The 72,089-nt window shown below is 43.9% G+C and overlaps 1 protein-coding gene across 1 annotated transcript; it reads left to right on the top strand.

Annotated features, from left to right (window-relative positions):
- Positions 1-11,839: 11,839 nt before the first annotated feature.
- Positions 11,840-70,396, top strand: TRIM62 (tripartite motif containing 62). The gene is made up of 5 exons (XM_072609678.1): positions 11,840-12,348; positions 42,538-42,633; positions 56,772-57,028; positions 58,789-58,904; positions 68,025-70,396. The coding sequence occupies exons 1-5, from the start codon at positions 11,941-11,943 to the stop codon at positions 68,573-68,575; spliced, it is 1,428 nt and encodes a 475-aa protein (XP_072465779.1). The 5' UTR covers positions 11,840-11,940; the 3' UTR covers positions 68,576-70,396.
- Positions 70,397-72,089: the final 1,693 nt, after the last annotated feature.

The raw sequence follows: 72,089 nt of genomic DNA, 5'->3' as shown, positions 1-72,089 counted from the left end.
GTCCTGATCCAGGCCCTTATTGTCTTTAACCCTAATACCATAATAACTTCTTAACTGGCCTCACTCCCTCAAGTCTCCTCTTATTCTAATCCATATTTCATTCAGCTGCCAAAGTGATTTTCCTGTAGTTCAAGTTACTCTCTTACTCAATAAACTGCAATGGCTCTCTGTTAGCTCTAGTATCAAATATAAATTCCTCCCTCTGGTCCTTAAAGCCCTTCATAGCCTGGCACCTTCCTACTTTTCCAGTCTTCTTACAATTTACTCTCCTCTACATAAGCTACACTGGCTTATTTGCTGGTCCTCCCACTCCATCTCCCAGCTCCATGATTTTGCATTCTTTTCACCCTTCCCTTTCTCATCCCTGCCTGGAATGCTCTCCATCCTCACAGGACAGTTTTTTTGAAGGAAGTGCTAGCATCCAGGGGGATTAGGAAATGTCTCATGTTAGAGCTGGCATCTGAGTTGAGCTTTCAGGGAAACTAAAGATCCTAAGAGGCAGAAGGACTGCATCCTAGGATATGAATAAATAGTTTTTAAAGTGGGGAATAACTGGTTAATAGTCATGTGGGAAAAAGTTCAACCTCACTAATAATCAAAGAAATACAAATTGAAGTAACTTTGATATGCTTTTTCAGTACTGTCATATTGGCAAAAAAAAAATAAGTATAAGCAAAGAAACAATGATGATGGGATTGTGGAGAAACAGGTACAGTAATTGATTACTTGTTGGGACTCACAAACTTGTAGAATCTTTCTGAAGAGCAATCTGGAAGTAAACAACTACAAAAAAATTACCTCCCCCTGGAACCAATCATTCCATTGTGGGAAATATACGCTGATAGTGTCACCCAAACCCAACAAAACAGAACTATCTGTTCAAAATGTTCACAGCAGCATTATATATAATTAAAAACAAATGGAAACAACCTAGATGCCTAACAAAGGAGGGATGGTTGGATAAATTGTGGTACCTTCAGGTAATGGAGTATTACAATTACAATGGAATAATCCAATTAATATGAACAATTATGAATAATATAAAGAAATCTGGAAAGACCTTTATGAAATAATGCAAAACTGAAAAATCAAAACCAGAAGGATGAAATCCATACTATCAGTGGTAATGTGAGGAAAAATAAATGAGAATGAATAGATAGCAAACCTTGATGAGGACTTTAAGGAAAAGAATTTCAAGTGTTATGTTAACATTCAAATTAATAAATTTAAGTGAAAATAATTACTAAGCAGATATAGTGGCATGTATTGACATTTAATTTGTTTCTAATAAAATATTTAATTTTTTATAAAGAAAACTCAAAGAAGGGGAAAAGATACTAAAGAACTAAAAAGGACATGTGTCCTGATTTTCAAAAAAGGGAAAAGAGTCAGGCTATGGACTGATGATCTTGACTTCAATTCCTAGTGAAATTAAATATATGTGTGTGGGGGGAGGGGCAAGCTCAGAGTCACACAGCTAGTAAGAATCTGAAGCTAGATTTGACTCAGATCCTCCTGACTCTAGGGTCACTGCTCTAGCCACTGTACACCTAGAAAATATATTTTTAAAGAGAAGTGTAAAGAAGTATGAGTTAAAGAAGTAGCTTCCAAGTTTACTTTGGGAGACTACATTTCCCAGAAGTTTGTGTGTGCGTTCAGCAACTTCTAGTGAACCCAACTTGAAAGGATCATAGGATATAGTGGATAGGGCTAGAAGACTTACAGAAATCTTGTTGGAGTTTTCCAAGACACAAGAGAATGGCCATTCTCTTGAGAAGATACCTGGGGTGCAAGAAGGGAAACTAGGAATCTGGTGATGTGAGAAGGGAATCTATCTTGCAAAGAGGTGGAACCAGTGAATGAGAGAGACAGGGACAATTGAACTCCTATGTTTGGAGCCTTGGAACCCAAGGGCATCCTAGCTGCTGCTTTGAGATTGAGAGGCAGATGATTAAGCAGAGACTGTTTGTGGATATTGCTCTCTAGTATCCTAACACCCAGCCATGAATTTAACTGAATGATTTCCTTCTTGCAAGGGATTAGGATGTTTGGGAACTGATGAGACTCTTACTCATTGGCTACCTTGGGGAGTGTTGGGACGCAGCAGCTGTCTGGGAATGAGGACTGACAATACTAATTATATGATTCATTTCCTTTGTTATTTACCTTGTTTCAGGTTTTCTGTTTTTATTAAACATTTTATTGGATTTAAGTGACTTGAGTATGTCTAGAATGACCACTGGATGGAGATTCATCACCTGCGAATTTGACGTTGAACATGAGAAACACTAAGCATGAAAACATGAGCATGAGAAATAGTAAATAGTCCCAGAGTCATGGTAGTCTGAATTATAGATGGTTTGTGAATGCTGAGAAAGATAAATATTGATCACTAATCATTCCTGTGTTCACCAAAAACAAGTTGTGCCAGACTACTTCATTTTCCATTTTTGAAAGGAATGCTAGACAGGTAGGTCAGGGAATGAAGTAGATACAGTTTACCTGGATTTCACTGAAGTGTTTGACAAGGATCTCTCATGCTGTCTTTGCACACAAGATAGATATGTGGAATAGATGTTGATACAGTCAGATCATATCTGGATAATTGTGTTCAGGCTGGGCATTAGATTTTCATTGCCTATGAGGATGTAAGCAAACCAAGCATCTTCTAGAAGAGGATGTCCAAGATGGTGAGGATGGACAGCATGCCATAAAAAGATAAGCTAAAGGAAAAGGTTATTCCTTTCCTATGCTTTGTAGTTGATGTATTTTTAAAAAAACCATAAAGAGTGTTTTATTTTTGGAAAGATTTTTTTATGTATCTTTTGAAATAATCATATAATTTTTGTTTCTTTGTTGTTTATCTAACTAATTATTCCAATTGCTTTCTTTTATACTGAACCATTTTTTCTAGTATGAATCCAACTTTGCCACAGTGAATTATTTTTTGGCTAAACTTCTATACTCTCCTTGCAAGAAATTTGGTTGAAATTTTTGCACCAGAATGCATTAATGAAATTCTCTCTCCCTGGTTTGGATGTCAGGATCATTCCTGTATCCTCTATATGACACATACATATAGTACATCTTTCTTCATATTGTATGTCTTCTATAAATTCAATCCAATCCAATTCAATCAGTATTTATTAAGTGTTTTTAATATGTGCAAAGAAGAATTCCTAGAGGCTGAAATATACAATATGCAAACAGATAAGTACATACAAGATTATTCAAGGAATGAATAGAAGTGGTAGCCTAGGACAAGGATAGTCACACTGTGCTCCCAAACCCTAAAAATCTTCAGAAATTTAGAATCATAGAATCCAAAAATATTAGCATCACAGGAGACATCAAGGGTTATTCAGGTCAATTAACAATTGAGGAAACTGAGGCTCAAATATGGGGAAAGCCTTGCTCAAATCTATAGTTTCCATGGGTTCTGGGAGAATTTGCCATGTAGAATTGGAGTGGAGTTTGAAATAAGAGGCTGATGTGAGCATAGATGTGGCTGTGGTATAAATTTGTATGAGGATACAATTTATCAATCTAGTTCCATTCCCTTCTTTTGTCTCTAAATTAATCTCCTATATTTAATTCCTAATGGTGAATTATTCTCAGGTACTAGTGGCCAAATGAGAAAATGGATAGTACAAGTATGGTGTATTTATTATATTGTCACTAGATCCAGATATTATAAAAGGGGGGAAGAAACGTTACTATACCTTTCATCATCCAAATAAAAATCAGATTCTTGATGGCAGGGATGGTTTCATTTTTGTGTTTGTAGCCCTAGCACCTAGCTGAGCACCTGGCACATAGTGGGCACTTTAATAAATAATTGTTGATTTACTGATAGAGCAACCTTACCACCCTGAAATGCATTTATATCATTAGGAATACTTGTAATACTAGCATGGGATAGTGGAGACAGTGGTGGACTCTGAGTCAGGAAAACCTGAGTTCAGATACTGCCTCAGATACTACTAGCAACTGGGCAAGTCACTTGACCTCTCTTAACTTTAATTTCCTCGTCTGTAAAATGAGAATAATAACACCTACTTCACTGGGCTTTTGTGAGAATCAAATGCCATAAAGCATGTAAAATGCTTTGTGAATCTTAAAGCCCTATGTGTCAGTTAATATTATTATCACATGGCACACCTCTGTCACCATTAGCATCGATCATTAGTTGCAAACTGGTATAATGGAATCAAAGACTTGTTACAATCAATAGGAATCTTTTTTTAAAAAATTAATTAATGTAGTTAAATAAAATGAATAAACACCAAAGAGAATGGGCATTTGCATAAGCATAATAAAAGAGAAAAAAGAGGCTTGTTCATGATACTGCAAGTCTCTATTATGCACAGCCTGCTTTGTTTTTAAAAAAAAAAAAAACTTACAATAAATTCAACCTGCAGCTTGCAAAGAATTGGTAGGGACCTTAAAGGACACCTCACCCACCAATACAAGACCAGCTTCTTCTCAAACAGTTCCAGTGACAGAAAACTCACAACCACATGGAGCAGCCCCACTGCATCCTGGGACAGCTGTAATCACTAGGAAATTTTTGCACATATTGAACTGCAATCTGACTCTACATAGTCTCTACCCATTGGTCCTGGTTCTGTCTCCTGGGGCCAAAGAAAACAAATCTAATCCCCTTTTAGCCTGATATTTAAGGATGGTGAGCCCATGACCTCCTCCAGGTCTCTTGGAGCTAAATAACCACATTACTTTTGCTTTATTATCATATATTTTCTCTTTTGTATCACTGACTCTTTGATATTTGAGTGAGATACTGCTTTTGAGCAGAGAAAGTTTTAATTACATTTTTAAAATTCTGGATTTAATGAACACTCAAAAACCAAAGGACATTTCCATATAAAAAGTAGACTGGAAAAAAGAGGATTATATGTAAAATCCAAATCTCTATTGAACAGCTTGCTTTAGAAAGGAGTGGGGGAGCCCATAATAAGCCCTGGGAAGTCTTTATCCCAATTCTCATCCACACTGAAGAGTTGGGTCCCCCAAGGGCTAGCAACATGGAAGGGGGTTCTTCTCTAATGCTATTTGTTTGAACCCCCATTCCAGTGAGTTCTTTCCAATATCAACTATAAGTTATAGGTAGTATATCTCTTACATCATTCATATCTTTCAGTCATTAGAGTTTTAGTATTGATTAACATCAATTAGCTTTTACAAAAAGTTATTTACTGAGAAGATATAAACATTTCCCTCCCAACACCCAGGAAACATTCTCTCCTTTTTTCATCTCAGTCCCAGGGAAGAGTGGATTCCGACTTGAAGCTATTATTACAAAACACTTACACTTAGTAGGTTTACATCTGAATTCAGCAGAGCTCTGTCTTGGCTTCCTTTGACACACTGCTGGGTCAAGCAGATCCCTGGGGCTGCCTGAAAGCCCTGTCATGGATTCCCATCACTGGAACTCTAGTGTTTTATCTACTGACCTCTCAAGGCTCCCAGGTTAAAGTCTGGTCCATTTTGTCTCCAATAGTCCTTCACCTTCACAATAAGGACAGAAACCATGACAAAGTCAGGTGCTTATGACTTCATGATGTCCCAGGTCGGGAGAGTAGGTCATTAAATTGGCTCTATTTCTTTCAGGCTTCATGATGGTTCCAGGTGAGAGAGAGGATCTAAGGTTCCTTCTTCTCCACCTCTTTCCCCCTTCCTTCCAGAGACCCACAGCAGCTTGTCCTCCTCTCTGGACACCAGGGGAGGAAAAAGAGAACTAATTTTCCCCCTTTGGACTCTTTCCTACACTGTCCTAATTCTCTTTTAGCAGCCAAACAAAAGTCCATTTCTTCACTAATTGGTTAATGGGTTAGAAGGGGTCAAACCTGCAAATGCTCTCAATTGAAGGGTAGGGCCCTCCATGATGTACCATCACACACTGCCAGAAGCAGCTACCCAAATCTCCCCATGTGCTTAGATAAAAGAACGCTTGCTGCACATGCTCTGAGGACAGGGCTCCCATTGACCAGTCTTCCACTAAAATATTTAACAAATTCAACCTGTTGCTTTCAAAGTTATTCTGATTTTCAATGTTTCTGAAATTCCATCTATCTCCATCTATTCTCCTTCTAATACTCTCTTTTGTTCTTTCTTTTTTTTGGACAATGCTTTTTACTAACTCTGACTCCTAAATCTCCCCCTTCCCCACCTTCTTTTAATACTATGATTCCACAATTTCCAAAAGTTTGAAAACTCCAGAATTCCATTTAAAGTTACTGTAGGCATTATAAAATATTTGGGAGTCTACCTGCTGAGACAAACCCAGGAACTATATGAACACAATTACAAAACACTTTTCACATAAATAAAGTCAGATCTAAATAATTAGAAAAATATTAGTTGATCATGGGTAGACCAAGCTAATATAATAAAATAACAATTCTATCTAAATAAAATTACTTATTCAGTGCCATACCAATCAAACTGCCAAAAATTATTTTATGAACTAGCAAAAATAATAACAATATTCATATGGAAGAACAAAAGGACCAGAATATCAAGGGAATTAATGAAAAGAAATGCAAGGAGAGGTGGCCTCACCATACCAGATGTAAAACTATATTATAAAGCAGCTATCAAAACTGCTCAGTACTGGCTAAGAAACAGAGTTGTGGATAAGTGGAATAGGTTAGGCACCCAAGACATAACAGTCAATAACTACAGTAATTTACTCTTTGATAAATATAAAGACTCCAGCTTTGGGAAAAGAATTTGCTATTTAACAAAAACTGCTGGGAAAAGTGGAAAACAGTATGGCAGAAACTAGGTATACACCAACATCTTACACTCTCTACAGATAAGGTCAAAAGGGATACCTGATTTAGATATAAAGGCTGTAACTATAAGCAAACTAGGAGAGCAAGGAATAGTTTGTCTGTCAAATCTATGGAGAAAGGAAGAATTTGTGACTAAACAAGAAATAGAGAACATTATAAAATGCAAAATGAATGATTTTGATTACATTAAATTGAAAAGTTTTTGCACAAATAAAGTCAATGCACTCAAGATTAGAAGGGAAGCAGAAAACTGGGAAACAATTTTTACAGCCAGTGTCTTTGATAAAGGCCTCATTTCTAAAATATATAGAAAGCCAAGTCAAATTTATAAGAATACAAGCCATTCATTCTCCAACTGATAAGTGATCAAAGGGTATGAACAGGTGGTTTTCAGATGAAGAAATTAAAGTTTTCTACAGTCATATGAAAAAATGCTCTAAATCACTATTGATTAGAGAAATGCAAATCAAAACAACTCTGAGGTACCACATCACACCTATCAGATTGGCTAACATGACCAAACAGGAAAATGATGAATGTTGGATAAGAAGTGGGAAAATTGGAACACTAATGCATTGTTAGTGGAATTATGAACTGATCCAACCATTCTGGAGAGCAATTTGGAACTATGCCCAAAGAACTATAAAAACTTTGCATACCCTTTGATCCAGCAGTGCCACTTCTAGGGCTGTATCCCAAAGAGATCATTAAAAAAGGGAAAAGGACTCACATGTACAAAAATATTTACAGCAGCTCTTTTTGTGGTGATGAAGAATTGGAAAATGAGAGGATGCCCATCAATTAGGGAATGGCTGAACAAGTTGTGGTATATGGATGTAATGGAATACTATTGTGCTATAAGAAATGATGAGCAGGCAGACTTCAGAAAAATCTGCAAAGACTTATATGGACTGATGCTGAGTGAAGTGAGCAGAACCAGGAGAACATTGTACACAGTAACAGCCATATTGTGGGATCACCAGCTTTGATAGATTTAACTCTTCTCAGCCATGCAAGGATCTAAGACAACTCCGAAAGACTCATTATGGAAAATGCTATCCACATCCAGAGAAAGAACTTTGGAGTCTGAATGCATATGGAAGCGGACTATTTGCTCTCTTTTTGTTGTTCTTTTTTCTCCTTTCTCATGGTTCCTCCCTTTGGTTCTAATTCTTCTTTTCAACATGACTAACATGAAAATATATTTCATAGGAATATACATGTACAGCCTATATCAGATTGTATGCTGCCTTGGGAAGGGAGAGAAAATTTAATTAAAATTCACTTATGAAAGTGAATGTTGAAAACTAAAAATTAAAAAGCAAATAAAAATAACAATTTTAAAAAGCAGCATGATTGTATTAGGTTTTTAGGAAACCAGATCATTGCCGATGGTTCATATTGAACTTCACTCTGACTCCTAGATCTTTTTTGTTTCTCCCTGGTTGCCTGGACTGTAAGTGTGGGGATTTATATTGATCTCAACTCAGCTTTATCTTAGATTCTATATAAGTTTTGGGATTCTTATGTTATCATCTAAAGAGTTCTACATCCCTCCCTGCTGTGTCACCTGGATATTTACTGCTATCTATGCCGTTAGGATATTGAACAGATCAGGGTCAAGGAGAGACTCTTGTGAAATTCCAATATAGGCAAAACACCTTCCCCACCCCCACCCTCAGGTAAACATCAGTCCACTTTTTGTTACTCTTAGCGATCTGTTCATTCAACCAATATTATCATTCAGCCACTGTCTCTCCAATATGTCCACAGAGATATGAGAGACTTGTCAAATGGCAGACTTAACAGAATACCCCAATCTGTTAATCTAGTATATTCAAAGGATCTGCCATGTCCTCCAAGTAGAGAACTCTCCTCATGGGAACTCCTTCCAGCAGTACAGATCTCCACCCATTTATGACTTAGCAAATAAAAGCAGGGAAGTTGCCTAAGACACATAGAAGTTAAATGACTTGTCCAAAATCAAGCAGCTAATAATTGTCACGGATAGATTCTTAACCCAGGTATTTCTGACTCCATTTCAAGCACTCTATTGGCTACAAAATGCTTCCTTAGTCTATTCTATGAAAATGAAAGTAAAACTTTTCTGGAATGTCTATTTTTTTAATTAATCCATGCTGGCTCATAGTGAACATCCTTTCTTTTTTTAAGAAACTAAAATTATCAGGAATTCAAATCAAGCAAATGCACTGGTGGGGGTTCATGGACTAGTTTCAGAAATGTAGTATCTTGAATCTGGGATTGTCATCTCTCAGAGGACCTACCTTGTACATGCTAGTAGGGATAAACTGGAGGAGTATCTATCACAGTAAACTTTTTTCCCATCAAGGACACATTTCACTTCCAGCCTCACATTCTAGACTTGCTTACAGTAGAGATAGAAACAACACTAAAGAAAACAAAAATAGGCAATAGTAGCTGGAATAAATCAATAATACAGAGAGGAGATTTATCTGAGAGGTTACATTATTGTGAGACTATTGAGAAGATTCCGAAGTCATGGGGAAAAATCTAGGATGTTATTAATACTGAAAAAAAGAGTCAGTTGGTCAGTCAACAAGCATTTATTAAGTACCTACTATGTACCAGGCACCGTGCTAAGTACTGGGGATACAAAGGCTAGTCCCTGTCTGCAAGGAGTTTGTAGTCTAATAAAGGCAACAAAAGAACATCAATTACTGACCTATATGCCTGCTTTCTTAATTCACATACAATTTCTATGAGAATAGTCTATATTTGCCTTGAGGATACTATAAGCAAAGTGTCAGTGGGGAACAGGTAGGCATTCACAAGTAACAATTTATCATACACTATATCTTTACCATCACACCATCTGAAAGATGCAGAGGATACAAAATCCCATCATGTTTATTTTTGTTGATTTTTTTTTATTAAAAAAAAGCATTTCATTTGATAAAGAAAAACTTGCATCTTAAAGGCTCTCTTCCCACAAAAAGTGTTCCATGCTAACATCAAAATTGCTTGATTCCTTGAAAGATGTAATAGAAAAAACCTTGCATTTACATAACCAGCATTTACATCAGGGGAGCAGAAGACAGGCAACATGTGACAGTCAGCAGTGTTTACTATTACGATGGAGGAGACAGCACAAAGTCCAAGTTAAAAAGGGACTGGTTTTGGTGGTTTGTTGACAAGTGACATCCACCAGGTTGCATCAAGCTCCAGATCATTGCAGAGCCTCATGGAATAGCTATTTAATCATTCACTTTCATGACTATCTTCACCATCCACTCAAGGAAGACCAACTGGATGAAAAATGCCTATTGTCCAGGTTATCATATACAGTTAGACAGGCTGCCTATAGAGCTTGTCCATCAGTAGATGGATGGATGGGTGGATGGATGGATAGATGGAGGGATGGATGGATGAATGGATGAGTGAGCGGGTAGACAGACAGAAAGATAGGTAGGTAGCTAGACAGATAGACAGTGTACATGAATGAGTTAGGTACAGAATTTAATAGGAGGAGATTGGGCTGGATTGTCACTGGGAAACTATAAAGGACTCCCAACTTTTTGCAGAAACAAAGGTCTATTATGTTTTTCATAGCAATATTCTACAGTATTGTCTGATTGCAAATCATGGAACACAAATGGAAGATTAAAAATGCACATCACCCAAAGGGTGATGAAGGAGAACATGGTTGATGTGAATTGCTGTAAGACCTAAAGAGAAACTCCAGAAAAGAATGACTAAAATTTGCTGACAGAGAAAGGATGGCTTAGTCATGGAGTCAGAGTGAGAGATAACCAATCAGAAAACAGCATGTGGGTACCAACAGGTATCTTCTGACATCAGAAGAAACTGGAGGATGGCTGCCACCACATTGGATAGACCCCTCCATGAACTCATAGGAAGACACAGGCCTTAGTGGTATAGGACTAGCAAGCATCATTGGGTTGTGGAGGGAAAATTGACATAGAGAAGATCACAAATCCCTCTGAATATTAATTATAACAAACATTTGCTGAATGAATGGGAGCAGGAGGAGACTAGGTTACTGAAATAACTATGACTCTTTCTTCCATTCCCTAAAAGAGGGCCTCATGATAGGCATTGAAGATTCAGCCTCAGTTAACTTATCCCTGACATCAAGAGACCCATTGTCCTACACACATCCCCAAACACACAGGAGTGGGTTACCATGAGCCTCTTTTCGCAGGTCAAAATGTTCATAAGATGGAAAAAGGGAGGGTCAAGAGCTTAGTCCCTGGCTTGGTTGGATCCTGGGGTGCTGCTGCTTTACTGGGCATGGTCAAATAGTCAGGTACAGTGACGGAGCACTGGGACTTGGAGCCAGAAGACATAGTTTCAAATCCTGGTTCCCCTCTTTATTATGTGTGACCTTTCAGGATTTCAGTTCCCTCAACTGTAAATTGAGGGGGAGAGAGGTCTTGGACTAAATGATCCCTAATCAACCCACCAAATCCTACAGCCTTTTAGAACAGGGGGCGCTCTGTGTTAAGAATATCTGGGTAAGGGGCAAGAGGCCAAACATCTCCCTCAAAAGACTGCATTTGAATCAGCTCGATGAAAGGAAACTGGCAGGAAGGGCACGCGAACCAGCAGTCCCTGGTTCGAATCATGCTTCTGCGACTAACGTAACCTTGTGGCCTTGGGGAAGTTCCTCCCCCTCTCCAGCCCTTAGATCCCCCGGCTGTAAAATGCTCCCTAAGGTCCCTCCAAGGCTACGCTGAGCCTATGAATGGAAGAAGCCTACGTCTGGCTGGCTGGGGCTTGGAGCAGCTGCTTCGGCTCGTCCCTCCTCCGTCGGGGCGGAGCTCGGCTCTCCAGGCTCCGCCCGGGACGGACCAGCCGGCCGCCGCCGTCTCCGCTCCCCCAGCGCCGCCTGTTCCGGGTTGGGCTGCTCCCCTGGGTCCTGAGCGCAGCCGGAGGGAGCCGGGGCCGGGGACGCTGAGCCAGCCGGTGGGGCAGGAGCCCGGGGCTGGTGGCAGCAGGCTGCACCTGGGCGCTCCCCCTCCTCCCGCGCCCCCTCACCGTCCCTTCCCCGATTTGGTGGGTGCCCCTCGCCGGCCCTGCCGGGGCGGGGGGCGGCCAGCATCCCGGGCACACTGCAGCCATGGCGTGCAGCCTGAAGGACGAGCTGCTGTGCTCCATCTGCCTGAGCATCTACCAGGACCCGGTGAGCCTGGGCTGCGAGCACTACTTCTGCCGCCGCTGCATCACCGAGCACTGGGTGCGGCAGGAGGCCCAGGGCGCCCGCGACTGCCCCGAGTGCCGGCGCACGTTCGCCGAGCCGGCGCTGGCGCCCAGCCTCAAGCTGGCCAACATCGTGGAGCGCTACAGCGCCTTTCCGCTGGACGCCATCCTGAGCGCCCGGCGCGCCGCGCTGCCCTGCCAGGCCCACGAGAAGGTGAAGCTCTTCTGCCTTACCGACCGCGCGCTCGTCTGCTTCTTCTGCGACGAGCCTGCCCTGCACGAGCAGCACCAGGTCACGGGCATCGACGACGCCTTCGACGAGCTGCAGGTGCGCCGGGGAGGGGGCTGGCTCCAGGGGGTGCCCCCGGGGCTCAGGGCTGGGGGGAAACCTGCACGGGGTGGGGAGGAGGAGGCCGTACAGGCTAGCCCCTTCCTTTTACACATGGGGAAACTGAGGCTCAGAGTGGAGCGAGGGACGTACCCAAGGTCACCGGTTGGCGGAGGAAGAAGTGCTGAGTCCGCGAATTTAGAGTGAAAAGGGGCCCCCTCGTTTTACAGATGGGGAAACTGAGGGATGCAGAAGGGATTTGCCCGAGATTACTACTTACTTACATAGTAGTTAGTAGTGGACTGGGTAACTGGGGGAGGGAGGGAGAGCGGCAGGAGTGGACTGGGATGTTGATGGACAGGAACATAGAGGCTGCAACTGGGATAATAGGAGTTAGTTAGAAGGGATTTTGACAATCATTTAGGCCAGTACACACATCCCTAAGTGTCCCCCACCTCATTGTATAGATGGAAAGCCTGAGGCCAAGAGAGGGTAAGTGACTTGGTCAACTTGGTCAAAATCACTTGAGGTTTTAAGGAACAGAACTGCCAGAGATTCAATCCCAGATCCTGTGACCCCAAATCCAGGGTCCTTTCCACTCACACCAGATTTTCTTCTTTCTGAGATGGGCCTTTTGCCCTTCCTTCAGCCATCATCGCACCCCCATCTGGCATCCATACTGGGCTCTCCTCTGACCCTGACCCCAGAGCCCTTTGCACTTTACACCAGACTATCTTCCATCTGAGTCTCTTACCCTCCCCCAGTCTGGCACCTGCACCTTAGCCTCTAGTAGGGTGGCAGGAGCTAGCCTTCCTACCCTACTGAATTTGGCAATGGACCTGAACATACCGCAGTCTCTTGCTCAGGGGCATGGTAGTGACCCAGGCTTCTCTGACATGACCCCCTTTCCTCTGTTCCTTTCTTCTGCCTGAGTCAAAGCTGTCTGTCAGAGGATGTCACCAGGCTGGCTTCCCATAAAAGGGCTGAGGGATCAGGCTTGAAAACATATGCCATCTTTGGAGCTCACACTCTTGGTCCTCATCAAGGATGGCACCGACCCATGCCCCCAGTGTTCCATCCTTACCAACTGCAGAGTCCTGTAACAAGAGAGAATAAAGCCCCATCTGTGCTCAGTGGGGCATAAGCCCTACATTCATAGAACGCTAACATTGAAAGAGACTTGAGAGGTCAGTCATTCCAACCTACCCATCTTACCGATAAAGAAACTGATGTTCAGAGCAGTAAAGGAGCTTGCCTAAAATTACACAGTTCCTTTGTGACAGTGCCCAGCCTAGACCCTGGTTGCCAGTCCAGCGGTCCCTCTACTGTCCCACCTAATGCTAACTGACCCTGGGCAAGGTCTTGCTTTCAGAGTTTCCATTTCTTTCCCTTTCCTGGGATTGTGAGTCATTATCTAAAAGTAATGCGTCCATATTGACAATATTTTTCACTCAAAAATAGTTAACAGTTGACACTTAGAGAAACAGTGTGATGCAGTGGATAGTGTTTTACTTAGAATCCATGTAACATTGGATGTAATGCATTTTGCAAACCTTAAAGTGCCTATAAATATCATGTTAACAATTTTTGTCCACATTACTTAACATCTCCAAAAGACTTTATATCCCATTATCTCCTTTGAACTTCACAGCCACCCTTTGAGGTAAATACTCTAGGTCTTATTCTCCCCATTTGCAGATGAGGAAACTGAGGTGCAGGAAAATTCAGAGCCTTGTCCGTGTTCACACCACTGGGAAGTATCATTGATGGGATTTGAACCCAGACCTTCTCTGCTTCAAGCCCAAGACTATATATTATTCTGCTTCTCTCAAAATATTAGGTATAAAATTACGCATCAAAAAGTATGAATATGCAATCATTTTCCATCTTTGCATAGTGCCTGGCAGTAGACACCTTAAAAAAATCAATTTGATTTTATTTTCAGTAGCAAATTCTCTCCCTCCCCCAGCCCCTTCCTCACCCATTAAGAAGGACATAGCAGGCCCTTCATAAATACTTCCATGACCACTTCCTCCTTTATCCCATAGTCCACACCCCATGGACTAAATGTATTGACAGAACCCACAAAGTCTCATGTAGCTAAATGAATTGGAAGAAACGCTAGCATAAAGTGATCTGTGCCCCATCCTGTGATGGGAGGGGTGGGATCTGGGCAAATGGCATCCCTGCCTTCCTTGGGCTTTGGGAGAGAACTGGAACTGCTCTGGGCCTCTGGGTGCTGTACCTGCAGACTACCTCAGCCCTCTGAGAGCTCACCTTCCCAGCCTGCCCAACACCCCAATTGGCCCTTTCTTCTCCATATAATGCCTCCCTGCCCTCCCTCTCTTGCCTGGCGCCTCCAAAACACCAGGCTTGGCCAAGAGATGGTGGGAGAAACATCTCCCTCGCCCAAGGCCGATAAAAGTGTGATGGATGTGAGGCGTCGGCACATCTCCCTCACCTGCCACTTGTTCCTGACTGGGGTGGAGACCAAAAAGCCACATCCTGCACACATTAGCTATTTATGAGAAGAACTGGTTTATTGTTAGGAAGTAAAACTGATCCCTTCCCTGGGCAGGAGGCCGGAGTTGAGCCTCACTCCCACTAGCTCCTCCTTCCTCTCTCCTCTCTCTTTCCCTCCCTCCCCAGTCAGCAGCTGCTCTTCTGGACTCCCTTTTAGAAGTATCTGGGAAATGTTCTGTACAATAGCAAGCAGAAGCCCCTGAACCAGGCATGGGGTGAGGGTGAGGGGGAAGCAGTAACATCACAGATTTAGAGGGGGCAGGACCCCTGAGGCCATCCAGTCTGAGGGTTCTCAACCCAGAGCCAGTGAACTTTAAAAAAAATGTTGTTAATTATTTCAACATAACTGGTTTTTATTATAATCCTATGTATTTTATTTTATGCACTTAAAAACATTATTTTAAGAAGGAATCAGACAGACCTGAGTTAATATCTGAACTCAGATACTTGACACTTACTAGCCATGTGACCCTGGGCAAGTCATATAACTCCAGTTACCTAAAAAGAAGGAGAAAGGGAAGAAGGAAAAAAAGAAGAAGAAACCCATAGGCTTCCCCAGACTGACAATTATGTGTGTGATGGGAGGGGGAAGTCATGACACTAAAAAGAGTCAAGAACTACCCCAGTCCAACCCCCTCAGTTTACAAAAAGAGAAACTGAAACCTCAAATGTACAGGCCTGGGAGTCAGAAAACCTAGATTCCTTCAAAACACTAATGGTGTAACCCTAGACAAGTAACTTTACCTTCTCTGAGCCTCGATTTTTTCAGCTTTTACTTGTACTACCTATATCAGAAGAGATGGTCCAGTCACATGAGGAGAATGAGAAGTCACAAGCCTGCATGCCCATCGGGATACTTGGAATATAGAGGGAATGAAAGGTATGATTCCCCCAGCAAGTTGGATGGACCCCTTGGAGTGCAGTTATGGGAAAGCATGGACAAAAGTCACACTGAATGGGCAAGCATAGGCATACTGCAGTCCGTACTGTTGAAGGGACTACCTACATCCATGAGATCCCAGGTCTGATAAAACATTGGAGTATGGGAGTATCCACTTCCCAGGGTGGTGGAAAGGAAGGTACCCTGTAGACCTTAAAGCAACATGTGAACTGGCTTAGCCCAGCCTTTCAGAGTCCTGCTACCTGATGTAGGCTGAGGGCAAGGAGCTAGCCTTACCATTGGCATGTCTCTTGGAACATTTACTTCCAGATCAGCTTACCCGAGAATTCAGTGATGACATGCAGCCAATTGGGGAAGTACATCCTAACACAAGAGGCTGTGGCGTGATCTCAGTTTGGTTTTCTTGGTGGATCAGGGCAACAATGCAAAAGGGAGAGGACATCTTCTCATTCGTGTTCAAGAATACCTGATGTGCCCCCATCAGGTGAGCCCTTTGGGCTTTCTAGACCAATTGGGTTTCTCTCAAATGAGGACATGATAGATTTCCCTGACGTCAATGTCAGAGGTTCAGGATGTGCCCGAAACATTATCCTTTGCCTTTATCATCCCACTGTCCAATCAGGCTACATTTGGAGTATGCCAATCCAAGCCCAACAGTGAGGGACAAGGCATTGTGTTCGGTTCTAGAATTTATCTGGATCTGGGATTTCATCTGTGCAAAGAACTCCCTCTGAAGATATAGATCAGAGACCTATCTGGAACCTGTTGTTTTAGAGAGTTGCCTGGAGATAATGAATAAACATTTATTAAGGGCTTGTAATGTGCAAAGGGATGTCATGTTAGGTGCTGGGGAAGATAGAAAGGCAAAAATGAAATAGTCGCTTGTAAGGAGGTTGTAATTTGAAAGACTGAGTGATATTCCCAGAGTCCCAAGGCCGATATGTATCAGAGGTAGAATCTGAACCCAGAATCTCTACTCCAAGGCTAGCTCTCTCTCCACATTGCTTCTCAGACACTGGGTTACAAATATATCCACACAGGAAAAGTAGGTCCTTGACATCAGGGAATTTTCAGTCCCCCATATGGTCTTCATGGGACCACAAATTAGAGGACATCAATTTTACACAGGAGGAAACTGAGGCACAGAGAGGTTAAGTATGTCACATAAGTGTCTGAGACAGGATTTGAATCCATCTTCCTAACTTCGAGCTTAGCTATGCACTCACTATATCATGTTGCCTCTCAGTCAAGGCTGCCATATTAGAAAGGATATTAACAATAACAAAAGCATCCAGAGGGAGGTGAAGGATCTGGACTCCACATCACATGAAGATACATTAAAGGAACTGAGGATGAAGAAGAGAAGATTTGGGGGGAAAGGGAGGGGTGTGAAAGGAACCTGATTGTTGGCCTCAAATAGCTGAAGAGCTGTAAGGTGAAAGGGAGACTGAAATTATTCCCTGGCCCCATCATGTAGAACTAAGAGTCACCAGAAGTGGTATAGGGTGGTGGATTTGAGGAAGAATCTGCCAGTAATCAGAGGTGTCCAACCATGGAGTAAGTGGTTTCATGAGGTAGTGAGACCCTCATCACTGGAAGGAGTCAAGCAAAGTCTACATGTCCATCCTTCAGAGATGCCATAGAGAAGATCCAACCTCACATGGGAGATTGAACTAGACAAACTTTAGTGTGTGTGTTCGTCCTTCGTTGCTGAAGAAGACCATGCCATCAGAGAAGTGATGACATGACTTGTACTTGACTTTGTTTTGAGTGAGGGAGGGCTGTGCAGGTCACCAGCCTCACTTCTCCTCCAGATCCATCTGAACCCAGGACCAGATATTCATCAGGATGACTGGAGATGACCCAGGATGAGGCAACTGGGGTTAAGTGACTTGCCCAAGGTCACGCAGCTAGTGAGTGTCAAGTGTCTGAGGTGAGATATGAACTCGAATCCTCCTGACTTCTGCACTGGTGTTCTATCTACTGCACCACCTAGCTGCCCCGGCTTGCCCTGAGACTCAGATCAGACACCCCTTCTAAAGGAGGCCTTGCCCAGTGCCCCCCAAAGTGAGCACCACCCATCCCCTCTGGATCTAGCTGGTCTTTCCTTTGGCTGAGAGCTCACTGAGGACAGGAAACATGCTGTCTGTACCCCCAGCACTTGGCATGGTACCTAGCCCCAAGTGGGCTTGTGACTGACCAGTTTAGTAACCTTTCCAACTGTGAAAGCCTCTGGATTTGATGAACAAGTATGTATTCCCTTCCTCCACCTTCTTTGTCATTATTCAGTATTGAGTTTTGTGGGATTTGTTGTTTGTTTCCATATTATTGCAGCCATTGTGGATGTGGTTTCCCTTCAGCTTCTTTCATTCTTCATTGGCTCCTGCCCTTCTGCCCATTCTTCTCTGAATTCTTCATGCGCAGTCACGATCTGTTTAATTCTAACCTGACCTCAAAAAGTGATTTCCCAATTCCACCCCACCCTTCTTCATTTCCACTGACCCTGCTCAGGACCTTGTCCAGCTACAGTGACTAGATTTACACAGCATTTCTGAGGGTGGAAATTCTGAGCCAGGAAACAGGACTGTGTCCTTTTGTCCCCAACCTGGTAGAATCCCATATTCAGAACCTGAGGCCCTTGGAATGATCCAGGAGCAGCTGGATGGCACAATGTATAGAGAACAGGGGCCACATGCAGCAAGACATGAGTTCAAATGTGACTTCAGACACTCACTAGCTGTGTGGCCCTGGGGAAGTCAGTTAATCTCTGTCTGCCTCAGTTTCCTTATCTGTGAAATGAGAATAATAATAACACCTACCTCCCAGAGTGGTAGTGAGAACAAAATGAAGTCTTTGGTGAAAGCAGGTTAAAAACTTAAAGGCATTGTATAAATGCTAGTTAATAGCAGCAGCAGCAGCAGCAGCAGCAGCACACCACCACCACCACCACCATCATCACCATCATTGGTGGAGGATGACAGAGCAGAACGAGTGGCAACATGATACATTGTATCAAGAGATAATATACCAGTTGTGCTACTAATTTGCAGTGTGAGGTTGGACCATTGACTTTTCACTGGACCTCTGTTTCTTCACTTGCAAAATGAAGGGGCTGGACTAAATGCTTTCTTTCATGAAAAATGTATTGCTCTTTTGTTTTTACATTACTGGTTCTCTTCCCTCTCAGAGAGCCTTCCCTTATAATACAGAATAAAAAAGAGTGAGGGGGGGAGTTCAAAACTGGAAGTAACCCATCAACAGAGCCTGACATTATGTGTAGTATGTTTTATCTTCATAGGCTTCTTCCTCTGCAGAGGAGCAGGAGAGGTGCCTAACTTTTCTTTGGAGTCAAGATTGGTTACTGTGATTTCACAGAATTTAGTTTAGATTGTTTGTTTTTCTTCCCATTTATGTCATTGGATGTGTGTGTGTGTGTGTGTGTGTGTGTGTGTGTGTGTGTGTTTCCTGGCTCTGTTGACTTCACTTTCCATCAGTTCCTATAAATCTTCCAAAGTTTCTCTATACTCTCATATTTATTGCATCTTATGGTAGAGTAATGTTTCATTCACATATTACAGTCTCACCAGTCCCCATTTGACAACAGTTGGCCTTGTTTCCCATTCTTTGCTCCTACAAAAAGGGCTGCTATAAATATTTTGGTTTCTACAGAACCTTTCTTCTCATCATTGACACTCTTCAAGCATCCCCTTAGCAGTGAGATCTCTGGACCAAAGGATTTGGACATTTTGGACCAGATACTTTCTGAGGTTCCCTTTGGTTCTGGCATCTTGTGTTATTTGGTTTTCTCCCTTTGTGACAGAGAGGAGATGACTGGTGAGTTCCCTGAGGTCACTGTGGCCAGACAGAGGTTTATACACCTAGTGAGCCCTTGATCTCCAGCCTAGGAGTGGTGGATAGTAATGGGTACTTACCACCCACTCCTGCTCTCAAAGGACCAAAGCTGCCACTTTGCCTCCTGCCTGAAGACAGAGTGTCAGAAGCCGGAGGGAGTCCCCAAACACACCCCCAGATCTTGTTGGGCAGTGCCTGGCTCTTGCTGAGGAGACAAACAGAGACTGAAGGCAGATTTCATGCCAGGTGCTTCCGATGTGCCTTTGGTGGGGGCAGGGAGGAATGAAGGCAGAGTTCCTGTGCTGACATTCACATACGGAGAGTAGGAGGGCATGGAGGTGGGAAAGGAAGCTGACTGGTATGAAAGCCAGGGCCCTAATTGGCAGATGACAGACTGTTGTTCCTTCTGGTCTCCACTCACACAGGCCACCACCCTAGATCAGGCCTAATTGCTTCTCACCTGAACTCTTGCAATAGCCTCCTCCTTGGACTCCCAGTTTTTAGTCTCTCCCCTCTCGAACCATTCCTCCACATAGTTGCCAAAATGATCTCTCACCCACGTCTGATCACGCCACTACTCTACTCAAAAACATTCAGTGGCTGTCGCTGCTAGAATGAAATACAAACTCTTCAAATAGACATTTTCAAACCTTTCACAATCTGGCTCCAGCCTGCTTTCCAGGCTTATTGTATATTCTTTCCCTTCATACAATCAGTGTGTTCTCCAAACTCAGCACTTCGTCACCAGCTTTTGCACGGGCTGCCTGCCATGCTTAGAATGCGCTCCCTCCTCATCTCCACTTCTTACGTCCCTAGCCTCCTTCAAGGCTCAGCTCATGCGGGAAGCCTTTCCTATTCCTTTTCATTGTTTGTTTATTGCATATATATTTCTCAGTTTACTTGCTAATTCCCTGTAATAGAATGTAGGCTCCTTGTGGGTAGGAACTGGTTTTTTAGTTTGTCTTTGTATCCACAGTACCTAGCCTAGTGACTTGTACGTGTTGTTGTTTACTCATCTTTCAGTTGTGACCCCATTTGGGGTTTTCTTGGCAAAGATTCTCGAATGGTTTGCCATTTCCTTCTCCAGCTCATTTTATAGATGAGAAACTGAGGCAAACAAGGTTAAATGGCTTGCCCAGGGTCACACACCTAGTCATTGTCTGAGGCCACATTTGAACTCAGGAAGAGGAGTCTTCCTGACTCCAAGCCCAGTGCTCTATCCTCTCTGCCACCTAGCTGCCCTGATTTGTATGTAGTCCACTCTTAATAAATGCTTATTGCATTGTATTATTTCTGTCTCTAGCACTTAAAGTTCTGGTAGCTCCTTTAGGGCAGAGAGTAGTTTGGCTTTTGCCAGCACAGAGCCTTGTTAGTGCCTGGTATATATGGTAGGCACATAATCAGAACTTGCTGAATTGACTTGGATTTCAGGTTCCCAGAATACGTTGTTTATTTGGGGGCCAGGACAGAAACTGCTGGGAAATGCCAACAGTCAGTGCCTCCTGTGTGCCAGGCCCTGTGCTTGGCAATGGGAGAGGAGGGAAGGGAGCATGTATTTATTAAGTGCCTACTGTGTGCCAGGCCCAGAGGTGAACACCAGCCTTTCCCCCTTTTCTCTGCCCTCAGAAAGCTGGAAGTACAAGTATAAGGTGGGGAATATTGGAGCCAGAAAGGGAGATTTGGATGGAGTCTCTAGAAAATTTGAGGAGGGAAAGACCACTTTTGGGGTGACAGGGAGGATAGGGCAGGGCAATCAAGAATGGTTTCAGGAAAAAGAAGGTGACTGAGGTGAAGGATAAGAAGGATTCTGAAAGAGAAGGATGAGGAGAGAGTACAGGGGAATGGTGGATATAAAAATACAGAGATAAGAGATGTGGGTAGCCTAATTTGGCTAGAGCAGTGTGTATAAAGGGCAACAGGGTGAACCAAGGCTGGTAAAACAGAGGGAGCCAAACTCAGGGGGTTGTATTTTATCCATGAAGACATAGGGAGTCACTGAAGATTTATGAGTACAGCAGGGTCATGTACAACCTATGTCTTAGGTCAGAGGTTAACCTGGGCTCCACAAACTCCCAAGAGAGGCTGTTGGAGAAATCTCAGGGGGTCCATGAACTTATTTTAAAAAATATTTTGATAACTGCATTTCAGTATAATTGCTTTCCTCTTAAAGCTATGTGTTTTTATTTTATGAATTTCAAAGCTTTATTATGAGAAGGGGTCCTTGGGTTCCACCAGGCATCCAGAGTGGTGCAGAACAAGGAAGGGTTAAGCACTCCTACCTTAGATGATTTTGGCAGATGTAGGAAGGCTGGCTAGGTAAGGGGAGCGAAGAGGCCAGGAGGATAGTCACAAGGCTGTTGGATTAATCCAGGCCAGAGGCCTCCAGAGTCTGGACTGGGGATCACAGTTCTACTTGGCCCCAAAGGATAAAACAAGGAGCATTAGGTGGAAGTCTCAGAGGCAGATTGAGTCTCAATCCCAAAGTTTAGAACTGCCCCAAGTGGAAGGGGTTGTTCTTAACTGGAGGCCTTCAAAGATTGGGTTGGATAGTCCCTTGGCAGATGGATTATGGGAGGGAATTCCAGGCCACATATGGGGTGGACCAGCTGCTCTGTAGTGATTTCCCCCCTCAGATTCTGTCGGGAGTGAAGAGAAGGGAAAAGATAGGAGAAATAATACCACAGTGAAATAGCCTGGGCTCTCTCAGGCTTCAGGCACAATGAGGCTGAACTTGATGTGCATTTTAGTCTTGGGTTAGGGCAGGAGACCGTCAGTAAGCATTTCTTAAATGCCCACTATGTGCCAGGTACTGTGTTAAGCACTGGGGTTACAAAGAAAGGCAAAAATACCCCAAAACAGGACAAGTTCCTGTCTTAAGGAACTTGTGCTCTAATGGGGGAGATGGCCTGCAAACACCCGTGTCCAGACAAGCCCTGCTCCGGATACTTTGGAGATAAACAATGGAGGATGGGTATTAGCATTAAGGAAGATCAGAAGAGGCCATTGAAATCCAAACCTGGGTCGAGATCTTAGGATCCCTAGAGTTAGAGCTGAGAGACCTCTGAGGTCAATTAGTCTAATTCCCCAGGGTTTGTCCCTAGGGCATCAAGATGGGACACTAGCGGGTGCAGTGGATAGAGTTCCAGGCCTGGAGTCAGGAAGACCTGAGTTCAAATGCTGCCTGGGCAAGTCACTTCACCCTGTTTGCCTCAGTTTTCTCATCTGTAAAATGAGCTGGAGAAGGAAATGGCAAACCACTCCAGTATCCTTGCCAAGAAAACCCCAAATGAGGTCACAAAGAGTCAGACACAACTGAAAACAACTGAAAATAACATCAAGGTGGCACAGTGGGCAGAGCCCTGGCATTTTAGTCAGGAAGACTTGAGTTCAAAACCTGTCTCAGACATTTACTAGCTGTGTGGCTCTGGGCAAGTCACTTAATCTCAATTTGCCTCAGTTTCCTTATCTGTAAAGTGGAGATAATAACAGTACCCAGCTCCTAGGGTTGTTGTCAGGATCAAATGAGATTATTTGCAAAAAACTTTGCAAACCTCAAAGTAAATGATAGCTATTATTAACAGATTAGGAAACTGAGGTCCAAAGAGGAGAAATGATTTGCCCAAGGTCACATCAGTAGAAAGTGGCAGAACCTATGTGCAGTTTCAGGCCCTTTGATTCCAGGTCCAACCTTCTTCTGTTTCGCCCTAATGCCTTCAAGATGACACATTTGCATATCATTTTATGGCTCCTCAATGTCTTATACATATCTTTTTATTTGAGTCTCACAGACGTCCCATGAAGCATGTAGAAAAAGAATTATTGTCCCCCTTTTCTTAATATTGGAGGAAATTGACCCTCAAGGTGTTTCAGTGTCTTACCCAACATCACCCAGCATGGAAAGGGTAAGAACTAATTGTTGAACCCAATCGGAAAGAGATGAGTTTAGGTAAACACAAGGATCCTACTTGATGGAAGAATTTAAATATCTGGCTGAAGCATTAAATTGGGTCTGATAGGTGATGGAAAATCACAGCGTGTTGGCAAGTAGGGGTGTTTGAGAGAGATTTTTCTAACTGCTGTATGTACAAGATAGACCCAAGTAGGAGAGACAGGAGATGAGGCAGGCATTTCCAATATAAGTAGTCATGAGTGAGCTGTACTATAGGACTATAGGACTGGTCTAGGAGTAAGGAGACCCGGGTTCTTTGCCCGTTTCTCCTTGTGTGATTCTCTCTCTCTCTCTCTCTCTCTCTCTCTCTCTCTCTCTCTCTCTCTCTCACTCTCTCTGTCTCTCTCTCTCTGTCTCTCTCTCTGTCTCTCTCTCTGTCTCTGTCTCTCTCTCTTCTTTCTCCTCTCTCTCTCTCTCTCTCTCTCTCTCTCTCTCTCTCTCCTCTCTCCTCTCTCTTCTTTCTCTCTTCTCTCTCTCTCTCTCTCTCTCCTCTGTCCTCTCTCTGTCTCCCTCTCTCCTACTCCTCCCCCTCCCCCCCTAGTTCTTAGGTTTAGGTATCTCTGTGTCTCTGTCTCTCTATGTGTCTCTGTGTTCCCCCCCACCTTTTTCTCCCTCCTTCTCTTCCCCTCCTCTGTCTCCTTTCCCCACCTCCCCCCCCGCACCTGTAAAATGAGGGTTAAGATTTGATTCTCTAAGGCTCCTTCCAACCCCATTCTTTGACCTGGGGATGTGGAGCCAAGAGACTTGGAAGAAGAATCAGTGACGCCCTGGAGATAGCAAGCACAGGAACAGGAAGAAGAGTCCGAGGTTGTGAGCCCTGGGGACAGGCGGATGGTGGTACCATGCACAGTAAGGTCAGGAGCTGAAAGAAGTTACTCATTTGAGAGAAGGACATAGACTGTGGCTGAAAGGAACCTAGAGGTCATCTTGTCCCATCCCCTCATTTTACAGATGACCTAGACAGAGGAAGTTCCTTACCCAGGGTCTTGTGTGACCAGAAAAGAGCTAGGATTTGAACCCATGACATTTGCCTCCCAATCCATCATAACACTGCCCCCTTTCTTAAGTTTCCAATTTTCATCACTAGAAGGTGGGCCTTGAGATGATTTTATTTCAGCTACAGCACATCCTAGAGACAGTGAGAGGCTTCATATTTAGAGAGTTGATCTTGGTCTCAATGTAAGGAAAAGCCTCCCAATGATTAGAGCTTTATTTCTTAAGTATTACCTCCTTATATTCTAGACTTGGGCAATTCTAGAAGTCTGAGACTTTGAGATGCCACATGAAGTGAGGGAACTTCTTTTCCAAGAGCTCCTTAAAGTGTTGTCCACAGCCTCAAAAATACCGAAACCCCAAACAGCAATTCATAAACAGCGTCCCTCTCCCGAGGCACAGCAAGCTAGTGAGCGTAATGGGGAGCGCCATGGCGCCAGTGAAATCACAGATCTTCAAAGCGCTGGGGTTTCAGATGTCCCTGGGCCAGAGAGGGCTGTGGAGCAGGCAGACAGGAGAGGATGATGTTACAGAAGCCCAGCAAGGAAGCTATTTCAATAAGCTTCGTTCCCTGACTCCCTGCTATAGGCAGCCTCTTTCCAGAGGTCATTCACACACTCTCTCTCTCTCTCTCTCTCTCTCTCTCTCTCTCTCTCTCTCTCTCTCTCTCTCTCTCTCTCTCTCTCTCTCACTCTCCTACCCACACAACATTGCAACCTTGATGAGCCATGACTGGGAGAGAACTATTGAGTTCCAGAATTATGGTCCCTTGGCAGGACCATAGCCCTTCCAGAGCAGCAGAGCCGGGGCATAGAGAGGATCCACTTTTTTGTCTACTCTCCTTGTCCTCGTGATCCCCTCATTTCTACTTCCTGGACTCCCCAGCTCATTTTAAGACTCAGCTCAAGCACCACATATTACGTGAGCCTTTTCCTTATGTCCCCCCACCACTGGGAGTGCTCTCTCCATCCAACCCCCAAATTATTTTAATATTTTCTATTTGCTTATTTTTTGCATATATTATTTTCCCCAGTAATGTATATGCTCCTTAAAGGCAAGAATTGTTTCATTTTCATCCTTCTGTCCCCAATACCTAGCACATAGTAAGTAACTAGTAAGGTTTTGGACATAGGATGGTAGATTTTGAGCTGCAAAAGACCTTGGAGTCTAATCTCCTTATTTGGTAGCTGATGAAACTGAGGCTTAGAAAGGCAAGTCATTTGCCCAAGATCACCTGGGTAGCAAATGGAGCACTGGGATTTGAACCCAGGTTCTCCGATTCCAAATCAATCGTTCAATCAGTAAACCTTTATTAAGCACCTACTATGTGCTGGACACTGTGCTAAATGGTAAGAATACAAAAGGAGACAAAAGATAATCCCTGCCCTCAAGGAACTTACAATCAAATAGGAGAGACAACACGCAAATAAATAAATGGACGGATAGATGGATGGATAGATAGATGTATATATAGCCAGCTACATGCAAGATAAATAGGAAACAATCACTCAATTCATAAACATGTATTAATTGCCTACTTTGTAGCAGGCACTGTGCCAAGCATTAGGGATACAAAAAGAGGCAAAAGACAGTCCTCAAGAGCTTACAACTTAATGGGAGAGACAAGATACAAACAAATGTATATAAAGCAAACTATATACAGAATCAGTTGGAGAGGGAATACACTGGAATTGTTGCATAATGCAAATGAATCTAACCAATGAATTGTGTGCCTCCACAGAGACAAGACCTGATGTCTCGCTGAGCATCAGAACTGCCCTCCCTGCATCCTTTTGTCCTTATCTCTTCCTTTCAACCTCCTTGCTCCCTGGCCATACCTACAGCTGGTCCAGCCCTGTTTCTGATAGGGACTCAAAGGGTCTGAGATAAGCCTTGATTATTTTCTCTATTTGATTCTAAGGAGAGACTCACCCCAGTGTTCTATCCTTATTCTAGAGATCTGTCACCCCAAAATTTATCTGAACTGATTCCTGTTTGTAACCTGGATTAAGTGGATATTATTGGATATAATTAGTTCCCTAGTTCAGTCTTCAGATTATAAAGTACCCCCTTCGCTCAGGCAGAGCTAGCTGGCTCCCCTTGGAGTGAGTGCTCACTGGACACTTGGTTGAATTTCATTTCTCTGCATTGTGATTTTCTTCCTCCATTCTTCTGCAATGTTTGTTTTCTCTCAAGTGTCTGTAAATATGCATATCTTTACCTTCCACCTTGTCTCAGACACAGGTATGTGTCTGAAGTCTAGAAAAAAAAGAAGGCTGGGGGAGGCGTGAGAACTATCTCCAAATATCTGAAAAGCTGTCATGGGGAAGAAGGATTAAGCTTGTTTTGCTTGGCCCCAGATGACGGAGTGAGAACTAGCTAGTGGAAGTTATGGAGAGGTGGGTTTGGGTCCAAAAGAAGAAAGCATTTCCTCAGTAGTGAAACTGTCCCGACATGGAAGATGCTGCCTCTAGGGGAGATGCACTTGCTATCGCTGGAGGTCTTGTGGCTACTCATTCAGAACATTTGGAATATTCCTGCAATACGCAGGGGTGGGTCTCAGTACTCCCTTTCCGTTCTGGGTATATCTGGCTAAGTAGTCTGGCCTCAGAGTGCCTGGCAGGCTTAGGAGAATGCTCCCATCTTATCTTCTTGAAAGAAGGCTGGGATTCACCATCCTATGTTCTTGGGCTGCTCTGAGGATAAGGCAGAATTCCAATCAGGGACTGCTTGTCCACAAGACTAAATGACTCATGGGAAGCTGGTGTCCGGAGAGCCAAGAGATTCGAAGTGCTTCTTAGCCTTGAATAGCCTTGCAACCTCCACAGCCCAGGTTTTCCAAGGTCTTTTCCTCCTTATCAGTTAAGCATTCTAGACCCACTCCTTTGTCTTTAGTTCTCTCCATTTGGCAATTCAATAAAATAGATTTTTAATATGCCTACTCTGTGCAAGACACTGAATTTTGCTGCAACAAAGAGGCTACAGGTTTGAGATTAGATCTGTCTCTACTGTTTTCATTCTAGTTCTCCTTCATTTCTTAAGAATATCAGTGCCTTTTTAATGTAATTGGGAAAAATATTATTTAAAAAAATAATATCTGTGCCAGGCTTAATATCTGCCCCCAACCCCCTGCCTGATTCACAATGATATTCCCTTGAATTCCCTGGCCTCCTAGTTCCCTATTCTGTCCAATTCCTATGACCTTCACCATTATTCCACTACAGTCATACATGGGGGTGGTCACATTCTTGGTGTCACCATTAGCAACAAGTGGTCCACCTTTATCATCAAGAATTCTGAAATTCCTTTATTAGACCCAAACCTTCTACCTTCCTATCTCTGCCTTATTCCTCATAAATTTATTATCTTCATCTTTTGTGATCTCCAGTCCCTCCACCCTCTGCATTTCTTCAGGTCATCATCCCCATTCCAATTTTACTCTCTTTCCTTCCCAGATTTGATCCAGTAATTAACCAGTTCGATGTAACACCCTTCTTTATTCTCACATCCTCTTATCCTCCCACCATTCTCATACTTGGCCAAACCCTAACACTGGATTACTCCCACCATATGCCTCCTCCATTCTCACTCATGTGATACTGAATAGGGCTAAAGGACGTCACACAAGTGTGCTGACTGGATCTATAACAAACATCTAATCTTAACTGGGCCTTTATTGCATTGTAGGGATCCTCCCTCATTGATTTTCGGTCATATTCCCCACAGTGGCTGTTCCAAACTCTCTCTTCCATTCTCAAGTTTACTACATGACTCCCTGACCCTACCCTCTCAGGACCAAAAAGGCCATTCACCATGATCTTTCTTTTTTCCCCTTCTCTTCATCTCAAAACTTCTCAATGTCATCCCCTTTCTCTACTCCTATACTTCAAGCTTTGAGAAAGAGGAGACCCTTCCCTTTGCCAAAGCAAACACATCTACGTGGGCCCTTTGTTCTATTTTGCCATCTTCTCCATCAGTATGCTCCCCTGTTGATGTAAAAATAGCTAACATTTACTTTTTTAAATTTTTTCCAGTTGCATGTAAAAAGAATTTTATATATATTTAAATTTGGCTTCTAAATTCTCTCCTCTCCTCCCTCCCATCCTCCCTTGTTGAAAAAGCAAGCAATTTTATATAGGTTATACATGTGTGGTCATGCGAAATATATTTCCATATTAGTCATGTTATGAAAGAAAACACAGACCAAAAAAACCCCAAGAAAAATAAAGAGAATGAAAAATAGTATGCTTCAATTTGCATTCAGACTCCATCAGTTCTTTCTCTGGAGGTAGACAGCATTTTTCATCCTGAGTCCTTTGAAATTGTCTTGGATCATTGCATTGCTGAAAATGGCTAAGTCGTTCACAGTTGATCATTGTGTAGTGTTGCTGTTATTGTGTACTGTGTTCTCCTGGTTCTGCTCACTTCACTCCACATCAGTTCATGTATGTCTTTACAGATTATTCTGAAATCATCCTGTATGTCATTTCTTGTAGCACAGTAGTATTCCATCACAATCATATACCACAATTGTTCAGCCATTCCCCAACTGATGGGCATCCCCTTGATTTCCAATTCTTTGCTACCACAGAAGAAGCTGAATAGCATTTATATAGCACTTTAAAGTTTGCAAAGCATTTTACATATTATCTCATTTGATAGTCACAACAACTCTGAGAGGTGAGTATTATTCTTTTATCCATTTTACAGATGAGGAAAATGAGATAGACAGAGGTTAAGTGATTTGCCCAGGGTCACACAGCTAGGAGGTGTCTGAGGCAGGATTTGAACACAGCTCTTCCTGACTCCATGTCCTGTGCCTATCCACTGTTCCACCTTTTTGTCTAATCTTCAGTCTCTCCTATCTATCTACTGGTTCCTTCCCTGTTATCTACAAACATGATCAAGTTTTCCTGTCCTTTAAAAAAATTATCTAGAACCTACTATCCCCCCAAGCCATTGTCCTTTCCCCTCTTTCTCAACCAAACTGAGAAATAGCCCTTTTTTTTTTTTTGAAGCAGTCAGGGTTAAGTGACTTGCCTAGGGTCACACAGCTAATCTGAGGGCGGACTTGAAATTCAGATCCTCTTGACTCCAGGGCTGAAGGTCTATCCATTATACCACCTAGCTAACCTGAAATAGCCTCTTAATTGGCCTTCCTGCCTTCCATCACTCCCTTCTCTAATTCATCCTTTACAAAGCTGCAAAGTACTATTCCTGACCACATGACTTCCCTGTTCATTAAACGCCCCTGGCTCCCTATGTACCTCTACTATCAAATGCAAACCCTTCTGTTGGCATGTGAAGCCCTTTATAAGCCAGTTCCAACCTACATTCCCAATCTTACAGCACATTCTGTGGTCCCCCCCCCTCCCAGCCTCCCCTTACAAACTCTCCAATTAAGCCAAATTGCCCCAGTTGCTATTTCTCACACACAATACTTCATCTCCCCTTTGCTTGCCTTTGCATGCACTGTTTCCCATACATTCCTGCTTCCCCTCTGCCTGTTAGGCTGGATAGTTTTTCTTTCAAAATAAAATTCAGATGTCCCTTCCTACATGAAACCTTTCCTGATCCTCCCCTAGGTCCTAGTTCCTCCCCCTCCCCCTCCCAAAATGACCCTGTATTGATTTTGTACATGCATTGTCTCCCCTAGCAGAATACAAGTTTCTTGAAGGCAGGGACTGTTTCATTTTTTTTCTTGATATTGTGCGGGGGCCTAATATAATTCCTGTTACATTGTTACCACTTAATAATGGATGTCGATTGAGTGATGATGGTGGCAGTGAGATCTACCCAGATAAATATAATACAAAGTAATACATCAGTGTATAGGAGAGGAGCAAGTCAAGTGTTATTTTGTTACCACAGTTAAGAAGACAGAATAATAAACTGTTAGAGCAGGTACATAGTAGCTGCTGCCAGGACTGCTAAGGAGAGCATTTTCTCTCCAGTTCTAAGAGTGCCAGCGCAAAACAACACACACATGTCTGCACACACACACACTAAAACAAAAAATCGGGCTGGTGGTCCCTAAATTGGTCCATATGCTACAAATATAAAGCTTCACATGCTGAAAGGAGAGAAAGCTGGAGAGTCCAGTAAGCCACATTGTGGTAGACCAAAACCACTCTGGGGTCTGGCTTTTCTACTGTCTCATGATTAGTGTTCCTCTGTGTCAGCTGTTCATGGCCAGATTATCCAACAGGCTGACCTGTGATCAGTCTGGATCCCAAGGTTCTAGAATCTCACAACCAGCCCATCCCCGAATGGCAGTTCTCTCTTCAGCATAATTAACAAATCTTCATCCTGTTTCCACTTGAAGATCTCTAAAAATATGGATCTATCTCCCCTCTAAGGCTTTCCATTCTAACATGCCTCTTATCATTAGGTGTTTCTTTACACCAACTCCAAATCTGCCTCTCAGTATCTTTCCTTCATTGATCCTCATGAAGACCCTTCCAAAATTTGAAGAGCTATCAGGTTCCCCATCCTCCCCCCCAAGTCTTTTCTTCCCCATATGCACCACCCCCAGTTCCTTCAATTGACCCTGAAATGGCACTGTTTCTAGCTCCTACTTTCCCCTACATCTGTTAAAGTTTGTCTATCCACTAACTGAAATGTGGGGCCCTGAACAGAAGGCACACTTATGTGATTTGACCAGGACAGAGGATAATGGCACTATCACCGCCCTTATGTTGAATACTATGCTTCTGTTCATGTAAATTAAGTTCAAGCGAGAGAGTTATTTATTGTTGTTGTTTGTTTTTTGCTGCCATGGTATACTTTTGACTTATTGAACTTGTGGTCCATTACAAGCCATAAATCTTTTTTAGTTGAACTATTTTTGTTGATTCAAGATTCACATAGCCTGTACCTGTGCAGTTACTTTTTTAAACCCCAAGGTAGGTCTTTACATTTATTTCTATAATCTTATCTTCTAGCTTTGCGTCATCTGGAAGTTTGATAAGCATGTCAAAAATTCATCTCTTTATCCAAGTGATTGATAAAATTGTTGAATAGAATGGGGCCAAGGACAGGACCTTGGGAAATTCCACTAGAAACCCTCCCTTCCAGTTGACATCAATCTGTTATTGACTATTCCTCAGGTCTGGTAATTCAACCATTTCTGAATCCACCAAACTGTAGCATTGCCCCACACACATTTCTCCATCTTGTTCTCAAGGACAGCATGAGAGACTTGGTCATATGCTTAGATGAAATCCGGGAAAACTGCCTGTATCAATCCCCTGACCTACTCGTTGCCAACCATTCTACTAATCCTGTCAAAAAAGAAAATGAAATAAAGTCCAAATGAGTACATAATTGAGGTATAAAAGTTGATACTATAAACAAATTAAGGTAGCAAGGAATAGTTTATTTGTCAGATTTATGGAGAATGGAGGGATTTATGACCAAACAAGAGGTAGAGAACATTTTGATATGCAAAATGGATAATTTTGATTACATTAAAATGAAAAGTTTTTGCACAAAGAAACCCAATACAACCAAGATTAGGAGGGAAGCAGAAAAGTGGGAAAGAATTTTTACAACTAGTATCTGTAATAAAGGCCTCATTTCTAAAATATATAGAGAACTGAGTCAAATTTACAAGAATACAAGTCACTCCCCAATTGATAAATGGTCAAAGGATATGAACAGGCAGTTCTCAAAGGAAGAAATTAAAGCTATCGTCATGTGAAAAAATGCTCTACATTACTATTGATTTGAGAGATGCAAATCAAAACAATTCTGAGGTACCACATCACACCTATCAGATTGGTTAACATGACAAAACAGGAAAATGATAAATGTTGGAGAAGACGTAGAAGAGTTGGAACATTAATTCATTGTTGGTGGAGCTCTAAGGTGATTCAGCCATTCTGGAGAACAGTTTGAAACTATGCCTAAAGGCCTATAAAAATGTGCATATCCTTTGACCCAGCAATACCGCTTCTAGGGTTGTACTACAAAGAGATCATAAAAATAGAAAAAGAACCCACATGTACAAAAAATATTTATAGCATCCCTTTTTGGGGTGGCCAAGAACTGGAAATTGAGGAAATGCCCATCAATAGGGGAATGGCTGAGCAAGTTGTGGTATATGAATGTAAGGGAATACTATTGTGCTACACGAAGTGACGAACAGGCAGACTTCAGAAATACCTGGATAGACTTATATGAACTGATGCTGAGTGAAGTGAACAGAACCAGGAGAACATTATACATTGTAACAGCCACAGTGTGCAAGGACTGACTTAGCTCACCACAGTAACACAAAGACCTAAAACATTTCCAAAGGACTCATAATGCAAAATACCATCCACATCCTGAGAAAGAATTATGAAGTCAGAATGCAGAATGAAGCAGATTATTTTCTCTTTTGTTATGTTTGGTTTTGTTTAGTTTAACTCATGCTTTCTCCCATTTGTTTTAAATCTTCTGTGCAACATAACTAATGTGAAACTGTGTTTAATAAGAATATATGTGTAGAGTCTGTATAAGATTGCATGCTGTCTTGGGGAAGGAGCGAGGAGGAAGGGGGAGAAAATTTAAAACTTATAGAAGTGATTGTTGAAAATTGCAAATAAACAAATAAATTTGAAAAGAAAAAAGAAAGAAAATGAGATTATTCTGGCATGATCTGTTCTTGATGAAGCCATGTTGACTTTTAATGACCACCACATCCCTTCCTAAATGCTCAAAAACTAGCTCTTGAATTATATATTCCACACTTTGCCAGGAATCAAAGTCAAGCTTACTGCTTCTATTCTGGCTTGTTCTTGTTCTAAAAATTGGAACATTTGTCTTTTTTCAGGCCTCAGGGCACCTCTCCCATTTCCCATGATTTATCAGAGATCACTGGCCAATAGTTGGTAAGCTTATGTGTGCCTAAGAATTGGCAAGTCTTTCTCCTGATTAAAATGAGAGCTCCTTGAGGGCAGAGACTGTATTTGACTTTCTTTGTGTCTTAGCAGGGTACATGCCCTTAATAAGTAGCTAATGAATCCTTGTTAACTGACAGTGATGACTACATCTGCTATTTTTTTTTCTGCTGAGAAATGCAGTTCATCTTTCCTTGGTGACCTGAACATATTGCTGGCATCTAGGTGATCTCTTCCTAGCACCTCACTCTACTGGGAGTTGAAATCATTTCTGTTCTGTCCTTCCCAGTCTAAAGATAATTTCCCTTGTTAAAGAATGCAAAAGTAAGCCAAAAGTTGAATTGCATATATTATCAGACTCAGATGATGTGTTAGTTTTGCTGAACTGGTTTTCTATTTTTCTCTTCTTAATTCTTTGTTACAAGGAATGGCTCTCTGACAAGGGAGGAGAGAAGGATCTATTTGGGGGGAAAGGTGATACAAAAACAAAAAACTAAAGAAAAAGAAAGAAAAATAAGAGGTGAATAGTTCTACTTCTTTCCCATCATCACTGTCATCACCTCTTCTACCCTGAGTGTCAATTTTATCTCTTTTTTAAACTTTATTCTTCCCCTACCTCTACCCTTCCTAAGCAGCTTTTAAAAAATACTTTTCACTATCCCTTGCACTTATCACAGATCCTAGCTTAGTTGGAGCTTTAGCCCTCATGACACTCCTTAAAGTACCATGGTCTCTCTTGTATTCTCCCCACATTTTTGGATTTTGCCTTCCTGTTCTATCCATGCCTTTAAAAAAATCTGTTGGTTGGTAAGTCCTCTATGCATCCATGTCAGTCTCTTTTGATGTCTCCCCTTTCTTTTCTTCGTTGGAAAAACCTACATAAGACTTCAGAGGTTCATTTTTGAGAGCATCCCCTCTCTCTTGGGTTAACATCCCCTAGAGGATCTTAGACCATTATCTTCTCTCTGACCTCTGTATAATCCATCCTCCCTAAATCCAGGGTATATATCAGACTATAATGTGGAAATGAGCTCTTTCTTATTGCTGTAGAATCTCTTGCAGAATAAACAGTTACCCTTGTCATCCCCCAGTTTTTAAAAGTGGAAGTGATTGTTAAGGCAAGTTAAGAATTAATCCTTTGCTCAGCTTTTGGCTCGGCAGTTCCCATCACTGCTATACCATTGCCTGAAATTCACACCTACTTCCTCCCTTTAATTAGGTAGACGGTATTATACTCCCACCGTAATATCCTTTCTCTGTCCCTTCCAATGATATTTTCTTTTATTTTTAAAGGCAAAGTCTCCCTATTTTTCCCATGTGCAGGAGACATGTAGGGGCTACTCAGTGGCTCTATTCTACTCTGATGGTTAGAGAAGCCTTGATCCGCTCTGTTCCTGCGGGCCATTTTACCTATCCTTGGACAGTCTGATGGCCCTCTCTCTCCCAGCAGGGCTTGGCTTTAGCCATACTGCAGCTCAGAACTCCCAGACTGAAGTGAGCCACTAGCCTTACCCACCCGAGTAGCTGGTATTACAGGACTGCTCCATCATGGCTTGCCATGGATGTTTTCTAAAATACTTTCAATTATGCTTCTCCTCACTGATTTCTGGATTTCTCCACGTGATTATATGCAGTTTCCCAAAAGTCTTTTGATTAAGATTCCCTGTGTGTATACGCATATGTATGCCTTATTCAACAAAACAGAATAGATTTTAAAATGGAAGCTGAATTTCACTGTATGTAAGAAGCTATATGAAAACACATACACATACACACATATATGTGGTAGCTTGAGGAGGGGCAGCCTTTGGGGTTATGTGACTTGTCCAGGGCTGAACAGCTAGTCAGTGTCTGAGGCTGGATTTGCACTCCTGACTCTAAACCTACTGCTCTAGTCACTGTGCTACCTAGCTGTCCCAGCTTTAAAAAAAAAAAAAATCATTGCTATTGGATATCACCTTCGCTTGCCACTGTATTCCTCCCTCCCTCCCTCCCTCCCAAGGAACCATCTCTTATAAGAAAGAATTGCCTTACTGTAAGAGAGGCACAGCATGAGGGCTAGGGGGCTGACCACAAAGTCCTGGGTTCAGATCCTACTTCTTAAGTATACTAGAGTAAGTCACTTAAAATCTTGGTGTCCAGAGAACTGTCCTACACTCTGACCTGCATTGCTAGAGGACTTTCCTCAGCCTGAGGTTCCCTGTACTGAGAAAGTCCTGGGCTGGTACCTATCCCTTTAGCTTCTTCTATGTTGTGCAATTCCACAGCCTTTAAAAATGTATATTCTGTTTCTTTTGAATAAAGTGAACTTTTCCAAAGCTCTCTTCTTGACATCCATCCATTCCTTTCTAGTCTCAGTAATAACTATGGAATCAGTTTTGACCTTCCTGCATTAAGGTCTCTAGTTTACCCAAACTTTGCCCATATCTCAGTAAAATACAGGGGTTGAGTCAGATGATTTTTAAGGTCCCTTTCATCTCTATATCAGAGCAGCTGGAAGTTGGAGTCAGGAAGACCTGAGTTCCAACCTGTCCTCAGATACTTATTACCTGTGTGACCCTGGGCAAGTCACTACACCCTGTTTGCCTCATCTGTAAAATGAGCTGGAAAAGGAAATGACAAACTGCTCCAGTATCTCTGCCAAGAAAACCCCAAATGGAATCCGAAAGAGTCAGACATGACCGAAACAACCAAACAGCAACCAGCTGGACATCTCCCATCCCTCAGATCATGTATTATATTGCTTCCCTCCTTATATATATATATATATATATATATATATATATATATATATATATATATATATATATATATATATATATCAGCTCCTCTAAATGAATGGTCCTCACCACAGATATTAGGAGGCAGCAAGATATAATTACTAGAGGACTGGACTTGGAGGTTGGGCGCTGACCTTGCCTCCATCCTCACTAGCTGTGTGACCCTGGGCAATTGATATTATATGTCTGAGCCTCAATTTCCTCACCTATGAAGTGGGTTTAAAATAATAACTCATTGGGTTGTGATGAAAATCAAATGAAAGATTATGTGTAAAATGTTTAATAAGCTTTAGAGAATTTTGTAAATGTTAAATGTTGCTATTAGAGAACAGAAAAATCATCCTTATCTTGTTCAATGGAATTAAGTTAGAAAGGCTCCTGAGACAAGTCGCCATCGTGCTATAATTTTTTAAGTTAATATTCTGCAGTTTCTTACATAGGCGGATAAAATATTGCTTTTTTGAAGTCAAATATTATTGTATGGTTATCGTTAGCTTCCCATTACATTTACCTAACCCCCAACGTGTTTACTTGCCTGATGATTCTGACGTTCCAGCCTCTGTCGTTGTGACACTCCCCCTCCCCCCTTCCTCCCACCAGGGATCAAGGCCCCTGCTGGGTATCCAACATCTATCCTCTGTGCCATTCCCCATCCCTGGAAGGCTCCATCTTGCTCTGCTTTTGAAATCCTACCCAGAGTTCAAGACCCAGCTTGGGTGCTATCTCCCCACATTACTCCCAGTTAAAAATGATATTTCATTCCTTTGACCTTCCAAAGAACTCTGTCTCATTTTACATTCTTCTAGCTCAGGGGTTCTTAACCATTTTTGTATATCCTGGACTTCCTGGATCTAATGAGAATCCCACCTTGAGCAGTCTGGTTAAACCCATCTCATCATTAAGTTTTTAAATACATTGAATAAAATACATAGGTTTATAAAAGCACTGAAGTATAGTGATCAAAATATTTTTTTAAAAATGAGCTCTTAGACCTCTCATTCAGAACCCTTGTTCTACGGTCTGCCTACCATGGTGGAGAAAGCACTTGGAATCTTTAATGCTTGGAATCAGGAAGACTTCAGTTTGAATCCTGACTCAGACACTTACTGGCCATGTGACCTTGGGCAAATCACTTTGCCTCAGTTTCCTCATCTGTCTAATGGAGATAATAGTAACACCTACCTCCCAGGGGTTTTGTGAGATGATATACATGAAGTGCTTTGCAAACCTTTGGGTGCCATCTCTATAAATGCTAACTATTTGAATTCCATTCCTTACAAAGTTTCTTTCACGTTATTGTCAGTTGGTCAGGCAGCAAGTGTTTATTGAGTACCTATAAGGTGCCAGGCACTGGGTTAAGTGTGGGGAATACAAAAAGTCCGATAAGAGTTTCTGCTGTCAAAGCTCTCCCAAGCTAATGGAAGAGACAACAAGCAGACAGATACGAACAACTCACCTATTTCTAGAATAAAAAGGTAGTAATTAAGAGAGGAAAGGCACTGGAATGAAGAGGGGTTGGGAAAGCTTTCCTGTAGGAGATGGGACTTCAGTTGGGAGTTGGAGGAAACCTGGGAAGCAGAGATGAAGAGGGACAGTATTCCAGGTATGGGGGAATCAGAGAAAATGCCCAGAGCTAAGAGATGTGGAACAGCCAGGAGGCCAGTGTCACTGGATTGAAAAGTACTTGTCAGGGAGGAAAGTGTAACACTAAAAATGTAGGGAAGGAGCTAGGTCAGGGGTGGGAAACCTGTGGCCCTGAGGCCACATGTGGCCTTTGGGGATGCACTTGAGTACCTAGAGGGCCAAAGGTGGCCTTGAGGCCACAGGTTCCCCACCCCTGTGCTAAGTTATGAAGGGCTTTGAACAACAGAGGATTTTGTATTTGATCCTGGAAGTGATAGGAAACCACTAGAGTTTATGGAGTAGGGGCTGGTGTATGTAAGTGTGTGTGTGTGTGTGTGTGTGTGTGTGTGTGTGTGTGTGTATTTATGTGAGAGAGACAGACAGATAGACAGACATGATTGGACCTGTGCTTTAGGAAAATCACTTTAGTGGCAGAATAGAGGATCAATTGGAGTGGGGAGAGATCTGAGGCAGGTGGAACCACCAGAAGGTTATTGCAGTAGTCCAGGTGTGAGGTGATAAGGGCTTGCTCCAGGGTGTTTGCAAGGTCAGAGGACAAAAGGGGGCATATTCAGGAGATTTTACAAAGATAAAATTAACAGGTCTTGGCAACAGATTGAATCATGGGGGGGGGGGGGAGTGTTGAGAGAGAATGAGGAGTCAAGGATGATGTATATAGGCTGCAAGCTTGGGAACATGGGAGGATGATGGTGCCCTCAACAGAAAGAGGAAAATTAGGAACGAGGAAGGCTCAAGGAGAAAGATAATAAATTCTGTTTTGGACATATTGAGTTTCAGATGTTTACTGGATATCCAGTTAGTCAGAAAAACAGCTAGAGATGGGAGATTGGAGGACAGCAGAGAGGTTAGGGTAAGACAGGTGAACTTGGGAATTATTAGCATAAAGATGATAATCAAATCCAGGGGAACTGATGAGATCACTAAGTGAAATAGTATAGAGAGAGAAGAGAAGAAGGTCTGGGACAAATCCCTACGGGACACCTAGATGAGGATCAAGCCAAGGAGACTAAGGAACATTGAGGTGAGTCTGAGAAGAAATAAGAGAGAATGGTACCCTAAAAATCTAGAGAGAAGAGAGTATCAAAGAGAAGAATGTAATAAAGTGTATAAGGCTGCAGAGAGGTCAAAGAGAATGAGGATTGAGGGAAAAGGACATTGGATTTGGTAACGAAGAGATCATTGGTAACTTGAAGAGAACAGTTTCAGAGGAATGAGGGGGTTGGAAGCTGGGCTATAAGGGGTTAAGGAGAGAGTAAGAGGAGAGAAAGTAGAGGCACCTATTGTAGAAGGCCTTTTCCAGGAGTTTAGCCACAAAGGGCACAAGAGATATAGGAGGATAGTACAAATGAAAGGATCAGGTGAGGATATTTTGAGGATGGGGAAGGCATGGGTACATTTGTAGGCTGTTGAGAAGGAACCAGTAGACAGGGAGAGATTAGAGAATGAACAATCTGTTGGAGGAAGCAGGACTGAATGGGATCACTTGAGCAGGTAGAAGGGTTTGCCTTGATATGGAGTAGGGCCACCTCTTTCCATGAAACAGGAGTGAAGGAGAATATAGTGGCAAAAAGCATCCAAGTGATATGAGATGAGGAAGAGGAAATCCATAGCAAATGTCCTAATTTTTTTATGTAAAATAAAGAGACAGAGTTCTTGGCTGAAAGAGTGAGGGAAAGAGGGAGCTGTGGAAGATTTGAGGAATGGTGAAAAGATTTAGAAGAACTTCTATAGAGACAAGGATGGCAAGTTGATAAGGTAGGTGTGGAAGGATTGTCTAGCAGCAGTGAGAGCCCATTTGAATTGTGTAATGTAAATCTGTAGTGGACCTAATCAGAACAGCTGCATGATTTTGTCCACCTTTGTTCAGCAGTATGTTGAATAAGAGCTAAGGCAATGAATGGTGGGAAGGATCAAAGGCTGAGACTTGACCAGCAACAATCAGCAATAGATTTGAGAAGGCTAAGGACTCAGGGTAGACAATGTGGAATTGAATGGGTTCACCAAGGAAGATAGGGAAGATAAGAGAAGAGAGTGGTAGTCTAGGGGAGGTACCCTGGGAGAGATCTGAGGGGTCAAGAGATTGAAGGTCTTGGTGTGGACAAAGAGTAGGCTTTGGTAGAAGGCAGAAGGAGAGGTAGAAAATCTAGATTATGGTCAGATAACAGGATTTCAAAATTCTTGAATTTAGAGATGGTACATTTGTGGGTGATGGCAAGATCAAGACGATCTTTGTGTGTGGCTGAGATGGGATGGAGGAATAGTTCCTGGGAAGTGAGTAGGAGTAAGTGTTGGGGTGCTTGAAGGAGAGTCAATCAATATAAATGTTGAAGTCCCTTAGTATGAGGGCAGGAGTTGGAGAAGAGAGAAAGATTCTGAGTCATGTATTGAATTTTTTGAAGAAAGAAGAGGAGTGACCTGGGGGTCTGTAGATAACAGCTACCAGAATTTTGATTGGGTGGAAGATGTGGATGGTAGGAACCTCAAAGGTTTTGGAAAAGTTACTGATAGAGGAAGGGGGAGAAGCTGATGTGACAATGGGGAGCAAAGAGTATTCCAGCTCCTATTTCAAGCAATGAGCTGAGGAGAATAGCTAAAGGTACAACCAGTGCTCAAAAAAGTGGCACAGGACTTTATATTTGCACCTCATACCCACCACTAGATTGTTAGCTCTGTGAAGCATTTTTGTGTCTACACCAGCACCTAAGATAGGGCTGTGCATGTATAGTAAACAGTGGATGGACGGATGATGAAAGGATGGATGGAATACCACAGGCTAGATCATCTACTTAGCTCTCCTTCCTGGCCCCATTCTGTAATACTCATTGGATTGCATTGGAGAAGGTCATGCTCTCCTAGATCTACAGCTGGAAGTAACCTCAGAGGCTGTCTAGTGCAGCCTCCTTATTTTGTAAATGAGAAAACTGAGGCCAAAAGAGATTCAGTGACTTGTCTAAGGTCATCAGAGTTAGGATTTGAACTCAATCTCCTCTAACTCCAAAGCTTTTTTCACTGTACTATCTTGTCTGGATACTACTGTATATTGTTACTAGTTCTCTAAGGGAGAGAATAAAGGAAGTGGGAGAGCTGATTGTTAAATTAGATCTGATTGTTAAATTGTTAAAATTACACCTTGGAAATGGGCAAGTGCTACAAATTGGGGCTTGGTTTGTTGTTTTATTGATTGTCTAGACTTAAAATGATGGAGAAAATTTAATAATGCATAATAAACTTTAAAGTATGTCATTTTTGAGGGGAGGGATATATTTTTCAGAGAGCCAGTTGTTCCACATCTACTAACATACTTCTAGAGGCGCCCCCCACCCACCCATAACCTGACTATTTCCTCTCTTTCCAATCTTCTTCCACCTTACTCCTCTCCCTATACTCTGTGATCCATCACCACTGCTTGACTTACTGTCCCTCAAACAAAACACCTCATCTCCTGACTCTCTGTCGGTCTCCCATGCCTGGATTTCTCTTCTTTCTCATCTCTACCTTCTCTGGCTTCTTTCAAAACTCAGTCGAAGTCCAGCCTTCTATAGGAAGCCCTTCCCAACCCCCCTTCTGAGATTATCCCCTACTTAACTTATATACACCTTGTTTGTATGTTGTTTGCATGTTCTTTCCCACATTAGACTGAAAGGGAACTGTCCTTTACCTTTCTTTGTATCCCTAGCACTTAGAACAATGCCAGGCACATAAATGTTTATTGCTGTTCATTTGCTTCAGTTGTGTCCAACTCTTTGTGACCTCATTTGGGGTTTTCTTGCAAAAGATATTAGAGCAGTTCACCATTTTCTTCTCCAGTTCATTTTATAGATGAGGAAACTGAGGCAAACAGGATGAAGTGACTTGCCCAGGGTCACACAGCTAAAAAGTATCCAAGGCAGGATTTGAACTCATGAAGATGAGTCTTCCTGACTCCAAGTCCAGCACTCTGTCCACTGCACCACCAATCTATATATAGTAAGAACTTAAATGCTTGTTGACTTGACTCAATGAGCTGTGTGCAGCATTCTGTGGCTCCCCACTATCTACAGGTAGGGAAATGTTAACCTTTCTGTCTTCCTTCCTGGTCAGACCTTCTCTGTGTTAACGTGTTTGATTCTAACTTCCACTTTTTAGTAAGATGAGAGTAAATTTGAGCATTTTCAGAAGTGGGAGACCAGAATGAGAAAAGGAGCAGAGATAATATGGAATTCAGATCAGTTTATCCTGGAGAAAAGAAGAGTTAAAGAGAAAGGTGGAAGGATTACCCTCTCCTATTTGGCCTCAGATGTCTGGATGAGGAGCAGGGGTGGAAGGGCCAAAGAGGCAGATCTCCACTTCCTAACTGTGAGAGCTGACCTGCAGTAGCATGGGCCACCTCAAGGGACAGTGACTTTCTCCTCCATGGAGGTCTTGTAGCCAAGGCCCTGAGGCCCATTTGTCAGAGCTGCTTTACCCAGTCTCCTAATGTTCAGCTATGGTCTTCATGAGATGGTCTCCGAGGTGCCGTCCAGCTCTGAGAGGTTCACATTCTGTGAGTTTGTGGAGCTGATAAGAGCTTCCTTCCCTGCTGCTGAGTGCCTAGTGGGCAGCTGAAGCCCCCTAGGCCCTTCCTAGCCTGGAATCTGCTTCTTTCTGTCTGAGGCCTCATCACCCTGCTCTTATCTGTTTCAGAGAGAATTAAAGGAGCAACTTCAGGCTTTGCAGGACAGTGAACGAGAGCACACAGAGGCCCTGCAGCTTCTCAAGCGCCAACTTGCAGAGACAAAGGTGAGCCCAGGGTCTGGGGAGGCAAAGCAGGGGCAGAGGAGGGGCGGTGCCTTGGTGCCCATCACCCCCACAGCCTGGTGAAGTTCAGGCAGCCCTGGAGCTGAGGTGACAACTTCATCCGAGCCCCAATGCTCCCATCTGGCTTCAAAGGCAGGAGAACTTGGAGGCCCCTGCACACCTGAGGCCTGAGGCTGTGCTAGGTGGCATTGGGGGGTGGGGGTGGGGAGGGCAGGTGTCCCCTCTAGTGTGCTGAGGCTAGGTCCATCTGGAGCAGACACAGACGGGTTGGACCACAGACAATAGACACGTCCACCAGCTGCTTCTCTCCCCCATCCCTTGGGATCAAAGGTGGGGGGAGGAGTAGAGTTCAGTGTCTCTTCTGTGGGCCTGCCTTGTCATCATCCCCCCCACATTACCATGAACTGCCATATCACAGGCCTTCTATGGCCCTAAGCCCATAAGATGACTCTTGGAACCTGGAGGCTTTGTTCCTGACTGACCTGGACAGGGAGACCACCTAGTAGGGTTGGGAAAGAAAAAGCCTGTTCTCTCCTTTCCCCAACCTCTTTTCTCTGCCCTCCCATTCTCTCTCCCCATGTGTGCCTTTTATCCTTGCCCAGTTTCCTGTTCCCCCACCTCCTCCTCCCTTCCCCCTACTTTTTTTGTCCATCTGCCAGGCCCTCTTGTGGGCCCATGGGGTCTCAGAGCCCCTCACCATTTCCCCCAGCCCTACTTCCTGCCTCTGCCTTGGTGTTTATGTAAGAAATGCCTCTTTTTTTCCTGCAGACACTTTGGAGGTCATATTTCACCTAGTAGCCAACTGTGCATTCCTGTGGCATTCACACACACACACACACACACACACACACACACACACACACACACACTACACACACACACTACACACAATTCAACACTGTAATAATCTTCCATTGTAGACCCCCTCCAGCAGCTCCTGATGGTATGGAGGCCAACCCTATCTCTCAAAGGCTTTGTCAATGGAGCCCAAATTCTGGAGGGGCTAACAGGCCAGAAGTACGAGTAGTGAGGGTCCAGTGGTATTCTGAGGATCCACTCCAGCCTGGGTGATTGGGTGATACTTGTCAGTAAGGATTAACCTTCACTCTCCCAAATGAATTCCTCCTCTTTTTTCAGTGTTACTTACTAGCTCTGGTGTCCCTCAGCTCTGGACTGTGAGAGGACAAGAGAACAGAGGCTATAGTCTCTTTGAGACAAAACAAAAAAAAAACAATTCACCCAAGTTGGGCAGAATAGACCATTTCTATGGAATGGGACCCAGAAGTGTGGTGAGCCAGGGTCATGGACAAGCAGGCTCAGCGATTTCATGGATAAGCGGGCTCAGCGATTTCATGCACAAGCCTCTTTTTCTGTTTTTCTTCATATATTGAAATGTTCAGGGTGGTTCAGTTCATGCTAAGAAAGAAAGCGAAGGAAGGTCTAGGTTTGGAGTTAGGAGAGGCCTGTTTCCAAATTCCAGCTCGGGCCCTTAGCACCGTGGCTGTGAGCAGGTCACTGTCTGAGCCTCACTTTCTTTTTCCATGAGAATGGGAATAATCATACCTAGTATGCCCTCATAGAGAGACATGGCAGAATAGAGAAAGGCCAGCGTTGGAGCTGAGTTCAAATTCTACCTAAGCCACTATTTTGTGACATTTCTCAAGCAAGTTAATCTCTCAGAGTCCCCAGGTACCTAATTCTCTGAGACTTTGTTTGCCAGATGAGTCAGCAACCTGCAAGGGGGGAGGGAGTTCCCACACCTGGACTTCAGAAATCGCAGGTTTGGGCCTGCATCCTCCCCTTCCCCATCCCAATGAAAAAATGATTCAGATGAAGCCTCTAAGAGGTATGAAAGTGTGTGCTAGCATCAAGTGTTCAGGAGCTCAGGGTGATCCCCTCAGAGCACGTGCTGCATGAAGGGGGCTGTGCCAAGGTCTGTAGCAGGATAGCAACCCAGATGACATCTGAGGCATCTCGCTGCCCCATTCCCCCTTTTGTCTAGCAGTTCTGGGTGACTTCTGTGGCCTGGCTGGGGCTGTGAGCACTGGGCCGGCGCCACCCAGGGAGAGGCAGGCTGGATGGGCCACTGATGCCAAGAGCCGCTAATTACTGTCTGTCTCTCCTGACTCACCAGCCTTCAGGGAGCTGGGAGTTTCTTCTCCTCTCCAGCCCCTTCAGTAACGCACACTGGCAGCGCTTAGCGGGGCTGCTTAGCACTCACGCCCCACTGCTCTTTTGAGAGAGGGCTTTGAAAAGAGCTTCGATTCAGCCTGTCAGTTCTTTACAGGCAGCCGTGTCGGGCCTGGAATAGGCCTTAATTGAGCCTTTGTTCAGCATACAGTAGGCTTCCCCCGACCCCCCCGGCTTTGCCAGTGGGATGTCAGTGCTGAGCAAGGCAGTCTCTGCCCAGTGGAACTCCCAGCCTAGGGCCCGCACAACTGGAGCGAAGGAAGCTGCTGACCCTCAGGGGTCCCATGCCTCACCCAGCTCCCTTCAAGGGTGACTGGCAAGCAGGGCTTGGAGCTCTGTGTGGGGAAGTAGAGGCAGGTTTCTGAAGGAACAGCCAAGCGAGAAAAGAGTCCTTTCTGTACCTGCATGGGGGTCTCTGCACCACCCCAGGTCCTTACCTTTGCCCTTGGGAAGGGGGTGTAGCCTTATTGCCCTTCATTGCCTGGTTCTGCTCTCTCCTCTAGGGAAGGACAAGTAGAAAGAAGGGTGCCTCTGTGAGAGAAACTGTGGAAGCAAAGTTGGTGGAACTTAAGAGATTTAGAGACAAGAAGGACTTCAGAGACCATCTGGTCCAACCCTTTGCTTTTACAGAGGAGGGGTCAGAGGCTCAGAGAGGGTGTGACTTACTCAGAGTTACCCAGCAAGTAAAGAATAGTCAGAATTAGAACAAGGCCTTTGGCTCCAAAACTAGAGCTATTTCTGTCTGTATCATACCAACTTGGCACCGATTGGATAAAAATTGGAGGAGAAGGAGGAGGAGGAGGAATTAACTTGGAAGTCTGGAGGGATGGTGGTACCTAGAGTGGAATGTTCAGCAGAAAATGCAGTTTTCCAGAGGAAGGGAGTTCTGTTTTAGACATGTTAAATTTGGGGCAGTTGGAAAAGAGAACTTGGTAGAGTGGAAAGAAGGCTGGATTTGGAGCTGGGACCTGGGTGCAAATCCTGGCACAGTCACTCACTAGTTAATTAACTTCTCTTGGTCTATGTTTGCTCATCTGTAAAGTGAAGGGGTTGGATTAGGTGCCCTTGGGTCCTACACAGTTTTATGTGTATGATCCCATGAATTTCCTCCTTGTCTCCTCTGTAGCATTTGGCCCTGATACCATTGCCTACTTCTCACTTAGTAAGTTGTACAACGCTACTTAGGGATCCTCTGATTGTATTATGATTGTGTAACTTAGCAGCTTCAAGGCCTAGGAGATAAAGTATTGGACTGGAAGTCAGAAAGACTGGAGTTCAAATTCTCCTTCTTAACATTATCTGGCTATATCTTTTCGTTTTTTATGTGCTAATGCTTAACAGAGTCTGGAATGCAGTAGGTGCTTAATAAATGCTAGTTGACTATTTGTATTCCCAGTGTCTAGCATAGCACTTGGCACATAGTAAGCTCTTTGCAAATGCATGTTGTTTGATATGACCTTGGATAAGTCATTTATAACTTCTCTGAATCTCGGTTTTCTCATCTGTAAAATCAGGATGACCAATCAGGATAACTGAGATAAGATCCATCTCACAGAGTTGTTGTGAGCCATGGATGCCGTGTTTGTAAAGTTCTCTGCAAGTTTTAAAACACAACATCGGTATCAGGCACCTTTATTTACTGTGCATTACACTGTGTAAAAGTAGACCCAGAAACAACCGGGAGTACAAGTCATGCCAATACTGTGTGCCCTCCCTGTGCCCCACCACCACCACAAAGTAGAGGAGACCCAGGGCCAAGACACTGGGGCATCTGCAGAAGGTAAGCTCCTTGAGGGCTAGGACTACCTTTGCTTTTGGATTTGTCTTCTCTGAGTGGGGCAGTAGATAGAGTGCCAGGCTCTCTACTCTCAGCTCCTCTTCCTGAGTTCAAATCTGGCCTCAGACATTTATTAGCTGTGTCACCCCAGCAAGTCATTTAACCCTGTTTCAGTTTCCTCATCTGCAAAATGAACTGAAGAAGAAAATGGCAAGTCATTTGCCAAGAATGTAGCTTTGCCAAGAAAACCCCAATGGGGTCCCAAAGAGTCAGACATGACTGAAATAATTCCACAGCAACAAAATTTTATCCTCTGAGTTTCTCCCAGGGCTTGCCATCTACTAAGTGCTTAACGAATGCTTCTTCACATCCATTTGTTCATCATCCTCTTGAATCTGGTTGGTTGTTGACTGGATCTGAGTTCTCAGGTCATGTTTTTCTTTACAAAGTTGTAGTCATTATATAAATTGTTCTCTTGGTTCCACTTATTTTGCTCTGCATCCGTTCATATAAGTCTTCCCAGGTTTCTCTGAAACTGAAACTTTCATCACTTCTTACCTAGGCAGCTAGGTGGCACAGTGGGCAAGAGTTCTGGGCTTGGAGCCAAGGAGACCTGAGTGCAAATTCTGCCTCAACCACTCACTATCCTGATCCTGGGCAAGTCACTTAACTTCTTAGCCTTGGTTTCCTCATTGATAAAATAGGGAGAACAGCAGCACCTACCTGTCAGGGTTGTGGTGAGGCTCAGACCTGTGTAGCACTTTGTAAACCTTACAGAACTCTATAACTGCTAGCCAGAAGCTGCCATTACAGCGTAATACCATTCTGTTACTTTCATATATCATATTTCGTTCAACCACTCCTAGCTGATGGACACCCCCTCTGTTTCCACTTCATTATCTCAACAAAAAGAACTGCTATGAATATTTTCATACACCAACTGTCCTGCTACTTCATGGTAGACTGAAATATTCCTCCCCACCCCCGAACTCCTCTAATTAACTCCTTCTCAGCATCTCAAAAATAGCCTCCTCACCCCCCAACTCCATAGCATCCTCTTCTCCTGAGACCCGTGATACGTGTTCTTCCTCGACTTCCAGGGTGTTCTCTTGGTTCTTCTCCTGCCTCCCTGATTGCTCCTTCTCTGTCTTCTTTGCTGATTCCCAGCATCACAGAATTGGAAGCTACATGAGAAACTATCTAGTGTACCTCAAACACGACAATATCCCCAGTGAGTGGTCATCAGTGAGGATAAGGGGCAGCTAGGTAGCACAATGGATAGAGCACCTGGGCCTGGAATCAGGAATTCTCCTCTTCCTGAGTTCAAATCTTCAAACATTTACTAGCTGTATGACCCTGGGCAAGTCACTTACCCCTATGTGGCTCAGTTTCCTCATCATTAAAATCTAGAGAAAGAAATGGCAAATCACTCCGGTATCTCTGCCAAGAAAATTCCAAATAGGATCATAGAGAGTTAGATACAACTGAAAATGACTAAACAACAAACCAGTGAGGAGAACCTAGGCCTCCATGAGGCAGCCAATTCCACTTTTGGACAACTTAGATCGTTAGGAAGTTTTCCCCCTACATTGAATCAAAATCTACCTACCTGCAGCTTGCAGCCATGGCTTCTATTTCTGCCCTTGAAGGCCAATCAGAACAGAACCTAATCCCTCTAACACAGGGCAGCCCTCTGACTACTTGGAGCTATGCTCTCATGTTTCCACCAAAATTTCATCTTCTTCCTGTCCCCTGTGGCTTTGAATTTGTCCTTGACCCTCTTCTCTCTCTCTTCTCTATTTTCTTCCTTGGTGATCTCACCCATTCCCATTGCTTCAGTAACCATCCCTACTTGGATGGCTTCCAAATCTCTGTCTCCAACCCTTGCGTTCTGGTCTCAAATTGCTGGTTGCCTGCTAGACTTGTCCATCTGCATGGCCTTCCAGTGCCTAAAACTTATCATGTCTAAACTGAACTCCTCATTCTAACCATGACCTCCTTCCACATCCTCAGACCTCACACAATACCTTATTTACTCTATACAGTGTGTCATTCTACCATATGGACATTTGTGTTATATCCATCATTATACTGAGCTCCATGAATACAGGAATTGTCTTATCTAACTTTGAGTTTCCTCCAATGCTTAGCAAAAATGCCCTGTATACACAGTAGGTGCTTAGTAACTGTGTTGAATTGAATTTGACTAAACATTTAGTACTGACTATGTACAAGAGTCTTATGGCATCTCTTTTCCCATTTTCTGCCACACTTCTAGAAATGGTCACATTATATTCTCTGCCTCCCCTTCCTCCCAACACATTCGTTCTACTTTGTCCTCCCAGTGGCCTCATGCTAGAACCCTGCTTACCCAGAGACCACTATGGGGTATCAGAGGGTGGAGCCCACCAGGCTGGTATGACTCCACTCCCCCAATAACTCCACCCTGAACCCTGCCTAGCCAAATCCCACTAGGCTCCTCCCTTCCTATCAGTTTTCCTGAGGGTCTTGGGGGCCTGCCCTACAGAAGACTACTGCTGTGTTGACTCCCCCAGTTAGAATGTTGGCTCTTTGAAAGCAGGGATCAGAGATTTACCTTTCGATTTGCATCCCCAATACTTAGCTCAGTTCTTGGCATGAAGTGTTTAATAAACTGTTTTTCATTCTATTCCTCTGAAGAGCACTTCCCAAGAAAGCCTGGGAGCCAGACTGGCAAAGTTCCCGTGCTCCAGGTCCTAAAATATGGCTCTTAGAGATAACCCATCCTGTTTTGACCCTGGCCCCAGGAGACATGGAGTCTAAAACCTCATTGGATCAGAAGAGATTCAGGGGATGGGAGCAGATGCAGCCCAGGACAACAGCAGGATGGTGAAGGACCTTAGGGTTAGAGGGCAGGCATCGTGCGCTTGGGGCAGAGTAACGTTCAGTTATTTTTTGAGCATCTAGTCTATGCTGGGTGCCAAGGAGACAAGAGTAGCAGACCTGGATTCTGCAATCAATGAGCTCATTGTCTCCTTGGAGAGACGAGCCTGGCACCGGTAAAATATTTAATGAGACAATTAATAGCACTTTTCATTCATCTCTTATGGACTCCCTCTCATATTCCCCATAGCAGATGTTCCATATCATCTTTCCTCTCAAGTCCCCTCCCTCCTTCCCCACTCCTCCCCCCACCCACTCCTACTCCCACCAGATGAGTTTGTCTCCTACTTTCTTGAGAAGAACAAGGCCATCTGAAGTAGCCTGGTGTACAGTAGGATAAGCCCTGAATTCAAAGGCAAGCCCTGCCACTTACTAGCTGTGGGATACCATGGAGTAATCACTTCACCACTTGGTATCTTCCTTTCCTCACCTGTAAAATGGGAGGGATAATACTACAGTACTTACTTCCCCCATCCCATCCCAAGGTGCCTTTGGGGATTAAATGAAACAATGTAAGTAAAAAAAAAAAAAAATGTATGTAGGAGTTAACTATTTAAATAACACCCCCAAGGATTCAAATTCAGTGTCTTCACTTGGCCTTTCATCTTCCCCCCAATCACAGAGGATAATGTGGCCTTCCTCTTTACTAAGTCTAAGCTCCCTGTATGAATGGAGGGAGTGTCTCTGTGGTTTTGGGAATGTCTTATTGTCTCAATCTGTTTTTAACCCCTCTGGATTCTCAGTCAGCATCTCTTGCCTCTTTCCTCTTGCTGAAAGGAGGTAGCCATAATCAGCTAGTTAGTACTCAACAACAATCATCAATTAAGAGCTAGAAAGAATCTTAGACATCATTTAGTCCACCCTCTTCCTCATTTTACAGATGAGGAAACTGAGGGCCAGAGAGACCCATTGACCTGCCCAATGGCCAACAGGCAATAAGGGGCAAAACCAGCATTCCAACCCAAGTCCTTTTAATTACCAATCCATTATCATACTATCTCTCATAAAACTGTAAGTGGAGACTAAGCCTCAACCAGGCATGGAGGTGATGACTCCTGACTGACAGAGAACTTGACATGGATTACAAAGCTATCAATTGATAGCTGCAGAGAGGCAGCCAGGAAGCTGGTAAAGTTGAGTGGAGCCAACCCTAGGACAGAGGGGATTCCTAGGTCCCTGGCTGGTGGGAGGCTAGAAGGGGGTGTGCATGGTGCCTAATGTGTCTCTCCCTAGAAAATAATCACCTACAGCATGATATAAGGACTCAACCCCAGGCAGCTTTTGAAGATTAGGAGGTGCCTAATTCACACTGAACTAATTTCTCGGTTTGCACTTCTGGATGGGTTATCTCTCTACTTGTATTTCTGCACTGACTCCTTTTCCAAATTCTGGAAATGGCAAACTTGGTATTATCAAAAGGCATGGCAGAGGTTGAGAAGTGGAAAAGAAGGACTAGATACTTAAATCAGGTCGTCCAGATATTAAGATGGGAAGGAGGGGTGCTGGGCAGAATGGAGCTTGCTTGGGGAGGGGGAGATGGTTTAGGGAACAGGAAGCTCAGAGAGCTAAGTCACAGCTTCTGAGATCAGGACGTATTTTGAATTCCTGAGAAGTGCTCAGTACCTAAGGAAGATTGGCCCCCTCAGGACAGGTCTGTTTATGATCTGAGGCCCTGGGGAATGAAGGGGATGGCCTAGAGATTCTTCAAAGCCCTCCACTTGGATCCTTCAAAAAAGGATACAATAATGATCATATTAATAATAGCAGCTCACGTTTATGTAGGACAGCTAGGTAGCACATTGGATAGAGCACTAGGCCTTGAGTCAGGAAGACCTGAGTTTAAATCTGGTCTCAGACACTTACTAGTTGTGTGACCCTGACCAAGTCATGTACTCCCATTTGCCTCAGTTTTCCCATCTGTAAAATGAACTGGAGAAGGAAATGGCAAACCACCCCAGTATCTTTGCCACGAAAATCTCAAATGGGGTCATGAAGAGTCAGACATGACTGAAAAATGACTAAAAGCATTTGTGTAATGCATTAAGGTTTGCAAATGTCTATGTTAATTTTTTTGAACCTTATAACAACTGTGAAGTAGTAGTTATTATCTCCATTTTACAGATGAGAAAACTGAGGTTGATTGAAGTTAAATGACTTACCCAAGGTTGTATTGCTATTAAGTGCCAGAGGCAGGATTTGAACTCAGTTTTTCCTGAATTCCAAGTCCTATAATCTAGCCGATGAATGACCCAGGTAACATAAGTAGCCTTAATCTATCCCTTCCATCTTTTCCTTGTTGTATCAGTCATCTCCCCGCTCCCTGCCATCTTTATCCTTTCCCTTTCTCTCCAGCCTACAAATGGTATTCATCCTCTTCCTAGCCTAAAGAATTTTCCTTTAACCATACTAACCTCTTAACCTATCATTCATTCTCTCTTCCCATTTGCTGCCAAATTTCTAGAAATGCCCATATATCCTCTCTGCCTCCACTTCCTCCCAACCCACTCACTCCTCAAGTTTTTGTAATCTGGTTCCTGCCCTGCCACACTATAGGAAATGCCTTCTCTAGTGTCATGGGTGAGCTTTTAATTCCCCAGTCAAGTGTCCCTTTCTCCTTAATGTACTTATCATGAATAATATGATTAATGATAGATAGGACTTCATGGTTTACAAAGTTGGTTTACTTGCTTTGTAGAGAGTGTCAGTTTCATTCTCCCCTTTTCTTACTTGAAAGGAAACTGAGTTACAGAGAGGTTAAGTGATTTGTGAAAGCCTACTGATACCAAGTGGCCAACCCTGGATCCCATCCCTGGGTTTTGATCCAAGATCAGTACTCTTCTCATTATACCATGCTGCCTCTTCTTACCAACCACAGAGGAGCAGAGAAGACTCACCAGAACAGGTGGCACTAGAGTTGAGTTATTACCGCCAGGACAAACCACACTCAGCCTGACATTTAAGGCCCTCCGTGGTCTGACTCCCACCTACCTTCCCAGACTTATTTCATGTCATTCCCTATGCCAGCCAGATTTCCCCACTTGTCATTTCCCATTCAGGATATTCCGACTCCTACTTCCATGACTGCACAGGATGCCCCTCTGGAAAGCATGCCCTCTCCACCTCAGCCTTTACAGGATGGATTAGAGAAAGATGGCAGAGACAGAATTGGGCACAGCATTTGGAAACATTGGATGTGAGAGGTCAGGGAAAAGGAAGAACCAAAGTTTAAACCCAGAGTTTAAACAAGGGAAACTGAGTAAATGGGGATGCTAGAGATAGAAGATGTTGAAATCCCTTATAAACATCTTGGTTCTTTGGCCCAAGACTGGCTAGAAGGTTAAAGTTGAGTGTGTCTTTGCCTAGTGTCCCACCAAGAAGGGTGGGAGGCGAGGGGGGCAGAGGGCCTGAGACAAAAAGGGGTCTTCAATGCAGAAGGTAAACAACGGGTTTTTGTCCTAGATTATGTTTCCATTGGTGTAAGGAACTCGCTCAACAATCATTTTTAATTAACTGTTGTATATATGCTAAGCACTGGAGATGCAAAGACAATCCTTATCTTCATGGAACTTCTATTGAGAAGAAACAACTCGTACAAAGAAGAAATGCCACAAAGATACTACAGAGATACAAAGTGACTTTCAGGACCCCCAGTGCTAGCGGCTAGGGGAGTCAGGTTGGGCCTCCCGAAGGGTATGGCTTCTGAACTGAGCAATCCTCACACTTAGGGGGCAGGGTATAGATGATGATTGTGCAAAGGAGGCTGAGGAGTGGTCAGACAAGGAGTGATAATAAATGACCATAGTAACTACTATTTCTATAGCGTTAGAAGGTATGAAAAGCACACTGCATCCCTTATCCTGTGTGAACCTCACAAGGACACAGTGGTGCTTTTATTACCCCATTTTGCAGAGGAGTAAACAGAGAGGTTAAGGGACTCTCCCAGGATCACACAGCTATCAGATCTTCCTGATTTCAACTCCATCACTCTCTCTGCTGCACCACCTAGCTGCCTCAGTTCAAAAGCCAGGAAAGAGCAATATTTGGGAGGAGAGGGTGTCTCTAATGAGAGGGTCGTATGTTATTTAAAGAGCTACAGGGAATTCAAGTAGGGCGAGGAGTAAGAAAAGATTGTTGGATTTAGCAGTGGAGATCTGGGTTAACTTAGAGTCACATGATTACTGAGGGATCTGGTATGAAAATCCAGTATGCAAGCATGGACGTTCTCTCCATTGGTGCAGACTGGCGACTCATCTATAACTCAGCCTTAGAGAGTTGCCTTGGCAGACCTGAGTGGTTAAGTGACTTACCCAGGATATTCAGTATTTGACAGATGTGAGATTTCACCTAGCTCTTCTTCCCTCCAAAGCCAACCCTCCACCCATTACATCATACTGCAGAGATGGTAACTGACTAAGGAAGTATGTGATGACCCACCTACAGCCTTCCTCAGTCCAGGTGGGTGTCCATGCTTCTCAGTCTTGGGTTAGAGGATGCTCAGGAGACTGTTCCAGTGAAAGCATCGGAAGCTCTTAGACCAAATTGGATTCCATAACCCAAGAACACAGAATGTCTGAGCTAGAAGGAATCTGGGAATATGTTAGGTGGTGTGGCCTTCCAACACGAAACGTCAGAGCTAGAAGAAACCTTCAGTTAAGGAATCATGGGATTTAGCAATAGAAGGGATCTCAGAGAGCTTTTAATCGATATTTTACGGAACATCATATAGATAAGGGAACAGAAAAGGTAGCTGGAAGAAACCTTCGAAGCTAGAATGTTCCAACTGGAGGGGACCTTAGAGACCATCTAAGCCAGGAATTTTTAACTTGGGGTCCTTTGCCTTTTTAAAAAAAATTCTGATTATTGTATTTGAACTTATTTGATTTCCTGGTGATGTTACCCATTTTATTTTATGCACTGAAAACCATAATTCTGTCCATGGGCTTCACCCAAGGGGACCATGACATAAAAAGGTTAAAAACTTTGAATCTGGTCCAACTTCTTCTTTTACAATTGATCAGCAAGTATTTATTAAGTATCTACTATGTGCCAAGCATGGTGCTCGGCCCCAGAGATACAAATACAAACAATGAAACAATCCCCCAAATGGTAATCTTATAAATGAGACTGAGGCCCAGGAAAGAGAAAGCTGCCTTCTCCCTTCTGTTGCCTAGGGTATAATTAATGAGGGCTGATGTTCTCATGTAGGTTTTCTAGAGGTGTGTTCGTATTCAGCCATTCCTTTAGAAGCAACCTAATATATATAGGTGGCACAGTGGATAGAGCACTAGGCCTGGGGTCAGGAAGACTCCTCTTCCTGTGTTCAAATCTGGCCTCAGACATTTACTAGCTGTGTGACCCTGGGCAAGTCACTTAACCTTGTTTGCCTCAGTTTCCCCATCTGTAAAATGAGCTGAAGAAGGAAATGGCAAACTGCTCCGGTATCTTTGCCAGGAAAACCCCAAATGGGGTCATGAAGAGTCAGACTGAACAAGTCACTAGAGTGCTGGGTTTGGAGTCAAGAAGACCAAGGATTCAGTCATGTTATCACTGAACCTCAGTTTTCTCATCTGTAAAATGGAGATGATAGTATAAAAATACCTGCCTTACCAAGCTACTTGGAGGTTCAAATGAGATAAAGGATGCAAAGCACTCCACAGAAAGTTTAAGGCATTACATAAATTTAACATTCTTATTTATTACAGATTTATCCATCTCAGCAGGGAAAATCAAAGGCATTGCCCCCTCTCTGCCACCTCCAAGTCTGGGGTGACACCACCCTCTAGTGCTGGCTTTTTAGGGAAGAAAAATCTCATATCCCCTGAGAGAGATTCTCCCTGGCCTTGGGCTGCCAGGGACCAGGAAGTCAGGCATCAGAAGCAGCCCTAGTGCAAGAGGCCTGGTAAGAACTCCACTCAGCTGCTGTCTTCTTCAGTTCCCCATTTGTGTTGGGTGTCCATCTGGTCCCTCAAGCTGGAAACCTTGGAATCTTCTTGAATTATTCCTTCCCCCTACCCCCACTCCATTGTCCATCAGTGGCCAAGTCCTGTCAATTCTCCATAACATCTTTCAGAAACATCCACTCCTCACTACAACATGTTCAGCCTTCATTGCCCCTCCTCATAGTATAGCAATGGCCTATTAATTGGTTTCCCTGCCTCCCTGCTCCATTCCACCTCCCTCCCTATCCATTTCATTTACCTGTCAAAATAGTCTTCCTAAATTATCTCAGGTCTGATCGTGTCGTTCTACTCAGAGTTCTTCAATGGCTCCCTGTTGCCACTAGAACAGAATACATATTCCTCAGCTTGGCCTTCTCTAACCTGACTCCAACCTACCTTTCCAGGTTTATTTCACATTGCCTCCCTTTTAAATATTCTTTTATTGTCGTTCTTCAGTTGTTTTAGTCATGTCCAATTCTTTGTGATGCCATTTAGGGTTTTCTTGGCAGAGATATTGGAGTGGTTTAATATTTCCTTCTCCAGCTCATTTTACAGAGGAGAAAACTGAGGCAAACATGGTTAAGTGACTTGCCCAGGGTCATACAACTAGTAAGTGTCTGAGGCCAGATTTGAACTCAGGTCTTCCTGACTCCAGGCCCGGCACTCTATCCACTGTGCCACTTAGCTGCCCATTCTATATTCTGGCAAAAACTAGACTATTTGTTCCTCAGACTCAACATGCCATTGCCCACCTCTATGTATTTGCACTGCTCTCCCGCCTTGATTGTACTCCTTCCTCTTAGTCTTTCAGATTTCTTTTCCTCCTTCACAGCTCAGCTCGAGCCATGAGGCTTCTATGATATCCTTCCTTACCCTCTCTACTGATAAAGTTCTTTGCTGCCATCATTTCCCCATCTTCTATTTGTCAAACCTTGTACATGGTACATCCAGGAGGGCTCTGTTGTATCCCTCATACCTGACATAGTGCTATGCTCCTGGTACGTGCACTGAGTTGAACTGAATTATCCCTTGCATTTATATAACATGTTAAACTTCACAAATATTTTTGAATCTGTGAGGTGTGTCAGGTGAGGTAGTATTATCTCCATTTTACAGAAATAAAAACTCAGAGAGTGGAAGCTGATTGCTCAAGGTCACAGAGCTGGTTAGTGAGAGAGCCAGGGCAGCATCCAGGTCCCATAGCTCCCAACCCTGTGCCTTTGTCCACTGATACCTCAGTGCCATCACTGTGTACCCCAAACACTGCCTCAGACTGTGTGTGTTCTCTGCAGTCTTCTACCAAGAGCCTGCGGGCCACCATTGGGGAGGCCTTTGAGCGCTTGCACCGGCTGCTACGCGAGCGCCAGAAGGCCATGTTGGAGGAGCTGGAGGCAGACACGGCCCGCACCCTGACGGACATCGAGCAGAAGGTACAGCGCTATAGTCAGCAGCTGCGCAGAGTCCAAGAGGGCAGCCAGATCCTTCAGGAGCGGCTGGCGGAGGCGGACAGGCACGCCTTCCTGGCGGGGGTCGCCTCACTGTCGGAGCGGTACGTGGTAGGGACAGGAAAGGTCCATCCCAGGAGAGCCCCTTCCTCCATGCTTCCACCCTGGCTACTTTCTTCCTCCTTCCGCCTTCCTCCAGTGGCTGCCAAGAGTTACTTCTGCCTTAGACTAAAAGGCAATAAAGGATTGCTCCTCCTCAGTCTAGGCACACTGAGGGAAGCGTTAGGTGACTGTGATCTTCACTTAGATAAAAGTGCATCCTAAAGCTCTGGACAGATGTAAAGTACAGATGGCGTCATTTCTTTTTTAAATTTGTATAGATCCATTTTATTTTCCCATTCCCTTCACTTTCAATTATATCTCTGTCCTCCTCCCTTCCTCAAAAAAATTAAAAAGAAAGACAGGGAAAAGAGCCAGCAGGGAAACCAAAGAATGCACCAAGCATGAGGCAGCTAGAGAATACAGAACTGACCTTGCAGGCAGGAGGAGCTGAGCTCCATTCCCATTACAGTCATTTACTGACTGCATAGCCTTGGGTATATCACTGCACATCTCAGCCTCAGTTTCCTTAGCTATAAAATGAGGGTAATAATAGCACCTACCTGAAGTAAGGGAGGCCACATCCTACATGATTAAAGACTGTGAGCAGCAGGATAAGTCCATTTGGTGAGGACCCAAGGATGTGTGAGGGAGGAAGGCCTTGTGAGCAGGGAGCTAAGAACAAGGCTGCTTCAACCCTTGGCCTGGGAACAGGGCACATAGCCTACATAAACACGGTCCATTCTCTCTGGTCACATGCCTCAGTTTTATAATAACGGCCCTCAGTAGGCATTGAGGGCTGGCATTTGTTCAGTTCTATAAATTTTCCAGAGCAGCAGGTAAATGGTATTCTCTCTATTTTATAAATGAGGAAACTGAGGCCCAGAGAGGGTAAGAAATTTACCCATTGGTATTACTGGTGGAGCTGAGACTTGCATCCAGTCCACCCAATTCCCAAATCAGGTTCAGAATGAGCAGTTTGGATGGGCAGTATGACTGAGTAGATAGAGAAGGCGTTATTGAAAGAACAGTCTGCCATGTTGGCCTTCCAAGTCCTGTCCTAACAAGGTTGCTGTCCTTCCCTGACCCCCTTCTCTCCCTGAGTGTTCCTCAGTGACCTGGGAGGCTTCAGAGTCTCCTGGGAAGTCTCTGAAAGGACCATAATCCTTGTTAGTTATCAGGCACTGATGGCCAACATTCACAGTAGGAACTCGTGTCTAAAATATTGTGGCTGCTTGGCCTCCATCTAGGGCTAAGTGACTGACCCAGGGAAGAGAGAGTAAGGTAAAGATAGAGCTTAGGTTAACAGAAAGAAACCAGGCAGCAGCCTAAGACCTGCCCCTGTGTCAGGAGTTCCACCATTCTATTACCATTCCATCCAGGAGAGTAAAAATGCCTTCCGAGAAGAATGCATGGATGAAACCAATATGAGCCATTGACACCTCATATCAATTAATCAGTCTAGTTAGCCAGTCACCTAACAAAGTCCAAAGGGGATGGGATGAGAGACAAATGAATTTTTAATGGGGATGGGGGAAAGAGAGAGATCTAGACTATGGTACATGATGACCCAAGGAGAATTGGGGGGATTGAGTTCCTATAGTTTATGTGGGCAGTGAAGTTAGGCCCCACCAAAGCTTCCCTTCTTCCTTCTTCCCCTCTACCATCTCTGCTTTGTATCCATGCCATCTTGGGTGGGGCAGTGCTTCAGATGCCTGGGAATAAATGGGAAGCTAGCCCCTAATCCAGAACACTCTCCTTCCAGGCTCAAAGGGAAGATTCATGAAACAAACCTGACCTATGAAGACTTTCCCACTTCCAAGTACACAGGCCCCTTGCAGTACACCATCTGGAAGTCTCTCTTTCAGGATATCCACCCTGGTAAGGTGCTGTCCAGCTCTCCTTGGGGATTTAGGGGTGCAGCCCTCCTGGGAAGAGGGGTGTTGTTTTCTGGCTCCCTGCACAGGGCAGGGGGACTTTGTGGCACAGTGTGAGGGAGAGGTGGAAGTGGTGCAGCATCATTGTTAGTGATGAAATTACCCTCCAAGGAGCATCATCAACTTCCACCTATCAGGAGGTGTTGCAGGTGCAGACTTTCAGTGATAGACTGTCAGTGCTGAGAGGGGCCTTAGAACCTAGAACGCCAGAATCAGGAAGGACCTTGGAACATAGAAGGTTACAGCTGGGAGAATCCTTAGAACAAAAAATGTCAGAATTGGGAACATCCTTAAAACATAGAATGTCAGAGCTGAGAGCACTCTTAGAACCCTGAATGTCAGAACCAGGAAGGGCCTTAGAAGACTGAATATCAGAGCCAGGAGTAATCTTAGAACACAGAATGTCAGAGCCTGCAGGGCCCTTAGAACCCAGAATATCAAGACTGGAATGGACCCTAGAATATACAATGTTATAGCTAAGAAGGACCTTAGAACACCGAATGTCAGAATACTGAATATCAGAGATGGAAGGGACTTAAGAACACCGCATGTGAGAAATGGCGAGAACCTTAGAACACAGGATGTCACAAATGGTAGGGACATTAAAACAGCATGACACACCTAAAAGAAACTTTACAAACTGTATATTCCAAGCCCCTTCTTTTCCAGAGGAAGAAACTGAGGTTCATTCATCCAAGAGATACTCACTGAAGATTATGACATGACTGCCATGTACAGAATGAATATTATTGGGAAATACAGCCGGAAAGAGGGGCATCCTGGGAGCTTGGGTTTTCTGTGGCTCCCCCCATCAAGCTCTCCTGGCCTGCCTGGATTCACCGCCTTCCTTTCTCTTGCTTCACCAGCTGGCTTTGTTCAGACCTTCACCCTCCTTGCCTACCACATTAGTATCCCAGAAGGTCACTGGTTTCTCTCAAGCTTCCACCCATTTTAGGATTTTAGACATGTTGGGGGGAATAGTCAAGGCAATTATCAGCCCTGGGGTCAAGAAGAGTCTGGGTTTGAACCTTGCTTTTGTGTGACCCACAAGCTAGTCACTCCCTCTCTCTGCTCCTCAGTTTCCCTGTCTGTAAAATGAAGACATTAAGAACTGGAGTCTCTGCCTTACTGGGTCATTATGAAGCTTCTGTGTGGGATACACAAAAAAGGGCTTTGTAATCTTTGATGTTCTATATAAATGTCACATCAACAAGGAAGCTTTTATTAAGCCCCTACTATACACCAGTCGGCTCTTAGCATCTCTCAACTACTTGCCTAAGAGCCAATTGTGGCAGCCTAATCCAGACCCCTCTGCCCCACCTTACAGGCCTCATACCTGACTTGTTGGGCTCAGCTCTTAAATCTTCCAGCTCCAGCCAACCTAGGCTGCTGGTCCACCTCCTTTCCACTTTCCATTGCAGGTATTCTTCAGAAAAGACCCAAGAGGAGCCCTTCGCTCTCCTTGCTGTGAATTTCTGTTCCTCCCTCCCTTCTTCAGACTCACCTACTCTAGGAAGCCTTCCCTGATTATCTCCGTCTTACACCAATTCCTCGTTTATTCTCCAGTCCCTTGGCACTACTTGAATTATTTTAATTGGCTTTTGTTTGCATGTTGCTTTGCAAGTGTTTACTTATGTGTGAGAGACATTTCCCCAAGTAGCATGTAAGCAATCCAAGAACTGAGCCTCGTGTTTCTAGAGTGAGACTGGAGAGGAAGCCGGGATGCTGGAGATGCTCCAGAGGAAAGTTCTATCTTCTTGCCTTTCCTGGGCCCCTGAGAGAAGGGTCCCAGTGTGTCTGACAGAGTAAGCCAGCAGGCCCTTTGGTGACCCCTTGGCCCACAGGAGCCCCTTCTGGGCCTTCTGCTTCCCTTCCCTGTTATAGGCACCAGTCACCTACATCTCCTTGATCTCTCCACTGAAACTTGTATCTGCTGGACTCCAGTCCAATACAATAAGCATCTATTGAGCACCTGGTATTTGTGTGCCAGGCACGGTGCCAGCCACTGGGGATAAAAAGACAAAAATGAAGCTTTTCCTGCGTTTAATGAGCTTCTATCCTACTAGGACAAGGGGAGAAAGGGCACACGGGGAAAATACCACATTTAATCAGGTAAATATAAACATGATGATTTCAGGAGGAGAGAGAGCATCAGTAACTAAGGAGATCAGAAAGGTCCTCCTTTAGAAGGTCTCACAAAAGTCAAACTTTGAAGGAAATAGAGGATTCTAAGACATGGAGGTGAGAAGAGAGAACATTGTAGGCACCAGAGCAGGGCCAGACTGTGCAGAGGCGTGGCCACCATGCCAAGTTTGGGGATTTCAACTGCTCAATTACTGTTGCTGCTGCTGCTTTTATGGGATTGAGTAGTGAGAGCCAGTGGGCTACAGTGGGCAGAAAGACCATGGTTTGATTCCTTACTCAACTAATTTCATGATCTGTGTGTTCTTGCATAAGTCACTTCTTTGTCAACCTCAGTTTCCTTCTCTGTAAAATGGCAGGGTTGATCTAGACCAGAGTCTCTTATCCTGGGGTCTACAGATGCCCAAGGGGTCCATGGATAGATTTCAGTTCTGTAGACTTGGGGGAAAAATCACATCTTTATTTTCATTATCCCTTGGTTTTCTGTGTAATTCTATGCATTTTATTTTGTGCTTTTAAAAACCTGATTCTGAGAAGGGAGAGGTTCGTAGGCATCACCAGACACTGCCCCAGTGGTCTAGGACTCAGAAGAGTGAAGGACCCCTAGATGACATCAGTTCTGAGAGCCCTTCCAGCTTCCGTAATCTGTGACTCTGAGTCATAAGGGAAGTATTGAAGTAGCAGAAATGGGTCCAAGGGTCAGGATTATGGCTTAAACCTGGAATCATCCAGACCAACCCCCACATTTTCTGGATGGAAATTCTGAGGACCCAGAGAAGTTAAATGAGTTGCCCATGGTCACATCAGTCAGTCAGTAAACATTTATTAAGTGCATACTGTGCACCAGGGACTGCGCTAAGTGCTAGGGATACAAAAAGAGGTGAAAGACAGCCCCTTCCCTCAAGGAGCTTACCATCTAATGGATACCTACCTATGGGTACATAGGTGGCAAGTGGCAGAGCCAGGATTTACAAGCAGGTCACAGGATCATCGATTTTGAGGTGAAAGGGATCTTAGCAGTTTTCTAGTCCAACTGCCACCTCATTTTACAGAGGAGGAAACTGAGGCTCAGAGATCATAAGTGATTTACCCAGGGTCACAGATCTTCTTGCCTCCAGTGCCAGCACTCTATCCACCATCTTGCTTTGCCCCTCATTAGTGGGGAGGACAAAAATGAAGTTTATTACAAGTGAGAGGCCAGAAGGGATGGAAAAGAAGAAAATGATACCACAGATTCAGGTGAGATCTGGGAACAAATCATAATCACAGTCAACATTTCCATAGCACTTACAGTGTGCCAGGCACTGTGCTGCGTACCCAGTGCTTACTTAGGAACAAATACCAGATCACATAACCACAGGAATAGTGTTTTTTTCCTGGAGCCTGACTAATAGACACCTGATAGAGACAACTAATAAATAGAATGTTTGCGCATGAAGCCTTCGCAAGATCCTTCCCCCTCAAGCTGAATACTTATCTTTTGGCAGTCACTACAGTCACCATGAAGTTTTCAGAATTGAGGCATTCACAGAATCCTGGAATCTCAAGGTTGGAAAGAACCTTAGAGGTTGTCTAATGTAACCCACAGTTGGGCTGAAATGCTGAGAAGTTGGATGGATGTTCAGAAGTTGGGTGGACATTGAAGTTAATGAGGATGACAGCAGGAGACTGGGTGGAGAGGAACCATGAGCTAGGATCTGAAGCCATGAGGGATGGTGGAAGGTCATAGAGGATGGTCAATGACAATGGAGAAGGGTAGCATAAGTTACTTGGTGGGAACCTTGAAAGAGGAGCATGTTAGTGATTTTGGTCATTGTCCTTCATGCTCAGAGAGGACCAAAATGGCATCACTATGTTGGGATCAAGGTACAACATATCCAACTGTGGCTGATCAGATCAATACAAGCTTGGAAGGCTCTACCACAGGTCAGGTGTAAATAGTTCATGGAAACATTTGGAGTGAAGATGTCTCTAAATTTGCACATCTCACATTTCTTTTGAGTTACTGCAATTCTACTTTGCTCATAAAGTACAGCACCTTTTTGTCATGTGGGCACTCTGTGTTAGGTGGTCCTGTACCATTGTATCCCAAGTCTCACAAGAGAGACCTTAAGAGTGTCCTTGTATCACTTTTTCTGACCTCTGGGTGAGCATGTTGGTGACATAAGATTGGTTTAGAAGTAGTGCTGGGAAGGAAAAAGTAGGCTGAGCTTAGCGCCTTCAGCAATTAGTGCAGTGCCTGGCATATAGTAGGTGATTCATAAATGCTTGTCTACTTGACTTGATTGAGCTCTCCTCCTGCTGAGCCAGCAATGTGGGATGTGGTAGAGGATGTGGTATCATCTGGTAAGCCCCTATATTTCCTAACCTAATTCTCTCCCTCTGCCCCCTCCCCATTCCTCCCTGCTGCCCCGCTTTGCCCTTTAAAATGCTGACATGCCAAGGAAATCTTGGGGTCAGTGAAAGTTTCATCCACTTCAGGGGATGCTTCCATTTCCCATACTGCCTCCAACTTGGCAAGCCTGGTGAACAAAGAGCATTTAGTCCCTTTCTGAACCGTCTCTGGGGGCCCCCCCGGCCTTCATCGGCTCTAGGCAAGAATTCCTCAGCAGCTTGGAATACTGCAGAAAAGTCCAATTTTGTCCCACAGGATGTGGGGAGCCTGGAAAGCATTTTCTGGTGACTGGAAGCTTTTCCAGCTCTGCAAATAATCTCTGAGCCCATGGCTCTCTGGAGAGGTCACACCCAGGGCCCCTGAGGACTATCTAGAGTAGTGCTGACATATTAAAGACACACAGCAGGTGCCTAATAAATGCCTGTCATTTTCTAGAAATCATATAGTAGTCTCAGGAACAGACATGTTACTGAGGCAGATTTTTTTTTTTTTTTTTTTTTTTTAGTAAACAGTGGAAGGTATCTAAGCATTAGCCCAGCTACTGTGGAAGACTGCACTGATCAGGGAAATATAGGCCAGAGGGCACAGTTGTCAACTTTGGTCTGTCACCTCCCGACAGAGAAACAGAGGTGCTTCTTATGTGGAGGGGGGTGACTCCTAATGGCAGTGATAACACCGCCACCTTGCCTTTGTAGTTAGTCAGTCTCCAAGAAACACAAAAACACATCACGGCTTCTAACCCGTGAATCGTCACCTCAACTCAGAAAAAAAAATTTTTAAAAGAGCTGAAGCAATGATTCTAATGAAAATAAAAAGCTGAGACCCAGGAAAACTAGGGACTATGTCTTTTTTTTTTTTTAGTTAGGCTTCACTCTCCCTGATGTTCTGTCGGTGGTAAATCAAGGAGGATATTATTACAAACATGTTCATCTGATGGATTTTGTCTTTCACTGAACTACAGCAGATGTCCACAGCATGAGATGAGAAAACAGCAGATTAGAGAATTGTGTTTCTGTTTCTACTTCTGTTGATTAGGCTAACCATTTTAATGTTACCTTTGCCCTTGATGTGTATCTCAGACCGAGAAAGAGTGTTCACGGAGGCTGTGAAATGCAAAACTCATGGAAATCAAATTTACTTTTGTAATATAAGCACTTTAATTTAGTATTGGTCATGGTCAAGGATTGAATGAATGAAAGCATTCATTAAGTATTTACTGTGTGCCAAGAAGAAGTTATTTAAACAAATGGCTACCTGTGGTAAGTGGACATGTAAATGGAAATCCAATTCTAGTAAGGACTGTTATGGACATTGCAAATTGGTCGTTAGCCATGGCACATACCTTCTATTTTAGGATGTAGCAATCAATTCTTGACTATCAGTATCAGTAAAGATCAGTTATAATCAATAATAACAATAATAGCATTTATATGGAACTTTAAGGGTTGCAAAGCACTTTATGTTATTTCATTTGATCCTCAGAGCAACCCTATGGAGTAGATACTATCATCATCCCTATTTTACAGATGAGGAAACTGAAGTGACTTGCCCAAGGTCACATAGCTAGTGAGTGTCTGGAGCCAGATTAGAACTCATGAAGATGAGTCTTCCTGACTCCAGGCTCAGTGCTAATATTCACTACAGCCACCAAATCTCACCCCTTTGAAACGAAAGCTGAGTCACAATCATGGCCCAGGCTTTTTGTTGTGGTTTGCTTTTTAAGAAGCAGGGTCGTGGCTCCAACCCAAGTGAGTGAAATTCCGTCGTGCCCCAGGGAGCACCCCAATGCTTGGCAGCAGGATCTCTGGTTGTCAGCCCCATTGACCTTCCCATCAAAGCCTTCTCCCCACCCCTCACTCACTGCTCCTTCCCCATGCATACTGAGAATGGAATGCATTCCATCTGAAACCCATGTCAAGCCCTAGTCTAAACAAAGCTCGATAACAACCCATGTCACCTTGAACAAGTCGCTCCCCTTCCCTGGGCCTCCGATCCTTCATCTGTAAACTATAGGGCTTGGACTGGATGACCTCTGCATTCCCTTCCATTTCTAGATCTATGGATCTGTCTTTCCTTATTTTATAAAAAAAAAAAAAAAGGAATTTATTGGAACTTTTCATTTTTACAGCACATTACTTTATAGACATATCCTCTTTATTACATCTCATTCCTCTTGTAATGAAGAAAAACAATCTAGCCAAATTAACAACAATAGTGCATGCAACATTCCACATCCATAGGCTGCCACTTCTCTGTCAAAGGAAGGGAGATGCATCTTTGTCTCTTCTCCAGAGCCAAGACTGCTCATCATAATGACCATTTGTCTTCATTTTAGTTTCATTTTCTTTACATTATTTTAGTCATTGTCAGATCAACCCAATAAGCATTTATTAAGCACCTACTAAAGCATTATGTAAAGTATTGGGGACACAAAGAAAGATAAAACACAATCTCCACCCTCAGGGAGTTCACAGCTTAATGGGGAAGACAACATATAAATAACCGTGTACAAAGAGATATGTGCAGAATGCACTGGAGATAATCTCCGAGGGAAGATGTTAGTACGAAGGGGGATCAGGAAAAACTTTTCCTAGAAGGTGGGATTTTTAACTGGGACTTGAAGGAAGCCAGGAAGTCAAGAGGTAGAGAGGAGGGAGAGCATTACAGGTATGGGGGATGGCCAGAGAGAATGCAGAGAGTGCAGGGATGGAACATGTCCTGTGAGAAACAGCAAGGAGCATCATTGAATTAAAGAGTTCACTGGAGGGGAGTAAGGTGTAAGAAGACCGGAAAGTTAGGAAAGGGCCAGGTTATAAATTGCTTTAAAAGCCAAACACAGGAGTTTGTATTTGATCCTGGAAGTGATAGGGAGCCACTGGAGCTTATTGAAAAAGGGAATGACATGGCTAGACCTGTGCTTTAGGAAAATCAATTTGACAGCTGAATGGAAGATGGACAAGTGTCGGGAAACCAGCCAGAAGGCTATCAGACTCGTCCAGACATGAGCAAATAAGGGCCCCTTTCTAGGATCATGGCAATATCAGAGGAAAGATGAGGGCATACAAGAGTGATATTGTGAAGGTAAAATTGATAGGACTTGACAACAGATTGTGTAGGAGGGGTGGGAGATAGCAAGGAGTTGGATATAACACCTAGGTTGTTAGTCTGGGTGACCAAGAGGATGGTGGTACCCTCTACAATGAGAATATATTAAGAAGAGGAGAATTCAGAACAGGGGTAGGGAGAAAATAATGAGTTTAGTTTTAAAGGAGTTGAGTTTAAGATCAGTCAATGTTTATTAAGAGTTTGCTGTGTGCCAGGCACTGTGCTAAACATTGAGGATACAAAAAGAGTCACAAGATAGGCCCTGCATTCAAAGAGCTTACAATCTGTGGGACATCCAGTTTGAGATGTCCAAGAGGCAGTTGGAGATGCAAGACTGCTGGATAAGTAGAACCAAGAATCATCAGCACAGACATGATAATTGAATCTATAGGAGCTGATAAGATCACCAAACAAAACAGTATGAAGGGAAAAGAGAAGAGAACCAGACAACAGCCTGGGAGGACACTCACAGTTCATGGGCATGGTTTGAATGAAAATTGACTAAAGCAGAATGAGAAGGAGTAGTCAGATGAGAAGAAGGAGAGAGAACCAGGAGAGAGCTGTGTTTCAAAAAACCCAGAGAGTATCAAAGGGAAGAAGGTGATCCAGTCAACAGTGTCAGAATCTGTAGAAAGGTCAAAAAGAATGTGGACAGAGGAAAAGTCACTCAATTTAGGGATTAAGAGATCTTTGGTCCTTGTAGAGAGTGGTTTCAGTTGAATGATGATGTTGGAAGTAAGACTGTTGAATTAAGAGAGAGGAAGGGGAGAGGCACCTTCTCTAGGAATTTAGCCACAAAAAGGAAAGATATAAGACACAGTGTGGAAGAAGGATTGAGATGGGGATGTCATTTCTGGTTTTGCGTATTTTGCTCTGTACCTCTTATCCATATTTTTCTCGTATTTCTGAATTCTTTATATTTATTATCTCTTGTGGCACAATAATATTCTATTTTATTCACGTACCATAGTTTGAATTTGTTCAGCCATTCCCCATTTAATGGATACCAACTTTGTTCTCGACTTTTTTTTTTTTTGCTACCACAAGAAATCGTTGCAATTAATATTTTGGTGTATATATTTTTTGCTTTCTGTCTTTGACCTCTAGCCTAGAACTCCATTCTTCTTTCTGTCTTAGAGAGGTAATTAAGTCTTTTGATTTTAAAGTGACCTTTCCTTCCAGCCTTGAAACATTGCTGGGTTCCAGGTTCCATATAATGGAAAAAGTATGTAGCAAAATTAATAAATTTCCACAATGTGATAAAAGCAAATTACCAACCTAGCTATAATGTTACCCAGCCTGTTCTGTGTGGACATTAGGAATGATTGTCATCTGTTATGGTCACAGATCTATTACAATGATCCTCTCTTGATTAGGAGGGCTGCATCGCCTAACTCATGTCCTCTGTCCTTCCTTCCACAGTCCCAGCTGCTCTCACCCTGGATCCTGTCACGGCCCATCAACGACTCATCCTGTCTGATGACTGCACGATTGTAGCCTATGGGAACCTCCACCCCCAGCCCCTGCAGGACTCACCCAAGCGCTTTGATGTGGAGGTGTCTGTGTTGGGCTCAGAGGCATTTGGCAGCGGGGTCCACTACTGGGAGGTAGTAGTGTCAGAAAAGACCCAGTGGATGATTGGGCTGGCTCATGAGGCAGTCAGCCGCAAAGGCAGCATCCAAATTCAGCCTAGCCGCGGCTTTTACTGCATTGTCATGCATGATGGCAACCAGTACAGCGCCTGTACGGAACCCTGGACCCGGCTCAATGTCAAGAACAAACTGGAGAAGGTGGGTGTCTTCTTGGACTATGACAAGGGACTCCTTATCTTCTACAACGCGGATGATATGTCGTGGCTGTACACCTTCCGAGAGAAGTTTCCAGGGAAACTCTGCTCCTACTTCAGTCCTGGGCAGAGCCATGCCAATGGCAAGAATGTGCAGCCTCTGCGCATTAACACGGTGCGCATTTAGTGACCACTCCCTGGGGGAATGGGCAAGCAGACCTCGGGGCTGAGAAGGAGCAGCAGAGCTTCGCCTCGGTTAGAAGGCCTCATTGTGCCTCCTCCCTTCATCTGTGGGATCAGCTGCCCCGCTCCCTTTGCCATCCACCCGTGCTGGCACATCTGCCCCTGGGGCCCTGTTGGATGGTGGCTGCCCCAGTGGTCTGCAGCCTCAGGGAGCTAGAGAAGTCACTTCTCCCTGGACAGCTTGAGGCTTGCTCACAACGAGTGCAGGGATCAGATATTTCTCCCTCAACTGCAGGGGTTGTTCCCCAACTCTGGTTCCCATTTGACCAGTGGCTATTATTGACTCCTAGTTGGAGACAGGAATTTCTGAAGGTCTGAGAGCTCCAAATCCCCCACCTGCCCCAGATTCCCAAGCAATGTTTTTCCTCTTATTTTTTCATGGACTATGCACATAGCAGTTCTCATAGCCTCTCAGAGCAGCAGCCTGATCCTAAAGGCTGTCGGTTCCCTCCATGCTAGCATCTTTCTCAAGCATGAGGGTGAAACAACACAGTGCCTCATGAGAATGAGAGCTCCTCAGGAGCCCTCTTAAGCCCAGCCCTTTGGAGAAAGATGCTAGACAGGTTTAGTCTTGGTAGGTGAGACAGTGCATGGACCTCATGTCCCAGCCTCAGAGATTTTAGAGAAAGATGTGGTGCTTGGGAAAGAAGACTGCCAAAGGGCAGAATATGGGGCCAGAGGGACTGTTGAGGAACCTAGGCATGTCATTGTGGGAAGGGACAGGATTGGAGGAGTAAAAACATTAGCTCTCAGTATAGGATTGTTTCTTTGGCGAAAAGCTATTATATCAGTCAAGCTGACCCTAAGCTTGGTTTTTCAAATGGAGCTTAAAGATGAGGATAAAGTGTAGGAAAGAAGGCTTTGGGGGAGCAGATCTCTTTATAGTTAACTCTTAGTCGCCAGATCAAGGATTCTAAGTGTCTAGCAAGAAGAAAAGAAGCCTTGGGATAGACCCCAAGTCCAGCCCTGGTAAAATCAGTGACTTATAGCCTAGCCTTGGCCATGCATCATGTATCCCTACAAGACCACAGAGATTTGTGTGGGAGGGATGGGCCAGATGATTTCTGGGGGGCTGATCTTTGGTAACTGACTTTGCATGGCAGGCCTGCCCAGTAGCCTGGACTCCAAGGAGGTCCACTTCAGGAAAGGAAGGATCCTCCATCTGTATCTGAATCCTGCTGCTGTCAGAATTGGGCCAAAGCCTTCCTCATTCCCCCAGCTCAAATCACTCTACCCAAGGCAGCTCTGAATTCTCAGGGAGAAAAGCGGGGTTACTCTACCCCCCAAGTCAAAACTGAGATTTCCTTCTTCTCCCTGCCCTCTGAAACTATTTCTAGCTGTGATCACAGCCCCTGGTTGCCCAGTTAGTCATTTCAGGGCCAGATCCTTTCAGGCAAATTTGAGATCCATTCTCAAATCATCAGTATTCACAAAGTGAGACCAGGAGTTGAAACATCTTAGCTCATGGGAAAACAACAATTATGGCATGGCTCAGAGCCCCCATATCCTCACCCCAGTGTGCCTAATAGTCAGCAGTCCTGCTTGGTCTCCTCGGGACCCCAGTGTAGCAATGAAACAATGCAGTAGCATGGGAATGCTCAGGGGGTTCCCGAAGGAAAGGAGCTGCTCTGGAGGGACATGGCTGGGAAAGTTGGGCCCAATGCCTGTACAACCTCTCTCCTCCTCAGTCTTTGATCCTCCCCACTCCCCAGAATGCAGTATTTATAATAAAGAAAAAAGAAAGGAAAAAAAGTTGCTATATCAATTTTGTGACTAGTGGCTCGTTTGTACAATATTAAAGTTATGGGCTGTTCTGGCTTGTTTTTCTCAATGATCAGGGCCGTCTGATCTTAGGCAAAGTGTCCAAACTCATTCTCCTGACCTCCTCCCCTCTTCTTGCTTTGCCCAATTTCTCTTTTGAGAGGGGCTCCCTCCTTCCCTCTCACTCTCTGTTTGGGTTTACACCCCCTTACCCTAGTCAGTGTCTAATCCTACCCGGGGTGAGGTCACTTTCATAAATGCCTGTTGGACTAGACTGGATTTCATCCCTGCCAATCAAGATTCAGAAACTTGCCATCTATGACCTGGCTGTCAAAACATAATCAGAAAGTCTTTAGAATTATCAGCTACCCCTGGAGGACATAGCTGCCCCCAAAGGCAGCTTTTCACCTAAGATTGAATTAGGCTATTAGGATTCACCCTAGAAAGCCTGTCATCTGGCTGCCCTTTAGAATAAGCTGGAGTGGGCTTGGGAAAATCCCCCCTAGAATCTCTTCTCACATCTTAGTGTGATGGAACTTTATCATATCCTTTCCTGAAAGTAGGTTTCAAACAGCAAGGAGGCAAGAAAACTCATAAGAGTAAGGGGAGATACCACTAAGAGGGCAAAGGGCACAGGCTCACAGACAAGGCCTAGCAGTCTGTGTCATCCTAAGAGCTGGACATCTGGATAACATCTTACAATTGCAGACCCCTTCTCACAGAATGCCCACCTGGAGAGAGAGCCTGGGAGGTCATTGGCCCAAAGGTAGGAAGAGGTGGAGAATGGAGGAAATGTAGTGGAGACCAGACTGGGAAGGGAAGCCTGAGTCTAAAAACAGAACAAAATTTCAGAGATGCTGAATGATGGAGTTGCCTCCAAATGAGACAATGGAACAGTCGCCAGAAATGCCAAGTAAGTAGAGTTCAGGGTGAGGGGCAGGAGCCAAGAGCCTGGGCAGAGGATTGCAGACATGGCATGGGTAGGCCAGTGGCCCAATATGGGCACAGGTGATCGAGTGGAAGTCCAGATAATGAGCAGGGAAAGCAAAGGGAACGTGGACTCAAGTCGGTGTTTGCTTTGTTCAGTGACCGCTTCCTCTCCCGATACTTGCTTGTTAAAAGACTTGTTCCCAGGGAGAACCTGACAAGGCAGGATTTAGCCTCAATTTTACAGATGAGGAAATCCAGGATCTGTGATATTAGCTGACAACTAATGAATGGTAGACCCTCATGACTCCTGGCCCAACCCTCTTCCCATTGCCTCTTGCCATGAGTCCTGACCACCACTGTTTTCACAGCTGCCAAGGTGAGTAGGGAAGCAGGCCACCAGCAGACAGCTCAGCCCCAGGCACTGTGTGTGGGAGTGGAAGATAGGGAGGGAGGAGTGGAAAAGAAGCAACACCAGGGTGGGGTGGGGGTGGGGAGGTTCTGACTATTTAGGCACAGAAGGAGGGGGAAAAAAGGATAATTAAGTGAAATGACTTGAAAACAATTATGAAGCACTCAGTAGCAAAGAATATGGAAAGGCCCATTTGGGTGAGAATAGCTCACATTTGTCTAGCATCTCAGGCTTAGAAAGCACTTTTCATACATTATTATCACATTGGATCCTTACAATGGCCCTGAGATGTGAGTGCTATTAACATCCCCATTTTATAGATGAGGAAACTGAGGCTCACAGAGGGTGACCTGCCTAG

The sequence above is a fragment of the Notamacropus eugenii genome, chromosome 5 (genome assembly GCF_028372415.1).
Source record: "Notamacropus eugenii isolate mMacEug1 chromosome 5, mMacEug1.pri_v2, whole genome shotgun sequence".
In the NCBI taxonomy this organism is placed as follows: domain Eukaryota; kingdom Metazoa; phylum Chordata; class Mammalia; order Diprotodontia; family Macropodidae; genus Notamacropus; species Notamacropus eugenii.
This window is presented reverse-complemented; position numbering and strand designations above follow the sequence as displayed.

Excerpts from the sequence above, each read along its gene's own strand:
- TRIM62 (XM_072609678.1), top strand. The coding sequence starts at position 11,941 with ATGGCGTGCAGCCTGAAGGACGAGCTGCTGTGCTCCATCTGCCTGAGC. Across the intron at positions 42,634-56,771 it reads GCCAACTTGCAGAGACAAAG|TCTTCTACCAAGAGCCTGCG; the intron begins GTGAGCCCAGGG and ends TGTTCTCTGCAG. Across the intron at positions 57,029-58,788 it reads GTCGCCTCACTGTCGGAGCG|GCTCAAAGGGAAGATTCATG; the intron begins GTACGTGGTAGG and ends CTCTCCTTCCAG.